Raw genomic sequence first — 71,906 nt, forward strand, 5'->3', positions numbered from 1 at the left:
CTTTTGGGTATATACCCCAGCAGTGAGATTGCTGGATCTAAGGGTAGCTCTGTTTTTAGTTTTTTGAGGTGTCTCCATATTGTTCTCCAAAGTGGCTGTATTAATATATGTCCCCACCAACCATGTACAAGGGTCCCTTTAGTGTTCCGAAGACATCTCCCTGCAACAAGGTCCCTGTGTACCTTGCAACACAGACCTTTGTGGTCTTCCACCTATCTTATCTGTAACTGGATTATATGCTCTTGGAAGGCAAGGACAGATGTGTTTCCCCTTACACTACCTTATGAAAAGAAGACAGGCAGTAAACATCCCTTAGCGGTGGCATTGGTCTTAACACAATCCTAGATGCTATGCCTTTATCCTCCCTTGCAGTTTTCTAGAATGCTTTGAACACAGTGGACAGATAGCTTGTTCTCTGAGCACTTTATTTTGGTATTCTTCTTGAAATGTATTTTCATTTCTGTCTTTAGAAAATTAAGTAAGTGTGATAGCCATGGAATGATCAAGCGACTCAGACCCATTAACCAATGACCCAGATGATGCCACTGGCGACAGCATTGACTACTTCCTGGGGAACACGTCCTGAGTGGGAGATGTCTCCTCAGCTGACAGCTGTGGAGCTGACACACACCCTGACGCCAATGTCTGGCGATTCATATTCCTTCTGCTTTCCCAGGACAGTTTTCTTTTCTCACTGCCACTTTACTCTCCCACGAGAACCCAGGCAGAGATGGGAAAAACATGTCCTTTCCTGGTGACTTTATTTGTTGAAAAAGTTAAAGCGCAATTTTCTTTACAAAGAAGTTGTAGGATGAGAGGGGCGGATTCCTTTCCTCTTATTCTTTCTGCTCGTGCAGTTCTGTGCAGAGGGCCCCCCCACACCCCCAGTGCTCCTACTCAAGGAGCTGCAATCCACTTAACACACAATTCCTTGAGAGTCTGGATGTTTCCAGACTGGTGCATGGCACCAGGAAATAGATATGAATGAACAAACGATGTCTGCCCTCCAGAGTGCACTGTAATAGAAGCAGTGAGATGTACACGTTATTTTACTGTCCTGAAATAAATGCCGTAAGAATAAGGCCAAGTCCCAGCCTCATCACACATGAGGAAACAGCAGAATCACTCAGGGGAACTTAGGAAATGCTTCTTGGAGATGATGGCCAGCCCGGTTTTTAAGGATGAGTGGGGGTCACCCATTGAATGTAAAGGGCGGACAAAGGAGGTGCTTTTGTAAAGACAGAGTTATGAGAAGGGAATGGGGAGCAGTGGGTGTATCTAGAGCACCAGTGCTGATCACAGAGATGGGACTCTGCAGAGACCAGAGGGAAGGGTGCCTGGACCTAACCTGCGGGCAAGGAAGAGCCCTGGGATGTTCTAAGTGGAAGTAAGGAGATGATATTTGCATTATTTAAAACACCCATGGCCACTGGATGGAGGATAGATTTAGGGAGGTGAGACTGTGGCCAGGAGACCTTGTGTGGCCTGAGCAAAGAGAAAAGAGGGCCTGGCCATGGCCAAAGCCCCTGAAACGCAGAAATATTGACAGATGGTCCCCAACTTATGATGGCTTGATGTTTTCTTAACTGTACTATGGTGCCACAGTGATAGGCAGTCAGTAGAAACCACATTTCCAGTGCCCATACAGCTACACTATGTTTCACTTTTGATACAGTATTCAATAAATCATATGATATATCCAACACGTTATTATAAAATGGGTTTTGTGTTAGATGATTTTGCCCAACTGTAGGCTAATGGAAGTGTCTAGGCATGTCTAAGTTAGGTTAGGCTAAGCTGCAATATTCAGTAGGGTAGGTGTGTTCAATGCATTATTGATGCAGTATTTTCAGCTTATGATGGGTTTATCAGGATGTAATTCTACTGCAAGTTGAGGAGCCACTGTATAACTGGAGCTAAGTAGTGTTACAGGACTATATATCAATCTGATATGTTCTTCTGGGTTGATGGACTACTGGGATGTTTTGTAAACATTTATAGCAGGGAATTGATTGAGAAATTAATTTACATTTGTGTTTCCCTGTTACAGGTATAACTTTAAGGTGTTTTTCTCTCCCCTGGCCCAAGAATCCTTTGTGTTCTGAGTGTGGGCTCCCTGGTTGGAGGAGTTTCAATAATGACTTTTCATTTCTAGGTCAGTTGGGAAGTAACCAAGAGAACCTTCACTCTTCGTGGGTCCTGGGAGGATGTGTTGCTTGAAGAAAGTGGGATCCAAGTGGCCTTGGCCACAGTCATTGAGGATGGAGGAAAGGAGTGGAGGTAAAAGTTTCTGGTGAGCTTGAGGTCTGCATTCCTCTAATGCCAGCAGCCTGGAAGGGGAGAGGCCCCCTGATGAGCCGTTCTGCAGAGCATGTTGGTGCAAATAGACGCGGGGATGGGAGGAGCCCCAAAAACAATGGCCTCAGGAATCCCTAGGAGAAATCCACCCCATGCCTGTGTTTGATGCTCAAGAAGTGAAGCCTCCTGCTTGGTGGGGGACAGTGACTCTGTCCTTGGTCATGTGGGCTTGAGCAAGAAGCAACTCTGTGGCAACCAAGAGGAGCTAAGAGATGCCCCTCTCCTTGTTGCCAGGGCATCCCCGCCTTCAACTGCACAACCTAGAGGAAGAGGGCTCCCAACCATAACTAGCATGGGCAACTTTGGAACCCAAACCTGTAGCTTCTCTCCTTTATTTATTCTTTTCTCCAACACATCAGTGGCCCTCCAGCTGTTGAGTGGGGAGAGTGAGAGGTTCAATGAGAAGGACATTCAGATGCATCCACAGAGGACTTTTCACCAGTACTCATGTCTCCTTTCTGGATCCTCAGCCCTCTGTTCTTTTCAAAGTCATGATGCTTTCATTGTGTCCTACGCTTTGGAAACTGCTGAGGATCAGGACTCTTTACGTTCTCTAGAGATCTCACCATCAGCTTTCTTATTCCTGGCTCTTCCCAGTGTCCTTTGGAGAATGTCAACCCTGGGGACTAGAAAGGGAAGGCAATGTTGTTTGGGAGCTAAGCCAAGGCTGCAAATTCTGTGTGAAGCCTGTCCCTGCCATGACTGGTGCACGACCTGAGGTGAGTTACATAATCCTGGTCACCTCAATTTCTTCATGTATGAAATGGTTAAGTTCTTCCTTCATAGGCTTGTTGTCAGCAAAAATGAGATACTGCATGAAAAGCTCTTATTCCAATGTCTGACCACCAGTGTAGAAGATGCAGGTAAGCAGTCATCAGTCCTGAGGCGGGCTGCCCTGTGTGGTGGAGATGCCCCATGCACCAGGATCCCTGAGGCATTGCCCCTCCCCACCGTGGAATTATTGCATCCACCCTTGTGCATTATATCGTCATAGAACAGCCTTAGTGTCCTACCCAGGGAAACCGAGTGAGAAAGGACAAGGCACAGCCCCACAATGTTTTCAGTTCCTGGATCCCAGGTCTGTGCAAAAACAGAATCTAGAACCAAGACTCTAAGACTCTGGGAAACAGGTCTGAGATCTCAGAAACCAGGAAGGTGCCTGAGTGTCATTTCCAGAATCTGTCAGAAACAGCTCCGAGCTCTCAGGGGCACCCGTCGCTGAGATCACTGAGGCAGGGGGCTGCTTCCTGGCATTGTTGAGTTTCATTCTGTTTCTCAGAAGGACAGTGTGTTTTGCTTGGAGTTTGTTTCCATTTTTGCAGGCCAGGAGCTCTGCCATAGATTTTCTGAGAAGCTAAGTGAATGCTCCTTCTGTCAATCTGAAATTGTTTGGTGGGTGAGGTTTTTTGTTTTTTTGTGTTTTTTTTTTTGCCCCTTTGCTCCTTTTTTTCTTTATTAAAGCTGACAAATGGGGGAGAAAATGAAAAAGAAAAGAACAAATCCAGTATCACAAGATGCTGGGAAAATAGCTTCTATTTATAGCCTGGTACATTTCAGAGATGTAAACACCTCTGCTAATCGCTGCCCCTGCAGAAGGCCCTGGGGATTACTGAACGGCCCTGGAGAGCTGGCAGCCACGTATGGCAGTGCAGTGAGGGCTAACAGGGCTAATTGTGCTCCCAGTTGTTTTCAGAAACAGTGGGAAAAAAGCTCTGTGTCCTGCTCCCACCCGCGGAACAGCAGACGTCCCACACGGGCCTCCGTCCCCTCTCAGAGGAAGCAGAATCTTGGCCCACAGGATAAATTTTAGTGGCGTGGGCACAGGGATGGCCTGGCCAAAGCACTTCCAACTGGACAAATCTAGCAACCAGATAACAGCAGGAAGTCTTGCTTTGAGTGGCAGGGTGACCACATGTTAACTGTGTAATGTGGGGCAGTTCCTTTAGCAAACATGAGGCTCAGTTTGCTTATCCATAAACTGGAACAATTACAGCTTCTGCAGAGGATAGGATGAGATATCAGTGAAAATAGAGTAAGTGAAGAACTGTCCAGACTTCTCAGTGTATCAGCCACAATTTCTGTCATCCAATCCAAAGTTTCTAGACATGGAAAGAAACAGTAGACTCTGACTTATGATCAAGCAAAAAAGCATTCTCTACAAAGAGAGCCCTGAGATGATTCAGATGCTGAATTTAGGAAGACAAGACTTCAAAACAACTATTATAAGTATGTTCAAAAATTTACAGGAAAATATGGTTATCATAAGTGAACAACTGAAGAATCTCACCAAGGAAATGGAAACAATAAAATAAGAACCAAGTGCAAATTCTAGAACTGAAAGTGCAATATTGGAACTGAAAAATTCACTGATGGGCCAATCAACAGACCAGATACTACAGAAAAAAGATAAGTAAGCTTGAAAAAAAACAATGGAAATTATCCATGCTGGAAAAAAGTAAAATGTATGTATTTTAAACAAACAGAGTCTTTGTGGCTACTGGAACAATATCATACAGCCTAACATACATGAAATTTGAGTCTGAAAAGAAAAAAAGAGGAAACGGAACAGAATTTTTTTAATAGCAGCCAAAATTTTTTAAATTTTGGTAAAAAGCCAACCTACAGATCTAAGAAACTCATTAACCCCAAACAATATAAATTTTAAAAATCACACTTGGGCACATAATGGTGATCATGCTGCAAATAAAATGACAATCTTAAAATCAGCCTGAGAGAAGAGATACATTCGCTCAAGGAGACAGTGCTATGACTGATGGCAGAGGCTGGACCAGGGCTCACGATGGAAGGCACTGGAAGAAGAAAAGTGTCAACCCAGAATTTGATGTCCAGCGAGAATATCTTTCAAAAGTAAGACATCTGCAGATAGGCAAAACATGAGAGAATTCATCACCATCAGACTTTCTCAAAGAAAACAGTTCCAGCTGAAGCAAGGTTGGACCAGATGGAAACTGGGAGGTTCAGAGAGGAATGAAGAGTCCCAGAAATGCATCTGCAGCTTTTCATCTTAGGAGACTGAAATGGATCTAATGAGCCCAGCACTTCCTTGATTTCCTGGAATAAGTTTTCCACAAAAGGCAAAGAGAAGTGAGACTCAGCCCCATTTCTAAGGCAAGCCCAGCGGAGTCATTGCCTTTAAATGCTATCCACAAGGTATGGTCAGCTTCATTTGTACAATGCCCAGGGCATCCAATGAAGAGGAGAAACCTTCATCTCTGCTTCACAGGCTGAAATGACATTCTGTGGACATTGATTCCACCTGGCCTCCAATGGAAAACAAATGTACCCTACATCCTTACCCAGAAAAAAGTCCTCTGCATGCTTCTCCTGTGCAAGAGGGGTTGTTCGGGATTACCCAGGAATGGGGTGTCCTGGCATGACAGAAGAATTGGATGCAGCAATTGCAGATTCAGACAGAATACTGCTTAAACTATAAAGAAAAGTCATCAGTTGTACATTTATATCAATGGCTTAAAATTGACCATTGAAAATCTTGCTTAATCAAAACAGACCCTGCAATAGTCAGTACCCACACCGGATTTCATGTCGAAGAAGGTCGTTGTCACGGAAAGCATGGCTCTGTTTGCATTAGGGAGAAAGCTCCTCTTAAAAAATAAGAACAATGATGTAATAGAGAAAAACAAAACTTGATTGAACCTTTCCATAATGTATGCATAAAGCAAAACATCATATTGTACTCCACAAATATAGCTATTGTCAATTTAAAAAATTATTAAAACACCTGACATATACTCTGTGATGGATATAGGATGTTGATTAAGCCTAATGGACTTAAGAGTCCTTTCCATGTCAAGCTTCTTGTGACATATGCTAGGATTTGTCCTCCTAGACAAAAACCAATAAAAAACAAAAAATAAAAAATACCTCCTCACCCAAGATACAGAAGTTTTTAGGTAAAACTCCACAGGGTGGTGGCAGCCCTCTAATGTCCACTGCTGGGCTTCCCCAGAGGAAGCAGCACAGTGCTCTTGGTGAGGACAATGATGCAGAGAGTGAGGTGGGGTCTGCTGGCTGGGGAGGCCCACCCTCCAGGGCTGCACCCCCAGCCCTGCCGAGCAGGCTTCTGACTCAGGCTCGGTCTTTGCAGGCACACACTACCACTAAATTCACTCACTGATAAAAATATTCATTTTGTGCCCATTATATACGAGAAGAACTTATAGCTCCAGGGACAGAGCAGTGAGCAGGACATGGTCCCCGAGACATTGGGGAGACAGCAAATGGAGGTACAGATGAGTTCCCCCAAATCTACCACACGCTGTTCCCTGCAGACAGCCGCCCAGACACAGTATTGTGTGTTATACCTGGAGGGGCCATAACCCAATTGGGCCTGGAAAAGTTCTGCAGATAAAGCAGCACCTCCAGGGAGACTTGCAGGACATTTAGGAAGAAATGAAGTGGCAAAAGACACTGTCATTTCCATCTATTTACTCCATGGCCAAAATCAAGGTATAGAGAAAGGTCATCATTAAATCCTACATATTTTCTGCTATTGCTTCCAACTGGTGAAAGAAGTTCATGTATTGTACTTTGGGGATGTACTAAGCGTAAATATCTGGGCAGCTTTTAATGCTGAGGCCTAATGCAATAACGAGTGAGTCATAACTGTTTACAAATACAGAGCTAAGACCACAATTTCCCAAATGTCCTTATTCATACGGAAAAATAAATATTTGTTTACTTTTTTGGGGTTCAAGAATTAGAGACATGACTTGAGAATAGAGAAATCTGGTGACAAATTTTTTTTTCTGGCACTTGATGTGATCATCAGTGGCATGAACGTATTAATATTTAAAGTGTCATTGTATAGAATCATGCTTTCATTCTCATGATGTGGTTACCAACTGGGTTCCAATCATTAGGTCTTGGAGAGTTGACTCAAGAACAATTGAGCGACCTCCAAATCCTGCTTCATTTCTCAGCTGCCGCCTAAAGGTTCACATTCTGTTTCTCCAGTGTGTTGTAGGGACTTGAATCTATTGACATGCAAAATCTCCAACAGAGACTAATGCTTTAAAACTCCACATCTTGTAGGCAATGGGGTCTGAGAGTGCATATTCTCAATGTGCTCTTTGTGGAGAGGAGAGAGGGGAGAGGATGAGGGCCCAGAAAGGGGTAAGCAGGGTACAGACAGGTGGGTTGGGGATTCGGAAAGTGGATTTTGTTCTCTTAAAGTGTGTCCTTGCATCAGCCAGGATTGGGGCACTGAGATGGCAGCCTGGACTTGGATAACACCACATACACGCTTACTCCTTCACTGCCCGTAGTTTGGGCTTCACATCAAACCTCACTCTCCTCACTGCACAGACAGCCTTTGACTCACGATGGTTTGATTTACAATTTTTCAACTTCACAATGGCATGAAACCATCGCAACTTTGACATAATGCACAGTATTCAATGCATCACATGAGATAGTCAAGCAAAGCAGGCTTTGTGTGAGATGATTTTGCCCGACTGTAGGCTATTGTAAGTGTTCTGAGCATGTTTAAAGTAAGCTAGATTATTATGGTGGTTAGATTAGGTGTATTAAATGCATTTTTGACTCACAGTGTTTTCCACTTACGATGGGTTTATCAGATTTTAACCTCACTGTAAGTCAAGGGGTATCTGTATTCTAAATGCAACATGGAAATAGCAAGAAGATGACAGTTAAGTTTACAAAAAAAGAATTGAATGTCCCCAGTCTCTCACACTTTTAAGTATTACAAAGTACTAAAGTTCTCAATAAAGAAAGCCATTAATATCCAAATATTGATGACAAGTAACATTAGTGTGGCGTGATTTGGCCCCTGTCCCAATGAATACACAAAGTATATACGTAAGCAATTCATAAGCAAGAAAAACACAAATGTCATTAACAAACATTTAAGAAAATACCTGACCTCATTTCACATTAAAGCAATGAGGTATGTATCAAATTTTAGCTATAACGTCAGAAAAGTTGAGACAAAGAGGAGAGAGAGCTTGCCTACTGTTGGAAACCCCTGCACAGTCTGTATGTCTGAAGACTGCATCCTTTTTGGAAAGAAATATGGCAATGCATATTAAAAGCCTGAAAAACAGTCATACATTTTTATCCATTAATTCTACTCCTGGGAATCTATCCTAAATAAATAACCTAAAATTCAGAAAAGGCATTAGGCAAAAATATTTGCATTACAGCATGGTTTATCATAATGAAAACTTCGAAACAACTTTCCTACCCAACATCAAAGAGATGGTTAATCCAAATAGTACAATCCAGGAGTGATATTCTAAATAATTCCTAGCTGTATTTCATAAAGCATGGCATGTCCAGTTGGAACACATGCCAGCCCATCAGCATGGACACCAGCCTGACGGCCACACAGATGTGCACTGTGAGAGTACCAAACTTGTGCAACCACACTTTGAATGTGCTTCAGAAAGCCGTGGAAACGTTTATGAGGGTTTCCTAGAAAAAGGGGAAATATTATAAGTAAATATATATTTGAAAAGAGAAAAAGACTGATGAAACTATAATAAAGTGTTAACCATGGTCATCTCTGAATCTTGGGATAATAGATTTTTTTTCTTCTTTATGGTTGATTTCATGTTTATAATCAGAAAAAATTTGAAATTGTTTCAGCATCATAGTTCTAAATGTTCAAATGTCTTCACTTATCTGCCCCAAGACTTCCATGGGATAGGGATACCATCTTTCAGCCTAACAGGAGTGCATGTTAATTGATTTTTCATGCCCATCCATAGAACAGTCTGGAAAACATTATCCACAGTTAAAGTAATTAAGAGAGCGATTGCACTTTGGTGCTTTATCAGATAATATTTCCCCCACCGTTTTGGTAACATTTAGAGATTTTAAAATTATATTTAGGAGGTAAATCTAACTCTCATAAATTAAAATTTTTATGGAAATAAACATGGATTCACATGCAGTTGTAACAAATAATAGGGAGAGAGCCCACGTACTTTTTATTCATTTTACCCCAATGTTAGCTTCTTTCAAAACCATAGTACAATATTACAACAAGGATGCTAATATTGAGACAATCCACCTGTCTTATGCAGATTTCCCCAGGTTTACTTGTACTCTGTGTGTGTGTGTGTGTATGCGTATTAATTCTATACAGCTTCATCACATCTATATTTGTACACCCATGACCATAGTCAAGACACAGAGCTGCTCCACACCACAGGGATCCCCTGGGCTGACTTGCTTCTGGCTCTCAAATTGCAAGCCATGTAACCTATCATTAGCCAACTTGTGTACTCACCTCTGCAGTGCATAATTCACACTATGCATTCTCCTATTACAGTCAGAGCTTGTGAAATCTCTGATATCTAACATCCTAAAACACGGAAAGTATTATTAAAGAAAAAAATCAGTGGAAGTACAGGGATGTAACTTTTTCTCCATGGCCGTAACCACACACAGTGGAAAAGATGCTGAATCTACAAGGATGTTCCTGCATCTACCAGCTGGTTAGACTTGAAAAGGGTGCTTTGGTCAGGATACTCTCCTTATCAAAGAAACTCAAGGGGTTTTTATTTTAGTGTCCATTTTAACAAGCCTAGTTTTACAAAATTATTTTAGTAGAATAAATAGCCCCAGCAGTGCTCTAAAGAGTTCAATTTGGTGTCTGTTTATTCACATCACAGTGTCAGTACTCCCTAATATGCAAGTAGCCTTCTCTAGAAAGAAAGATAAACTAAATCCTCAAGCTTCCCCTACCACTTTGGACCAGGAGTGTGCTGGCCATAGCCATTGGTGATGGGCACGGAAGTCAGCAGTTGGGCCACAAATTATCACATAAAACTTCCTGAGCAAGCAACAGGTGCACAACCCCCGGAACTGAAAGACAAAACCAAAGTGCAAACCATCCTTACAAGTCAGTAAGCTGGGGGACAGACCAGACCAGACACGGGACTGGCCAGAGAGGCTCATGTGTCATTAGAAGGTGACCTTCATTATCCAAAGACATTAGCCCTGTCCTTTCTGGAGTTTCACACTCAGTGATAACTCCAAAAGCCACTGCCCACAGTCAGATGTGTGTTGCTTAATGGACTATTGTTGACCGTGAATGTTGTAATGAACACACTTGGCTGTAGGAAAATGTAGGAGTGTCAATTCAAGAAACAGCTGCACATACAAACATGGCAGCCTAGCCATCTCTAATATATCATAGGCTAATCAGCACTTTTAAAAACAAATTAAAAGTCATTGTTAGGAATATGAGTATGAATTATCCCATAGAAAGCACCTTCCAAACTACTAGGAAATGCCCCAACATGGAGAGCTGAGGGAATACCCCTGTGCCCGTTGATGCTAGAGTGTATAATGGTGGTCTATTTGCGTGGTACACTAGTCTACTTGGGCTGCCGTAACAGAATACCACAGATTGGGTGGCTTAAAAACAGAAATTTATTTTCTCATGGTTCTGGAGTTCAAGGTGCTAGCATGGATGGCTTCTAGTGAGGACACTCTTCCAGGTTTGCAGACAGCCACCTTCTTGCTGTGTCCTCACATGGCCTTTTCTCCGTGCTTGTGCATCTCTGATGCCTCTTCCTCTTCTTTGCAAGGACACCAGTACTACTGGATTGGAGCTCCATTCTTATGGTTTCATTTAACCTCAATCACCTCCTTAGAGACCCTATCTCCAAATACAGCCACACCAGGGTCAGGGCTTCAGTATATGAATGAAGGAGAGTACAATTCGGTCTATAACAGGAGGCTTTGAAAAACTACAGGTTCTAATTAAATTTCAAAAGTCATTGAGGTACCATCTTAAAAGAACAAGTTCTTTTCTCACACTTAGAGGTCCCACTTCTGGAGGAAAGGACCCTGGTGTTGAGAACAGCACAGAAAGCAGCAAGGCCTGGAGGTGTGCAGGCTGAGGGGATGCTTGAGTGGGAGCTGAAAGGTGAGCACCCAGGGATGCCTTCCAACTTCCAGCCCTGTGTTCCACCCTGACAACCCTCTCTAGTCTCACACCCCCTTTCCCCCCAGGAGTCAGACTAGAAGAGGACAGTGTTGGAGATGTTGTTATACCTGTACACGTTCAATTAATACGTTTGGAAATATTTCCTTAACCTCACTCTTCCCTTTCTTCCTTCTCCCACCAAAATGCCACTAGAATTTTTGCTTATATGAGTTTCATCTACAAAGGACACCCAGAATTTCAACCACATGTCAAACGTGATTATTGGCTGACCTTACTGACAACTTCATATTTCTGGAAATTAAGAGGGAGGAAGGTTGAATCAAGGGGTATCTTAGGCAATATGTTTTGGGTGAAGAACCAATAAAATCAGAACAAAATAGTTGCCAAATTTGGATATTGTGATTTACGGGAGTCTTCTCCTCTGCTCCCCTTCCCTCCCTTTCCCTCCCTTCTCTTACTGTCCCCTCCCCTCCTCTTCCCTTCCCTCCTCTTCTTACCTGCTGCCCCCATGGCCAAGTATACAGCTCTTCTGAGACACTTTTGATGTGCTTCATAAATGCTTCTTTCTTATCTATGGCTCCCACAACTATGTGAGCTTCCTCAGGACAGGAGTTTGGTCTTAGATATTTTTCTATTACCTTGAATATCTCAACCTCCTGCAATAGCTTAGGCCATGTAGTCAGCATACCACAAAAATTTTACTGAATTAGAATTAAACAAATTATTAAAGAGGTAAAGCTAGTTTTCCTTTAATGATGCTGATCAAAAACTGGCAAACTGAATGCAAGGGAAACTCTTTTCTAAACTTAAACCATCACTGAATAGGCCCTAATGGAATACAATAGTCATTAAGCACCTACCTACTATAGGCAATGCATTGCTAAATACTACAGATGATACAAACACAAATGAGAAAAATTTCTGTTCTCAAAGAGTTTGAAGTATAAGAGAAGAAATCAGAGAGGTACCTGGATATTTGTGCTCCATGTTAGGCATGGGCATAGAAATTGGTATTTAAATGGAACGTTCCCAAAGCTTCGGCACATGTGTGGCAGCCCCCACATGGTGCCTACCGAGAAACAGGGCACACATGAGGAAGTCAGGCCATTCCTTCCTTCGCATTCTTTCCTCAAGTGAGAGAGACTGGTGCCTCTGAGTTGAAGATTCTATCTGAAAACGAAGAGAACTAGGCTTTGATGTCTGTAACATGTGAACACCGGATGGCCGTTATTAGTTTACTATCCAGTGTCCACCTTCCCACCCGCTTCTCCTTAAAGAGGCCATATGGATTTTTATCCCATTATCCTCCCCTGCTCCATGGGCTATGGGGAAGGCTGACACTACATGATGCCAGGGGTGACCAGGGCAGCATCTTTCCTTCCCTGGCCACAGCATCTGGTCGTTTTACATAAACCATCTGATCAGGGTTCCTCTCAAAATTGTTGCTTGGGAAAATGCTCTCTGTCTGTGAATTGTCCTGAATTCTTCCTAGAAAACAAGGGACCCAGCTTTCAGATGAAGTGTGACTGCAGAAAGCAGGTCTTGATGACATCATCTGGCCTCTGAATCAATCAACTCTGATATCTGCCCTACTCTGTACTTTCAGCTACATGAGATTTTTTAAAAATCATGTTTTTTGCTTAAGCATTTTGATTTGGGTTATCTGTTATTTGTAAAGAATCCTAACTGATAGGCACACCATAAAAGGAAAGGTCCAGGAAATTTAAATCATCTTGTATAATTTCTTTGGGAATCCTAGTCTTTTGGTTAAGACATAGGTGTTTGCTTATAGGCCTGAACTTGAGATGTCTATGCCAGTGCAGAATGGAAAGGACTTGACATCTAAAGAAGAAATTAATGTCTAGTGCTTATCATTGGCCTTGGGAAGTCACTTGTTCATTTTGAGCCTCAGGTTCATCACCTGCAAAACAGGAGAGACGGTGTGTCTCTGGAGTTCTTGTGAGACACCAATCAATCCAATCATGAATGTGGTGGGCTTGTTCAGAGTGCAAAGTGGATATTAACAACATTTCAACCTGAGCCAATATACACTTCAGTGGAATAATGGATGATAAAACCAACTTACCCATTTATGTGGAATCATTGGTCTACTTGGCAGAGGACCAACAACTCTGCAAAACTTCCAACACAAGCTAGAGCTGTGGCCGGTGGTACAAGTTACTTCTCACTCCTTCAACACAAGGCCGAGGTGCTAGCCCAGCCAAAAAACATCTTCATAAGGGGACTGAACACTCCCCTGCCCTAACTATTGCCCCTCTAAGTATTTTTTAATCTCAAATATTTTTTTAAAAAAATAGTTAAAGATTACAACCACATTATGCAATCCAGCATCTAAGTAGGGTAAGAAGAAATTAAAATTCTCCTTTTTTGGAGGTTTGTTCCCATTTGGTAAACATCTTCAGGAACAGTAAGCATAGAGTCCACAGAGAAGAATTTGAGAGATGTGAGCTGCATCAACTGTGTGTTTTCTACAAACTTGGCATTTGACATCTCGTCCTCAATGTCTGGTCTTACGTCGTCACTGATGCCAAATGTTTAACTCAGAAAGATAAGATTCGAGAAGATGATAAGGGCTGCTCTGTTCCCGTAACACAGGAACATTCATTTTTGCCTCAAAGGAGCTTACAACATATTCAGAAAGGGGAGCGTGTACTCCCTGGTGTCCCTAGGAAGATCACATAAAACTAAATCACAAAGACATTAAAGTAATAAATCTTTCTTTGTGTGGAACCCAAACTAATCACAGGAGTAAGATCCCAAGGGGAGGCAGGGTGAGATGGAGGGGAGGAGAGAAGGAAGAAAGAGGAGGTTTGATGAAGGGTGTTAATTTTTCTTCTTAAAAACAACAAAAAACCTATAAACTGCTGTTCCCTCCATCAGTCATTCATTACTGGCCATGAGAGTCTATTCTAAGGTATGTCCCTTGGGTGAAACTGCCTCAAACTAAACATTGCATGGCTAAGATAATGGACGTGCAGAAGTAAAAGATAGAACTGAAACGAGATCTCACAAATATTGGCAGCAATCTTTCCCAAAAGTGAAAATAAAATGAGAAAAAAGAATTTTAATGACTTCATATATAGCTTATATATATTTGCTTTCAGGTATTATAATAGAGAAACAGAAAAATCCTTCCTGTAATAAAAACCTAACCACTTCTCTCTCCCAAAAGCAGACAGAAAATAAAATGAGATTTTTAAAAATTCGATTACCTAGTGCCAAACATTAACCTGAGATGGATACCACATCAACATTAAAATATAAATTACCACTTTAAGAGAAAACTATCAGTTCTAGAAAGAATGGAAACCTCTTTCCTAGGACACTTAAAACATCTTTCAGCAAATCTAAACAGCTGTCACAAGAGCCAAGCTTCACACAGCATCCCGAGACAGGGGACATGGCCGCTCCACATCAAATTAAATTTAATTCATCTATTAGAACCACCAATATTGAATGTTTTATTCCCCATATTCCTAGGAAATATAACTTCTGGATAGCACTCCTCTAACTTTTTCCCCTACCCAGAATGTATTCACCTGCTGTTTTCATTGTTGCAAATACATGTTAATGTTAAAAAAAAATGTAAATACGAAGGCAATTTATTGTTTCTACCACGAAATTCTAAAGCCAACAATAACCTCCATAATTATTCACTGCCAAGCTCTAACTCACAATGTGACTCTATTTGTACATGGGGCATATAAGGGGGTAATTAAGGGTGGGACCCTAATACAAGAGAGCTGACGCTTTATGAGAAACGAAGAGACACAGGAGCCCTCTCTCTCTCTCTCTCTCTGAGGATGCAGTGAGAAGGCAGCCATCTACAAGCCAGGAAGAGAGTCCTCACCAAGAACTAAATTGGCCAGCAGCTTGGTCCTTAGACTTTCCAATCTCCAGAATTATGAGAGGCAAATTTCTGTTGTTCAAACCACGCTTTCTTTGTGTCAAGGAAAAGAGCTTGTCAGAATTTTTTAAAGGAAAGAAAAGAGAAAATAAACAACTGAAGTCTGAGAACTTGCTGGTATTCAAGATTAAAAGACGTTAGGCCTGTTAGGCCTTGTTTAAAAATAGTGAGATTACCAAGCTTAGTGATTTCAAGTCAAATCATTTGACATTGACACTTTGGGGATATTAATATTCACAACGTGCCAAGAAATTTGATATATGGTGTCCCTTAACTGCTCTTAAGGGAACGGGGTTTTTTTAAGTATATCTATCTATCTATCTATAGATAGATACATAGACCATATACATATATACTATATATATAGTATATGTATACACGATATATATAGTGTATATATACAGTATATATACACTATATATACACTACATTATCTATATAGTATATATATAGAGAGAGATATATAATATATATATTCATTCACATGTAAGCTCACTGTGTATTTAAGGCCGCGATAAATTATGCTGAGTGCTTTGATACATGAACCGCATTCATCTGAGGTTTCTAGGAATTAAATTTAAATCAAATATTGCATAGAAAGTGGCAGCATTTCACTTCAAACTCTTCTCTTATCAAGCTTTATTTTTACAAAGTCCAGTGCAAATATTGACCATATTTTATAAATTTCAAAGGATCTTGATTAGAGAGAGCTTTCAGGTAAACAGCTTTATTTATCTCCCTTAGTTTCATTGTAGGATTCTGTTCAGGGAGATTCTGTTCAGGGGATATTCATGTTGGTCAATTAACTATTTTTTCATTAAGTTCCACTTAACATACAATTCGCAGTGCTCTAAAGATAAAGTAACCCTACCCCTCAGTTAGCATCTGGGGTTAGCATTTTAGCACTCTCAACAGTGAACAAGTTTGGGAGAGGACTTACATGCTTACTCTAGAATTTCCATTTGGTGAAACACAATGAAAACAATGGGGTGGGGGAGGTTGGGCAGATGCGGAAGTTCAAGGAATTCACAGAGCAATAATGAACCAAAGCCCAAACCGTCTATCCACGTAGGTGGATGTTCACATGAGCACGAGCAGGGAGAGGGAGGCCAAGGAAAGGCCTGCCTGCGTGGCAGAGCGTGGCTGTGCAAGACTTAACAGACTGTGTCCCGCTCCCTGTGTCACACAGTGGGCTCATCCCATGTCCTGTGAGCTTGGTTATGGTTAACAGGAGAGCACCCTGGCCCGGCTGAGTATCAGCCCCTGCCACCAGGGTGCCATGCTGCTTCTCAATGGGAAGGTGCAATGGGCAGAGCTGGAGATCTTCTCAGTCCTTCATATTCTTGTGATGGAATCACAGGGTCACTGCTCTCCAGGATGTTTGTGATCCACTGGCTTAGTCCTACATTAAAAAAAAAAAAGGTGAGAAGCCTGAGGGTCAGTGAGGGGAAATGACTTGCCTGGCATCGCAGGAGTATTCATCCCATTGGCAGGACCAGTGCAGGTGCCCAAATCCCCATCTTCCCATTCTCATGGAGTCATCGTCATTGCCATCATCATTGCAGCTGGCCCTTCTGAAGCACTTTCTGTGTTAGGTATGGCATTGAGCAATTTTACTTGAAATATCTCACTAACCCTTCAAAATTAATCAGTGCATTAAGGATTTTGTTATCACTATTTTATATGCAAGAATGAGAATTCACGATATAAAGGTCTCACAGCTACTAAGTTCTAGGGGCAATGATTGAACAAAAGTAGTTTACTCCACTACACCAACCCTGAATCACTTATTTGATTTCTACAAAGCACCCAGAGGATTATTCCTTTCTCACCTTAAATGGGACAGCCCAGAGATTCGGGAGTTCATGTCTTATAGGCAATCTCAAGTCCAAGGGAAGAGGTGATGTGATTTTATGGTTTTTTTAAATGTTTTATATGTGTCTTTATTTTTACTATTATTGTATATATGTTTAAAGTCTGTAGCATGATATTTTGACACATATACACATAGTGAATGATTACTACAGTCAAACACATTAACATTCATCACCTCACTTAGAGATCTCGTGTGTGCATGTGGTAAGAGCACCTAAAATCGAATCTCTTAGCAAACTTTGAGTATACACACACAAAAAAAATGTAATTAACTATATTGCACCTGCTGGACCTCAGAGCTCTAGGCTTATTCAGTCTACATACCTGAAAGTTTGTACTCTTCCATCTACATCTCCCTATCTTCTTCCCCTCCTTACCCCTGGTAACCAACATTCTACTCTGTTTCTATGTATTTGACTTTTTTTAAAAAATTCCACATATAAGTAAGATCATGTAAATATTTTTCTTTCTGTGTCTGCCTGTTTCACTTAGCATAACATCCCCCAGGTTTACCCATGTTGTCACTAATGGCAAGATATCTTTCTTTTTTAAGGATGACATGTACACACACACACAGGCACACACACACACCACTGTTTCTTTCTCTATTCATTCACTGACAAACATTGGGGTGGTTTCCCCATCTTGGCCATGGTGAATAGTACCGCAGTAAACATAGGAGCACAGATCTCTTGATGAGGTGCTGGTTTCATTTCCTTTGGGTTTATACCCAACAGAGGGATTTCTGGGTCATGTGGTAGATCTATTTTTAATTATTTTGAGGAAATTGCATAGTGTTTTCTATAATGGCAGTTCTTTTTTACATTCGCACCAGGGTTCCCTTCTCTCCACATCCCTGCTAATTCTTGTTCTCTCTTGGCTTTTTGGTAACAGCCATCCTAACAGATGTGAGGTGCTATCTCATTGTGGTTTTGATTTGCGTTTCCCTGATGGTTAGAGATGTTGAGGCTGTTTTGTCTATCTGTTGGCCATTTGTATGTCTTCTTTTAAAAAAGAAGGACCTATTGCAAACTTTTGCTCATTTTTTAATTGGATTATTTGTTTTTTGTTCCCTTTTTGGGTTTTTTATTGTTTGTTTGTTTGTTTTGCTATTTAGTTGTGCAAGTTCCTTATATGTTTTGGATACTAACTCCTAATCAGATGTATGGTTTGCAAATATGTTGTCTCATCCCATAGGCTGTCTCTTTCCTTTGCTGACTGTTTCCTTTGCTGTGCAAAGTTTTTAATTTGATATAGTCACACTTGGTTATTTTTGCTGTTTTTGCCTGAGCTTTTGGTGTGATTAAAAAAAAAAGCATTGCTAAGGCCAATATCAAGGAGTTTTCTTCTTATGTTTTCTTCTAGGAGTTTTACACTTTCAAGCCTTATGTTTAGGTCTTTAATTCACTTTGAGCTGATTTTTGTGGATGGTGTGAGATAAGGGCCCAGTGTCATTCTTTTGCATGTGTATATCCAGTTTTCCTGCACCGTTTATTGAAGAAACCATCCTTTCTTCACTAACATATGCAAATCAATCAGTGCGGCATACCACATAACCTCATGGTCATCTCAGTCGATGGAGAAAAAGCATTTGACACAGTTCAACATCCTTTCATGATAAAAACTCTCAACAAAATAAGCACAGAAGGAAATTTCTTCAACATACTAAATGCTATTTATGAAAATTCCACAGCTTATATTGTAATCAATAAGGGAAAACAGCTTTTTCTCTAAGATCTGGTACAAGGCAAAAATGCCCAATCTCACCACTTCTATTCAGCATAATATTAGAAGTAATAGCAAGAGCAATCAGACAAGAAAAAATCATCAGAGACAACCAAACCAGACAGGAGGAAGGAAAGTTATCCCACTTTGCAGATAACATGCAGAAAAAAAGTGTTACAACTAATCAATGAATTCAATAAAATAGCAGAATACAAAATCAACATACAAAAAATCAGTGGCATGCTGCTTCACCAATAACAATCTATTCAAAAAAGACACCAAGAAAATGATCTCACTTACAATAGCAACAAAAAGAGTAAGATACTTAAGAATGAAGTTAATATTTTATTGAGAATTTTTGCAACAATGTTCATCAAGGATATTGGTCTAAAATTCTTTTTTTTGTTGTGTCTCTGTCAGGCATTGGTATCAGGATGATGCTGGCCTCATAAAATGAGTTAGGGAGGATTCCCTGTTTTTCTATTGATTGGAATAGTTTCAGAAGGAATGGTATCAGCTCCTCCTTGTACCTCTGGTAGAATTTGGCTGTGAGTCCGTCTGGTCCCGGACTTTTTTTGGTTAGTAAGCTATTAATTATTGCCTCAATTTCAGAGCCTGTCAAAAAGCTTATCCACCATGATCAAGTGGGCTTCATTCCTGGGCTGCAAGGCTGGTTCAACATATGCAAATCAATAAATGTAATCCAATATATAAACAGAACCAATGACAAAAACCACATGATTATCTCAATAGATGCAGAAAAGGCCTTTGAAAAAAATTCAACAGCCCTTCATGGTAAAAACTCTCAATAAATTAGGTATTGGTGGGATGTATCTCAAAATAATAAGAGCTATTTATGACAAACCCACAGCCAATATCATACTGAATGGGCAAAAACTGGAAGCATTCCCTTGGAAAACTGGCACAAGACAGGGATGCCCTCTCTCACCACTCCTATTCAACATAATGTTGGAAGTTCTGGCCAGGGCAATCAAGAAGGAGAAAGAAATAAAGGGTATTCAGTTAGGAAAAGAGGAAGTCAAATTGTCCCTGTTTGCAGATGACATGATTGTATATTTAGAAAACCTCATCATCTCAGCCCAACATCTCCTTAAGCTGGTAAGCAACTTCAGCAAAGTCTCAGGATATAAAATTAATGTGCAAAAATCACAAGCATTCTTATATACCAATAACAGACAAACAGAGAGCCAAATCATGAGTGAACTCCCATTCACAATTGCTTCAAAGAGAATGAAATACCTAGGAATCCAATTTACAAGGCATGTGAAGGACCTCTTCAAGGAGAACTACAAACCACTGCTCAACGAAATAAAAGAGGATACAAACAAATGGAAGAACATTCCATGCTCATGGATAGGAAGAATCAATATTGTGAAAATGGCCATACTGGCCAAGGTAATTTATAGATTCAATGCCATCCCCATCAAGCTACCAATGACTTTCTTCACAGAATTGGAAAAAGCTACTTTAAAGTTCATATGGAACTGAAAAAGAGCCCGCATTGCCAAGTCAATCCTAAGCCAAAAGAACAAAGCTGGAGGCATCATGCTACCTGACTTCAAACTATGCTATAAGGCTACAGTAACCAAAACAGCAAGGTACTGGTACCAAAACAGAGATATAGACCAATGGAACAGAACAGAGCCCTTAGAAATAATACCACACATCTACAACTATCTGATCTTTGACAAACCTGACAAAAACAAGCAATGGGGGAAGGATTCCCTATTTAGCAAATGGTGCTGGGAAAACTGGCTAACCATATATAGAAAGCTGAAACTGGATCCCTTCCTTACACCTTATACAAAAATTAATTCAAGATGGATTAAAGGCTTAAATGTTAGACCTAAAACCATAAAAACCCTAGAAGAAAGCCTAGGCAATACCATTCAGGACATAGGCATGGGCAAGGACTTCACGTCTAAAACACCAAAAGCAATGGCAACAAAAGTCAAAATTGACAAATGGGATCTAATTAAACTAAAGAGCTTCTGCACAGCAAAAGAAACTACCATCAGAGTGAACAGGCAACCTACAGAATGGGAGAAAATGTTTGCAATCTACTCATCTGACAAAGGGCTAATATCCAGAATCTACAAAGAACTCAAACAAATTTACAAGAAAAAAACAAACAACCCCATCAAAAAGTGGGCAAAGGATATGAACAGACACTTCTCAAAAGAAGACATGCAGCCAACAGACACATGAAAAAATGCTCATCACCACTGGCCATCAGAGAAATGCAAATCAAAACCACAATGAGATACCATCTTACATAAGTTAGGATGGTGACCATTAAAAAGTCAGGAAACAACAGGTGCTGGAGAGGATGTGGAGAAATAGGAACACTTTTACACTGTTGGTGGGACTGTAAACTGGTTCAACCATTGTGGAAGACAGTGTGGCGATTCCTCAAGGATCTAGAACTAGAAATACCATTTGACTCAGCCATCCCATTACTGGGTATACACCCGAAGGATTATAAATCATGCTGCTATAAAGACACATGCACACGTATGTTTATTGCGGCACTATTCACAATAGCAAAGACCTGAAACCAACCCAAATGTCCAACAATGATAGACTGGATTAAGAAAATGTGGCACATACACACCATGGAATACTATGTAGCCATAAAAAAGGATGAGTTCATGTCCTTTGCAGGGACATGGATGAAGCTGGAAACCGCCATTCTCGGCAAACTATCACAAGGACAAAAAACCAAACACCGCATGTTCTCACTCAGAGGTGGGAATTGAACAATGAGAACACTTGGACATGGGAAGGGGGACATCACACACCAGGGCCTGTTGTGGGGTGGGAGGAGGGGGGAGGGATAGCATTAGGAGATATACCTAATGTAAATGACGAGTTAATGGGTGCAACACACCAACATGGCACATGTGTACATATGTAACAAACCTGCACGTTGTGCACATGTACCCTAGAACTTAAAGTATAATAATAAAAAAAAATAAAAATAAATTTGTAAGGGCTCTATATAGAAAAAAAAAGAGTGAAGTTAACCAAAGAATTACAAGATCTGTAAGAGAAAACTGTAAAACACTGATGAAAGAAATTGAAAAAGACATGAATAAATGAAAAGCTATCCTGTGTTCATGGACTGGAGGAATTAATATTGTTGAAACGTTTATATTACCCAAAGCAATCTGTAGATTCGTGCAATTCCTACCAAAATTCCAATGGCATTTTTCACAGAAATAGAAACAAGTAATTCTAAAATGTTTATGGAACCACAAAGGACCCCAAACAGCCAAAACAATCTTGAGGAAAAAAACAAAGGTGGTGTGATTTCAAAGCTTTCTCAGCACACTTGCCTGAAAAAATGTTTTATCTGCCCACTCAGCTCAAACTGGAAAAGAACATCTCAGCCTCCTCCTCGCAAATGAGCAAGTGAAGGTCCCCAATGGGAATCAGCTGTTCCCTCGTGAGTCCTTTACTTAAGAAGCCCTTGGGGGATTGGTTGTGTCTTTAACTTCTGTCCTTATAAAGAAGGCGAGAGCACTCAACAGAAACCGAGCTTGAAGAGTTCTGCAGGAAGAACATTTGTGAAGGCTCAGGTCAACTGTCAGCTTCGGAATGCCTGCCAACCCTCACCCACCCCGAGCTCTTGGACTGCACAGAAACCTCCTGGCTTAAGTGGGAGACATGCAGGCAGATCCCGTTCTCCACACTTGGGGACTCCAGAGGCCTTGGTAGATCACATTGTGGTTGCTGGCACGAAGGTTGAAACTCATCCCAAGAACCTCAAAAACATCTCCAAGAAACACTCCTTGATGCGGCCGTCCACTACCGAAGGGATAGACGCGTCCCTCCCATCCTGTTTCCCAGCCTTGTCAGAAGAGCATGGCAACCATCATCAACCTTCTAGGCGTCCTGCTCCGGAACTGTCGTCCCCTTCAGGGCCCTGCTGTGCAAGACCTGGCCTCTTTTCCCACAGCCCAGCCTCCCCGGAAATGTACTGAGATAGCCACTCCATTGGCACTTGCACACACAGACACACATGCCACACACAGACATACACACCACACACTCACACTACACACACACACCACACACACACTACACACATACAGACACACACACACAGACACACACCACACAGACACACACACCACACATACACCCCACACACAGACACACCACGGCCACACACACCACACACACACACCACACACTCAGACACATCACACACACACTACACACACACACAGACACACACCACACACATATTCTACACACACACAGGCACACACACACCACACACACACACACCACACACAGAGACACACACATCACACAGACACACACACCAACATACACCATGCACACAGACACACACACAGATACCACACACACACCACACACACAGATACCACACACACACCACACACTCAGACATACACACCACACACACAGACATACACACCATACACGAAACACACACAACACGCAGACATATACACACAAATACACACATACCACACAGACACTCAAACCACACACAGAGACACCACACACATCACACACCCTCCACACAGACACACACACACACCACACAAATACAGACACACACCACACACAGAGACCAGACACAGAGCGACTCACACACCACACAGAAACACACACCACACATACACCACACACACAGAAACACATACAGACACAACACAGACACATACACACACAAACACACACCACACAGACACACAAACACACATACCCCCCACACACCACTCATACACCATACACACAGAGAGAAACACACCACACATATACCACACACACACAGACACCCAGGCACACACACCACACACACACACCACACACAGAGAGACACACACACATCAAAGACACACACCACACACAGACACATACACACACACAAACACACCCCACACACAGACATACACACACAAACACACACCACACATAGTCGCACACACACAGATACACACACACAGTCTGAACTTCTTTAAGAACCTGCAAATCATGCTAGCTACAGAGGGGGAAATACGCTACTTCATTTATCTCACGTGAATTTTAAATGTTCACAAAATCCCAGAAAAGTACACGTGTGAATAATAGGAAACAAACTTAAAAGGAAACAAAGGCTGCTCCTCATCTCCTAGCCATTGTTATTTCCCATAGACCACACAATTTTAGGGTTCACTTTCCACTGAGCGTCAAGAAAATGGTTTTCAGGAAGCATGAATTCTACCTTTTTCCTGAGGGAAAAATATCTCAGCACTCCTTGACTAAAAAACATAAACACAAATAGAGCCATTCCATTAATTCTTGACTTTTTACAGGACTTTTTAAAAACAGATGTATCTTTAGGCACAGTGACCACTCACTCACCTTTTCATTTTGATTGTTTAAAAAAGACAGAAAATGAAACCCTTTGGGTCCTCTGCCACTGCATTCCTGTTAATTGATGTTGTTCAATCTCTGGGGCAGATCGTTCAAAGATCTCCTTTGAAAATGCAATTCCTCATGTAACAGTCTAGGGACTTTCTAGAAGTCAATCGCATATGACCTAGGGACCCTCAGTCCTCACCACCAAGCACGCCAGTGGCCCAGTTGGTCCAGAAACAAGAGTCACTGCCGCAGCGTGGATGAGCGCGGGATTCTGAAATGTGCTTTCACCCCCACCTCCACCTCTCCCAGGAGAACACTTCACAGCTGCATTCATCACCACCAGGGAGTCTAACTCACACGGAAACACCAGTTTCCAGAAGCATTTAGCTGACTTGAAGAACTTACAAAACAGAACTGCTTGCGTTGAGCGAAATCTAACTGAAAACAGATTTACTTAAAATTCTCAGCAAGACTTCAAGCATTGGAGGGGGAGGGGGCATTCAGACAAAGCAGCTTCTAAAATCATATGACAGGGTCCTCCATCACTTCCCACATTAATGGGATGTTGAGAGTGTGTAACGTTGGAGACCTACACTAAGTTATGTATTTAGATAGCAGCCGTTTCCCTAATTATACCCAGATGACTACTTCCCAGTCTCTTGAGCTGAATAATCGTCATTACCCGTCTCGTCTCACCGCCTATGATATGCAGTAATTAAAAATGCAATGGATTTGTCACTCAGACCAAATACCGGACTGGGTTTCTCCAAGACTGTCTGAGCCTCAAAGGAGACAGAAAAAAGCAACAAGGTCTGCAATCTTACCTTCTCTGCCAAGGACACTCCTCCAGCATTCTAATGCCTGACCTTCCCAACCTTCCCTTTAGCCTGAAAATATGATTGTATCAAAAATGAATGACTTTGATCTCTTGATGAGAAACTGACTTTGTGATTGCTGGTTTCAGGATTAGGAAACTGTGTGAATACGGGACTACGCCAGTCCGGCAGCTGAGAACCACTCCTCTGAAACAGTAAACCCAGGCAGAGCGGAACCAGCTCACATTCCGAGAAAGCTGGCTCACGAAAACACAGAGCTACTGTGGTGGTCTCTTGACTGCTCTCTATACACTTTGAAAAAGTCCTCCTTTAATATTCAAAGCGACCCTGTTCGCTGTACTTTTGCAGTGATCCGGTATCGTTCCAGGCACAGTTCTGCGGGCTACATTCTAGGAATCCACCAACAATCTTCAGAATCCCCCTATAAGAAATGGCAGTTGCATTTCATTTATGGCACCTTTTAATGGATGAATAAATTTGAGCGTAAGAAATTATTTAAACAAAATTGCAATTCTGACAGCTGAGCCGATGGAGAAAGAAACCCAAAAGACCTGTCTCCCTTTCGCATTACCTCACCTCCTCAAGTCATTCCCTTGTTTTCTGTAGAACTCTATCAGCAGGATAGAGGAGGGAAGGAGAGGTTGACCATGTTTCTGAAAAATAGTGGCTGAAACTTTAATGCAAACTTCATAGAAACACATTAGAGGCCCACAGGTGGATGACGCAGGAAAGCATGGTGACCTGCTGATTCTGTCCTGAGGCCTCCCACCTTCTCCTGCATCACAGAATCCTTCACGGCTGTTCTTTCTCCCCAAAACATCAAACCGCCTCTGACCACCCTGAATCTCTATGACCTGAGAGTTCCACTGAAGTCCACACACAGAGGGAAGGACTTTGACTTCTCAGTCCAAACTTCCTTTCACTTAAAAAAAAAAAAAAAAAAAAAAAGTTGTGTAATATCCCCCACTCTCCAGCATTGATAACCGGTAAGTATATTTGCAATTTCACAGGATTTGCCCAACGCAAAAAAACACTTTTTAATTATCTACTTCTTGCTTGGAACAGTCTTATGATTCAAGAATTGAATCTTAGAGTGGCATTTCAGGCCCTGTCCTGTGGAGAGGGGGAGTAGGAGGTGGGTCCAGTTGAAACAGCACTTGGGAAGGAGGTAGCCCTCCCCTCCTGCTTGGTGGTTGCCCCCTGATAGGACACTTTTGAGCAATGTCTTATTTCATGGTCTCTACAAAATAAAAAAGGAAAATATAGCTTCTTCTCCTTAGCCAAGAGAGCCCGTCCCAATCCCCTAATCCTCCTTAAAAATATCCAGACAGACCAGGCGCGGTGGCTCATGCCTGTAATTCCAGCATTTTGGAAGGCCAAGGCGGGTAGATCACAAAGTCAGGAGATCGAGACTATCCTGGCTAACACGGCAAAACCCCATCTCTACTAAAAATAGGAAAATTAGCCGGGCGTGTAGTCCCAGCTACTCGGGAGGCTGAGGCAGGAGAATGGCATGAATCCGGGAGGCGGAGCTTGCAGCGAGCCGAGATGGCGCCACTGCACTCCAGTCTGGGCGACAGAGACAGACTCCATCTCAAAGAAAAAAGAAAAAGAAAAAAATATATATATATCCAAACAGCCCTTGTAGGTGCTCATGGTCTAATGCAGAAAGCTTGAAACATTGAGCTGGACTGAAAGTCTGGGAGGAGCCCTTTCATGTCTCAACACTGGGCCTGGAAAATGCTTGTTTTAAATGGACAGCTTAGATTCTGCCCAACAGCCAGGATTGTGAAGTTTATTCGCGTGCACAGTGGTCTCGAAAGCACTTCTGTATAATTAGGAGTGATTGTACTCACTTGTCAAATCTGACCAATAGATTTTGATTCTCCAAAACTCAGCCCATACATTTCCCAAGGCACGATCATACATATCATAAACTATTATGTTCAAATCATAGTAATTTTCAAAATACAAGATAAATAAATTCAAAATGTCAAGCCTACTTTCAAAAAAAATTTAGGTCTAACGATTCTTACTCTCATTGCCTGCTCTAGTAGAGAAAGAGTGTACAATAGTAGAAAAATTAATATAGAAACTGCTGCACCCACTGTTTCTGAGATTGTTTCTCCAGGCCCTCCAAAGCAATCATGCAAACTAGTTTAATTTTTAAAAATTGTTGGAGTGCTTTATGCTTGAGTTCTTGTAAGAGATTTAAGATAAAACAAACACACACAGTCTGTAAATACCAGCATTAAAAACACCCATGTAGGCAGAAGTACACAAAACCACAGGAGATTTTAAAAAGGTGGTGGGGGTGAGGGGCTTCGAAAAGATCTGCAGGAAACAGACGGTGGTTGAAATGGCCTTATTTCCAGGCCACCCCAGGCTCCTCGTCCCCTGCTCCTGACTTGAATTGAGCTGGTGGACTCCCTCCCCTTCTCCATATCTGTGATCCAGCTTCCTGCTCACCCGCCCACAGCCCTCAAGTAGCCTGACTACAATTTCCCTTTGGCCTCTCTCCCACTGCACTCCAGACAAATCCATTTGTATTCGCACCAGTAAACGTACTCTTGCCAACTGAACCATTGATAAAACTATGTTACGACAACCTCCCTTCAAATGAGAATGAGCAACTCCTGAGTGACCTCATGTGAGGGGCCAGCCATGCACCGCACAGCTCCAACTTCATTCCCCGATTTAGCAGACAGTTACTGAATATCCTTTTATGGTAGGCTGAGCTTGCCAAGATGAATACACTGTGCCACACCCGCAGAGGGAGTAGAGTCTAGTCAAGGGGTGCGCTGGACACCAGAGCTCCTGTGGTTACCCAGCCTCACCAATAGCTGTTTTCAGGTTTTTAAAAAATTAGCCATTTTCAATACCATTCAGGACATAGGCATGGGCAAAGACTTCATGATTAACACCAAAAGCAATGGCAACAAAAGCCAAAATTGACAAATGGGATCTAATTAAACTAAAGAGCTTCTGCACAGTGAAAGAAACTATCATCAGAGTGAACAGGCAATCCACAGAATGGGAGAAAATGTTTACAATCTACCTATCTGACAAAGGGCTAATATCCAGAATCTACAAAGAACTTAAACAAATTTACAAGAAAAGATCAAACAACCCCATCAAAAAGTGGGCAAAGGATATGAACAGACCTTCTCAAAGGAACACATTCATGTGGCCAACAAACATATGAGAAAAAGCTCATCATCCCTGGTCATTAGAGAAATGCAAATCAAAATCACAATGAGATACCATCTCACACCAGTTAGAATGGCGATCACTAAAAAGTCAGGAAACAACAGATGCTGGAGAGGATGTGGAGAAATAGGAATGCTTTTACACTGTTGGTGGAAGTGTAAATTAGTTCAACCATTGTGGAAGACAGTATGGCGATTCCTCAAGGATCTAGAACTAGAAATACCATTTGACCCAGCAATCCTATTACTGGGTATATACCCAAGGATTATAAATCATTCTACTATAAAGACACATGCACACATATGTTTACTGCAGCACTATTCACAACGGCAAAGACTTGGAACCAACCCAAATGCCTATCAATGATAGACTGGATAAAGAAAATGTGGCACATACAAAGAGACTTAGACTCCCACACAATAATAATGGGAGACTTTAACACCCCACTGTCAACATTAGACAGATCAACAAGACAGAAAGTTAACAAGGATATCCAGGAATTGAACTCAGCTCTGCACCAAGTGGATTTAATAGACATCTACAGAACTCTCCACCCCAAATCAACAGAATATACATTTTTCTCAGCACCACACTGCACCTATTCACTACATAGTTGGAAGTAAAGCAGTCCTCAGCAAATGTAAAAGGACAGAAATTATAATAAACTGTCTCCCAGACCACAGTGCAATCAAACTGGAACTCAGGATTAAGAAACTCACTCAAAACCGCTCAACTACATGGAAACTGAACCACCTGCTCCTGAATGACTACTGGGTACATAACGAAATGAAGGCAGAAATAAAGATGTTCTTTGAAACCAATGAGAACAAAGACACAACATACCAGAATCTCTGGGACACATTTAAAGTAGTGTGTAGAGGGAAATTTATAGCACTAAATGCCCACAAGAGAAAGCAGGAAAGATCTAAAATTGACACCCTAACATCACAATTAAAAGAACTAGAGAAGCAAGAGCAAGTACATTCAAAAGCTAGCAGAAGGCAAGAAATAACTAAGATCAGAGCAGAACTGAAGGAGATACAGACACAAAAAAAACCTTAAAAAAATCAATGAATCCAGGAGCAGGTTTTTTGAAAAGATCAACAAAATTGAAAGACTGCTAGCCAGACTAATAAAGAAGACAACACAGAATAATCAAATAGATGAAATAAAAAATGATCAAGGGGATATCACCACCGATCCCACAGAAATACAAACTACCATCAGAGAATACTATAAACACCTCTATGCAAGTAAACTAGAAAATCTAGAAGAAATGGATAAATTCCTGGACACATATACCCTCCCAAGACTAAACCAAGAAGAAGTTGAATCCCTGAATACACCAATAACAGTCTCTGAAATTGAGGCAATAATTAATAGCTTACCAACCAAAAAAAAGTCCAGGACCAGACAGATTCACAGCCGAATTCTACCAGAGGTACAAGGAAAAGCTGGTACCATTCTTTCTGAAACTATTCCAATCAATAGAAAAAGAGGCAATCCTCCCTAACTCATTTTATGAGGCCAGCATCATTCTGATACCAAAGCTTGACAGAGACACAACAAAAAAAGAGAATTTTAGACCAATATCCCTGATGAACGTTGATGCAAAAACCCTCAATAAAATACTGGCAAACCAAATCCAGCAGCACATCGAAAAGCTTATCCACCATGATCAAGTGGGCTTCATCCCTGGGATGCAAGGCTGGTTCAATATATGCACATCAATAAACATAATCCAGCATATAAACAGAACCAAAGACAAAAACCGCATGATTGTCTTAATAGATGCAGAAAAGGCCTTTGAAAAGACTCAACAGCCCTTCATGGTAAAAACTCTCAATAAATTAGGTATTTGTGGGATGTATCTCAAAATAATAAGAGCTATTTACGACAAACCCACAGCCAATATCATACTGAATGGGCAAAAACTGGAAGCATTCCCTTGGAAAACTGGCACAAGACAGGGATGCCCTCTCTCACCACTCCTATTCAACATAATGTTGGAATTTCTGGCCAGGGCAATCAGGAAGGAGAAAGAAATAAAGGGTATTCAATTAGGAAAAGGGAAGTCAAATTGTCCCTGTTTGCAGATGACATGATTGTATATTTAGAAAACCTCATCGTCTCAGCCCAAAATCTCCTCAAGCTGGTAAGCAACTTCAGCAAAGTCTCAAGGATACAAAATCAATGTGCAAAAATCACAGGCATTCTTATATACCAATAACAGACAAACAGAGAGCCAAATCATGAGTGAACTCTAATTCACAATTGCTTCAAAGAGAATGAAATACCTAGGAATCCAATTCACAAGGGATGTGAAGGACCTCTTCAAGAAGAACTACAAACCACTGCTCAATGAAATAAAAGAGGATACAAACAAATGGAAGAAAATTCCATGCTCATGGATAGGAAGAATCAATATTGTGAAAATGGCCATACTGGCCAAGGTAATTTATAGATTCAATGCCATCCCCATCAAGCTACCAATGACTTTCTTCAGAGAATTGGAAAAAACTACTTTAAAGTTCATATGGAACCAAAAAAAGGCCCGCATTACCAAGACAATCCTAAGCCAAAAGAACAAAGCTGGAGGCATCATGCTACCTGACTTCAAACTATACCACGAGGATATGGTAACCAAAACAGCAAGGTACTGGTACCAAAACAAAGATATAGACCAATGGAACAGAACAGAGCCCTCAGAAATAATACCACACATCTATAACTATCTGATATTTGACAAACCTGACAAAAACAAGCTATGGGGAAAGGATTCCCTATTTAATAAATGGTGCTGGGAAAACTGGCTAGCCATATGTAGAAAGCTAAAACTGGATCCCTTCCTTACACCTTATACAAAAATTAATTCAAGGTGGATTAAAGACTTAAATGTTAGATCTAAAACCATAAAAACCCTAGCAGAGGGCCAGGCATGGAGGCTCACGCCTGTAATCCCAGCACTTTGGGAGGCCGAGGCGGGTGGATCAGGAGGTCAGGAGATCAAGACCAGCCTGGCTAACATGGTGAAACCCCATCTCTACTAAAAATACTAAAAATTAGCCAGGCGTGGTGGCGGACGCCTGTAGTCCCAGCTACTTGGGAGGCTGAAGCAGGAGAATGGCGTGAACCTGGGAGGCAGAGCTTGCAGTGAGCCGAGATCTCACCACTGCACTCCAGCCTGGGGGACAGAGTGAGACTCCATCTCAAAAAAAAAAAAACGACAACAAAACCCTAGAAGAAAACCTAGGCAATACCATTCAGGACATAGGCATGGGCAAGGACTTCACGTCTAAGACACCAAAAGCAATGGCAACAAAAGCCAAAATTGACAAATGGGATCTAATTAAACTGAAGAGCTTCTGCACAGCAAGAGAAACTACCATCAGAGTGAACAGGCAACCCACAGAATGGGAGAAAATTTTTGCAATCTACTCATCTGACAAAGAGCTAATATCCACAATCTACAATGAACTCAAAGAAATTTACAAGAAAAAACCAAACAACCCCATCAAAAAGTGGGCAAAGGATATGAATGGACACTTCTCAAAAGAAGACATTTATGCAGCCAAAAGACACATGAAAAAATGCTCATCATCACTGGCCATCAGAGAAACGCAAATCGAAACCACAATGAGACACCGTCTCACACCAGTTAGAATGGCAATCATTAAAAAGTCAGGAAACAACAGGTGCTGGAGAGGATGTGGAGAAATAGGAACACTTTTACACTGTTGGTGGGACTGTAAACTAGCTCAACCATTGTGGAAGACAGTGTGGCGATGCCTCAGGGATCTAGAACTAGAAATACCATTTGACCCAGCCATCCCATTACTGGATATATACCCAAAGGATTATAAATCATGCTGCTATAAAGACACATGCACACATATGTTTATTGTGGCACAATTCACAATAGCAAAGACTTGGAACCAACCCAAATGTCCATCAATGATAGACTGGATTAAGAAAATGTGGCACATATGCACCATGGAATACTATGCATCCATAAAAAATGATGAGTTCATGTCCATTGTAGGGACATGGATGAAGCTAGAAATCATCATTCTCAGCAAACTATCGCAAGGACAAAAAAACCAAACACCACGTGTTCTCACTCATAGGTGGGAATTCAACAATGAGAACACTTGGACACAGCAAGGGGAACATCACACACCGGAGCCTGTTGTGGGGTGGGGGAAGAGGGGAGGGATAGCATTAGGAGATATACCTAATGTAAATGACAAGTTAATGGGTGCAACACACCAACATGGCACATGTATACATATGTAACAAACCTGCACGTTGTGCACATGTACCCTAGAACTTAAAGTATAATAAAAAAAAATGTGGCACACCGTGGAACACTATGCAGCCATAAAAAAGGATGAGTTCATGTCCTTTGCAGGGACATGGATGAAGCTAGAAGCCATCATTCTCAGCAAACTAACACAGGAACAGAAAACCAAACACCATATGTTCTCACTCATAAGTGGGAGTTAAACAATGAGAACATATGGACACAGGGAGGGGAACATCACACATGGGGGCCTGTCGGGGGTCGGCGGCTAGGAGAGGGATAGCATTAGGAGAAATACCTAATGTAGATGATGTGTTTATGGGTGCAGCAAACCACCATGGCACGTGTATACCTAATGTAACAAACCTGCACGTTCTGCACATGTATCCCAGAACTTAAAGTATAAGAATTTTAAAAATAGCCATTTTAGTGGGTTTCCTCCTATGTGTTTCTCTGAAGTCCTCCTCTCTTTTCTCTCATATGGACATCAGTCACTGGATTTAGGATTCATCCTAAATTCAGGATGAGTCATCTTAAGATCTTCAATTACATCTGCAAAGGCTCTAATTCCAAATAGTCACTCTCTGAAGTCCCAGGTGGGTGTGAACCTTTGGAGGACACAAGTCAACCCACCGAGTAGGAAGTGGAAGTTGAGGTTCCTTTTCTCCACATGGATATCCAGTTCCAGCATGATTTCTGAAAATAACTTACTTTCTTTCTGCCATGATGTTCAAATATGCTTTATTCTCACCAAATTTTGGTCTGTTGGTTCTACCAATCACTGAAAGAGAAATGTTGAAGCCATGGAATTGTCTTTGTGGATTTTGTCTATTTCTCCACCAGTTATGCCATTTTCTTCATGTATTTTGAAGCTCTGCTATCAGGCACACACACATCTAGAATTATTGTCAGTTTTTCCCTGTTCTTCTTTTGGATATTTCTATTGCCCTGCATGCAAAGGCACTATTCTTTTCTTCTCTCATATCCAAGCTGTTGTAAGCCAGTCCAGTAAATTTTTTTATTTCCCATATTATATTTCTCAGCTTTAGAATTTGTGTTTTATTCTTTTTAATAGTTTGGAATTTTTGTTAAAATCCCCAACCATTCACCTTTTTGTTTCTCTTTTGCTTCAAGTCTCTGAAATATCAGCTGCTTTAAGTCCTTGTCTGCTCATTCTCACATTCCCACTACATCCAGGTAGGTCTCCACTGACCTTTTCCCCTCCTGGTTATGGTGTTCATCTCCCTGCTTCTTTTCACCTCTAGCGATTGTCTTCATTGTGCGTTTAACATTATAGGATGCCATCCTGCTGAAATGCTGGACTCTGTCGTTGGAGCTGTGGGTGTCTCTGAAGTCCTCCTCTCTTTTCTCTCATATGGACATCAGTCAGATGTAAGGGCTGCTGAGTTTTGCTTGGTCGGCAGTGAATTTATCAGTGGGACTGGCTGACTTTCGCAGGCTTCCGTGTAAGTTTAGCTGGAGAAGCCCCCGCATAGCCCTACCTGGCAGCTGAGAGAGACCCGTGCACGGCGCGTGCCGTTCTGTGTCCCTGTTGAATGCGGGTGTGCAGTGCGGTCTCCCCAGCCTTCTGCGTGGGCTACTCTGGACTCTCCGTTCTGCTCAAAGTGTTCCTTGTTCTCCATGAGGCTCAAGAGGGCTCTCCGCAGATTTCTTCAGATCCTGTCAGACACCCACTGCAAACCTTGCCACCTCCTCACACACCCCAACCTCTACCATCTGTCCCCAACTCCATGAGGCCACCATGCTGTACATGGGCTCCACCCGCTCATGCCACAGTCCAGAGAGAGCCTCTCAGCGATCCCAGAGCACACCCCACGCACTCGCCAGGAATCCCACACTTGGCTGTCGTCCTCAGTGTCTGAAAACAGGTGCTTCATGCATTCTGTTCAGTTTCTACTTGTTGATGTGGAGAGGGATACTTCAGCACCAGTACTCTGTTGTGTCTCATAAATGGGTCCTAATTAGTATTTTCTTACTTTCTGGAAACAAAAGTTTGGTCACTTACTGTGTTTTCCTTTTTCTTCTTTTTTTTCCAGGCTTTCAGGAAGCTCCTCAGAAGTGAATCCGATAATGAAGCAGAACAAGATCTGCCCTTGTGAATTGCTTATTTGATTGCCATCATCTTAATTTTAATTTTATTATAAAGTGTGTAGGCAATGCGGTTGAAGAAAACTGTGAAGCCACAGGAGCCTAAGCAATAGATTCGATTCCTTCCATTTGACTCCATTGTCATCCTTCCACTTCATATCCCTATCCCGTCCTACCTGGTCTCATAGTGACTGTCGAATCCCCCTTAGCCTGCATTCTGAACAAATGCACCTAGTTGGATTCCTCTCTAATCCTTGCAAAAACAAAACAAATAAAACAGAAACACCCTTTGCTCATGTTTCTACCAAAATAAGCATTGCCTGTGAGCTCTATGTGCCTTACTTGTGTTGTGCCCTCTGTAGCGCCCAGCAGGATGCCTGATCCACAGTCAGCAGACACCAAACACCTTCAAGGCTCTGTTTGGTCAGGGCAGTCTTTAGAGGAAAACCTTGCTCAGTGAGGAAACCACAGTCTCACCGAAACGGGGCATTCCAGGAGCTTGTCTGTGTCAGCATAGATGTTCGCCTCTGCACAAGGTGTTGTGAATTACTGTACTTGCCCTTCCTCTCTATCTAGGCCATTTTTCTTTTCCAATGGCGCCTTTAATTTAGATTTGGGAGGGGTTAAGATACTGGCAGCTCTTTGTTCTTTGAGCTTATAAAACAATGACAGAGCTAGAGTATTCTGAGCCAGGTGATCTGCTGGTTGATAATGATATGAGCGAGAAATAGCAGATGTGTTTTAGTGTCAACACTGAAGGACATTCCGAAGCCCTCATCCCTAGCTCAGACATAGGGCTCCACGCAGCTGCTGATCTTGTCCATTACTATATCAGTCAGGTTTCTCCAGAAAAACAGAACCAACAGGAGATGAGAGAGAGGACAATTTTAAGAAATTTGCCATGCGATTGTGCGGCGGCCGAATCCAAAATCAGTGGTGCAGGTCAGCAGCTGGAAACTGAGGCAGGAGCCAGTGCTGCCGTGTTGAGGTGGAACATCTTCCTCTATGGAAACCTCTGTCTTTAACAGTAAGGCCTATGGCTGGCTGGGTGAGGCCCACCCACATTACAGAGTGTAATCTCCTTTACTTCAAGTTAACTGATTGCAGACACGGAGCGCATCTGCAGAATACCTTCACAGCAACACCTAGATCCGTGCTTGATTAAATACAGGTGAAGAATTGCTTATGGAAGCATCCATATAAACAAGTTTTAAAGGGATTGGTTTTAAGTTTTATGGCAAGAAATACAGAAGGTAATTAACATACAGAAAATATTTACCCTTGGTCAGGTGCAGTGGCTCATGCCTTTAATCCCAGCACATTGGGAGGCTGAGGCAGAAGGACTGCTTGAGGCTAGGAGTTCAAGACCAGTCTGGGCAACGTAGGGAAACCTTGTCTCTAAAAAAAAAAAAAAAAAAAATTTAAGTAGCTGGGCATGGTGGTGTACGCCTTTAGTCCCAGCTACTGGGGAGGGTGAGCTGGAAGGATCACTTGAGCACAGGAGGTCAAGGCTGCATTGAGTCATGATGGCACCACTGCACTCCAGCCTGGGCAACAGAGCGAGACCCTGTTTCAAAGAAGGAAGGAAAGGAAGGAAAGGAAGGAGAAATGAAGGAAGGAAAGAATATTTACCCTTGCCAGTCATCAAAGAAATACAAATTCAAACAAGATTCCACTTTTCACTTTTCAAATGGATGAGATGTTGTTCTTCGTCTGATATTTTCAGACCCCTTATTGTCCCTAAAGTCATGTTCATGGACTGTCATCCCTCACTTTTCCCATAACAACATTTCATCCCAAATTTCTTAGGTGTCTTGATTTTCTGTCAAATTGAGGCAGGATAGGAAAGAGACTGGGTCCTGCAGACATGTGACAGAGCAACACAGGTCCTGATGGCCCTCACACATCCAGGCATGTTCCCTCCCCCGCTTGCAGTCCTTAACAAGTAGACTGACTCACGGAGCAGGAAGGGGTGGGGGTGCTCCTAAATCTGCTGACCAGGCTGAATTCCTGACCATACAAGGAAGGACCTATCTATCTCTTTGAGTGATGCCTTCTGAGGTCACTGAAACAGGACTCTGGGATTCCCTATAAGGACCTGACCAGGTCCAGCTGCCTGAAGACCAGAGGGACTGCAGCCTGACCCTCACGCCTTTCTCCTGATTTTAATGTCATTGTAATATTAAAATCACTGCCCAGGGTGGGGCTCCTCTGCCATTTTCTGGTCACCCGATGCAAGTTAGAGCATGAAGTCCCACTGCGCAAGCAAAGAAAAGACAAAGGCCTCACCTGAACATGCCTGGACGTCACTCTGTTCCCACCTCACCTTCCTGCAGGTGACACGCTGGGGGGGCTGGTGTCCAGATCCTTTTCCCGCAGCTGCTCCGTGTGCCCAGCCCCAGCCTGTGAGCCCAGCCTGGGAAGAATCCCCAGCTGGCCTGGTGTCACCATCCACTCACACAAGAGCCAAAGAACTCAAGGTCCGGATGCAGTCACAGAATAAGCTCTTTTCTGAGCTTCTATAAAAAGCCAGGGAGGGAGGGGTTTTCAGTCACTGGGAGGAACAAGAAACCAAATAACCAAAAAGAGGCAGCCGAGCCCTGGAGCTGCCACACACCCAGCAAACATCATCAGACCCTTCGGGATGCCAGGACAGAGGGCAGAACCCAGAACCCCAGGATGCCAAGATCGAGGTTCCTTCCCTCACCGAATTATTTTTAAAGTTGATACAGTGTAACTGAAAACATTAAATTATATGTGACCTGCAAACACCAAAGCCATCCTGAAATGTAGGAATCTCCCAAGCCCTGGGCTGCCCTCACCTGCTGCCTGGCTGTGCTGCCCTCCTGGGCTGTGATCATATATGCATGCGAGGATCTCAACAAGGTAATCCTGTCCTCAGCACACGCAAAGCCTTAGTTCACTGCACCCCTCCGGCGTACGGCAGGGCTATGATACCCCTTAAAATTGTCCTTGATGAGATAAAGAATTGAAGGAAAAAATCAGCAAAAACCTTTTTTCTTTCTCTTGCAAATAAAAAATATGACCAACATAGCAAGAGAAAAGAGTGGGAGAACAGAATCAAAGTAGCTTTAAAAATACATCATCTCCCAGAAGTCAGGAAGAACATGATTAGCATATATGACTATGCAAACATCAAGCAAATTAAACTAATGCATGCTTTTAAAACACCATAAACAAATTAAAAATCCACTTAAAAATATTTACAACATAGAAAACATATCAAGACCCAATTTCCTTACTATGCAAATACTACTCACAAATTGACAGAAGAAAAAAACTTAAATCACCTTACATAAAAATAAGTAAAGTTTAAAAATACAGACAAACATTAAAATATGTACACATTTAACAGATAATTATAAAGGAACTTTAAATAAAAAGAAGACATAGGTTTTTACCTGCTAGACAAAAAACGAGATAAAGAGCTTGGTAATTTTCAGTGAGGCCAGGAATAAACAAACATCCTTTCACTTGAGTGGAATTGGCTACAGACCCCATGCAGGGCATTTTTACAGTAGCAATCAGCGATTCAAAATGCAAGCCCCCCTTATACTAGTGATTCCACTTCCAGAAATGTACTGAATACTTGATCAAGGCTGCAGGTATATGTTGTACAGTGTTCCCTGCAGCAATTTCCTGAAGCTGGAAAAACAGTTGGAAGGAAGCTAAGTGTTCACAAATAGATGTCTGTTAAAATTATTATAGAATGTCCTCCCAAACAGCACACAGTCTTTTAAAAGAATGAGGTAGACATATATTTGCTGACATGGAAAATGGTCCAAGTAATATTCCGTGAAGGCAGGGAGCAAATTGCAGAAGTAGAATAGCATTTGAGTAAACATTTCTGGAAGGATGCTCACCAAAAAATGTCCAGAGTGGTGAGCTTGTAGGGACAAGGCAGGGATTCAGAAAGAAATGTTGCTTTTCACTTTGTGCCATTCAGTAACGTTTGAAACTTTGTCCATAAGCATACATACATTACTTTTGTAATAAAAAACTAACTTAAAATTTTAAAAAATTAAAACAATAAAACAGATATTGAAAGTATATTAACATACTGATATATTTTAACAGCTCTGAATTTTGAGAAATGTCTTGGCTTGAAAGGTCATCAAGCGTGAAAAGAGACTATTGAATATGATATTTTTAGTAGAATCCCTTGTTAAATGGGATACCCACTACTATTAGTTAGGATATAAAGATAAATATTAATATAATACTTACAGGCACATGCCTGTAATCCCAGCACTTTGGGAGGCTGAGGCAGGTGGATTGCTTGAGGTCGGGAGTTCAAGACCAGCCTGGCCAACATGGTGAAACCTCATCTCTATCAAAAATACAAAAAAAAAAAAAAAATAGCCAGGCATAGTGGCACGTGCCTGTAATCCCAGCTACTCGGGGGGCTGAGGCATGAGAATCACTTGAACCCGAGAGGTGGAGGTTGCAGTGAGCAGAGACTGAGCCGCTGCACTCCAGCTTAGGTGACAGAGTAAGACGCCGTCTCAAATGGAAGCCCCCTTTAATATTCTGCACTATAATATTGACTAATATTTGTAACACTTTGATTCACAACTACACCATTGAAGGCACTACTGAAGGCACTTCACTACTGAAGGAAGATATCTGCCATAGTTACTGGCAATTTATTTTACCCCCTTACCTTAAATTTTACATTATTGTTCCCTCTTAAAAATGATACAGTCATCACAGTTCTTTCATTTTGCCAGATGTGAACCTTTTATCCAAAGGGAGTTTTGAAAATGATGTAGATTTTTCTTCTCTGCAAAGCATATTCAGACTATCTGGGAAGTTGTAGATTTCTCTGGGGTGGACCTAGTTCCTGACTCCTGGAGCTCACAGTCTGTTCCTAAGCTAGCAGGTCCATGGCATGTCACGTCCTAATAAATAAGATTTCAAATGGTGACTGTGATTCTTCATAGGAATATAAGAAGAGCAATCTCTCTCCAGTCGTTTTTTCTTGCATTTCCAGCTTGTAGTCACAGTTCAATCAACCTTCCAATCCACTACTTCCAGACTTAGCTCATTAGTTAATTTCTTTCCTGGGCCTGGCACTTCTTTATTTCTTCTACTCCAATCCCCCAAAAAAGTTGAAAGTGGAATAAAGAAAAAATAGGAAAACTATCTCCACCAATGACCCGACTCACCTCTTATAAGAAATCAATTACAAAGTATTTTAGGCAATTAAAAATATAAAGCAGTATTTTAGGTGCGCCCATCAGCAATGACTGGTTTGCAACCTTTTTTCTTTTTTTTTTTTTTGAGACAGAGTCTCGCTCTGTTGCCCAGGCTGGAGTGCAATGGCGCGATCTCGGCTCATGGCAACCTCCGCCCCGTGGGTTCAAGCGATTCTCCTGCTCCAGCCTCCCGAGTAGCTGGGATTACAGACACCCACCACCAGGCGTGACTGATTTTTTTGTATTTTTAGTAGAGACGAGGTTTCACCATGTTGGTCAGGCCGCTCTCGAACTCCTGACCTCGTGATCCACCCGCCTCGGCCTCCCAAAGTGCTGGGATTACAGGCGTGAGCCACCGCGCCCAGCCCTGGTTTGCAACATTTTATTGAAAGATTGAAGAGCCTGGAGAATACACCATGTGGAGCTCATTAAAACGCCCACCATCTTCTCCTGAGGGAGGAACAAATTCTCTGGAGAGGGGATTCCAAAGTAATCCACTTACCCACCTCACTCCCGCTCCCAGGGTGAGAGCCACTCACAGAAGCAGCAGAACATTAGCATAGCATCTACTTTAAAGGTAGAAAATAGCTCATAAAATAATTTTAATTAGAGACTTAAGGAGGATTTTTTGTTGTTCTTTTTTTTCTCCAGTGATTTGGAAAAATTAAAATACGTTTTCAATTTGGCAAAGGTAACCTGGAAGTTCTCATCATGCCATGCAAGGTGTAGACACTTTCATATTTGATGTTGAGTTTGCTTGCGAAGATACAGATGAGAAAGAAAGACCTGATAATGTGCTCCATGCCCAAACCGATAGGTTCAATGAAGCTCAGCATCCACGCGCCCCGAGAGCAGTGTGGGTTGTCCTCACGGTGTCCACTGATCTGAAACCCAAGGGAGATGGGGTGGGGATGAAACAGACTCTTCATAATTCCCCACAGCATGAAAAAAAAAATGTTTGTTATGATAGGAAAATTACATGAAATTGGCAGATTTTTCACCACGTTAAGAAAGTACTAATAAAAGCCATGAGCACTTGTGTTATAACTCGGCTGGCAATAGCTGTGTCTAGGCAAGCTCATCTCTTCATGGCAGCACTCTTGGCACCACCAAATTAAGTCTTGTCAAAACCCAGCCACTGCCAGCTTACACTCCTAAGTCTGCAATGGCATCCACAGTGACAAAAGATGTCAATTTTAGATTAAAAAGGTAGCAAAGCATGGGGTTTTACCTTAACAAACAATCATTAATAGCCTATGAGGGGTGGGGTGCTGGAACCACTGCATGCTACAGTGTACCAGTTCATCAGGTGGCCCTCCAGATAACTGCTGGTCCGTCTTGGCGATTTGAGATGTCTTGATTACAGAAGTCAAGGAAAAGCAGAGTACGTTAGCTATTTGCATGTAAGTGGGAAATAGCGCCTTCCACAGGCAGCAGGCAGAAGGATGTGGCCCCAGGAGTTTTCTGGGGAAAGAGGCAGTAACAACTGTATAATATGGAAAGATGATATCAAGCCCAAAACAATAGGGTGTATCTCTAGATACATATTCCGCACTTGGCACTGTTTATAGGGCTTTGCATTCATTTGGATTCACAATAATCCCATATGGTAGGTAAGATTATCTCCGCTTTACAGATAAGGAGACTGAGGCAGCAGGAGGTGGGATATCCTGCTCTTGGCTACACACAAGCAAGTGGTAAAGTGAGGCTGAAGCCAAGCCAGCCGACTCCGGAATCTGTGCCCTTTGCCCTGCACCAGGCTGCATTCTGTGGCTTGTGTTTTCTTAGTGAAAAATCACAGACAGAAGACAGATGTCAAGAAGTTGGCATAGTGGAAAAGAGGGCCTCGTAGATCCAGTGGAACCACGTTCTTCTTTCTCCCTTCTCTCTGCTAAGGCAATGTGCACATAAAGACGAGTGCTCATCATCACCCCACCGAGTTTGGACATGAGGATATCCCAGAAAGGGTGGGAAAGTCTGAGGCTGCCAAATCTGAGGCCAGGAGTGTCATGCACGAGAAGTCCCATAGTTGTGGAGTGTGCCTGGGATGCCCCAGGAGCTGGGCCTTCCAGAGACCTTTGCATGGAGGCGTCCAGGGAAGGCCCAGCTGCTCTGAGAGCTGAGCAGGGAGCTCTCAACTTCAGCAGGCCTCAGAACCACCTGAGGCCTTGGTAAAACCAGGTGTGGGGGCCCTGCCAGAGTTTCTGACTCAGAAGGTCTGGGCTCAGGCCTGAAAACGTGCACTTCCTGCAAGTTCCCACGATGCCGACACTGCTGGTCTGGAACCCGGCTTTGGATTCTGTGTGTCGGGAGCATCTCTGGTGACTTGGCAGCCACTCTCCTTCTTCCCATTTGCCTTGCTCACCCTGGCCCCCACCCCACTCCATCCTCTCCTTCCATCTGATTTGCAATCACTACCCTTTATGGGCTCAGGAGATGCCATTTCCTGCAAAGCCTTTTCTGACACCACAAATCTGGGTGTCTCGTAGAAGGGACTTTCTATGCTGCCTGCTCTCCCCACAGGGCGCGGTCACATGCACAGGCTGTGCCTGCCAGCTTGGCTGAGAGGCCACACATTCTGGGAAGGTGAGACACACTGAGCTATGCATGGCAGTCTCCCCTGACCTTGGCAGCATCTGCCATGCATGACGGGTTCCATAAATATTTGCTGAATCAATGAGCAGATTGATCTATCTTGAGGTCATCCCTTGAGAAGAGGATGTCCGGGGGTTCTGTCTGGAGTTTCTTATCGCTGTGAGTCTGTGGGCTTTCCAGCCTTGCTGCCACTGCTCCTTCCAAGGGCTGACAAACCTACCTCCCTCCCTGTGTTGCCCATTAAGAACTCACGACTCAGCCACACCCCACGCAGTGCAGGTACACTGACCGTGGAATTTACTGCCTGAGCTAGGGGAGTTGTGAGTATGAAAAGGAGCACTATTAATAATTGATTCAGGGTGAAAAGCTTACATTTGAACTGCGCTATCTCAGGAGACCCACGACATAGGATCATCAGCCCAAGTGCGGAGCATTCCTGCACGGCTGCCCTCCTGGCTTACAAGCCCTCTGCTGATGGCTTCTTCGGGACAGGTGTCCATCCTTGGTCCAGCCCGCAGTCGTCAGGCTGACAGAGCCAGCAGGTGTAAAGCATCCCAGCCCACAACTAGGCGAGGGCATGGCATGGACTCAGAGGACCCTCTGCAGGTGTCAGCACAACTGGCAGGCATCCAGCACGGGCTGCGCCTATGAAACGTGTGCTGAGCTTGCTCACCGAGTAAGACCGCACGGGCTCCAACCAGTTAAACTCCCTGGAGCGTGAGGAGAGGAGGACCACGTCTGGGAAGGCAACATTTCTGAGGGACTCCTCCAGAAGGCGCTGCTCCTCTGAAGATGACAGTTTCAGGGTGCCATCTGCAAATGAGCATTGGAGTAGCTGGGGGCTCACCTCACAGGAGAGGGCTGACCACGGCTGGAGGGGCTGAGGGCCTATGGGAGCAGAGCACTGGCTGGCAAGGGGGAGCTGGGAAGAGGAAGAAAATGGGCCTCTCCTCTTTGGCATGTTGTCTACCAGTTCCATGCCCAGAAATAGGGCGAAGAGTCTCTTGGTCTGTTTAGCTCCTCTTCTGCCGCACTGAGTGGCCTCTAACCCCAGGTCCTAGCACTTAGGATTGGGCCATTCAACTGTGCATTAAAAAGCAGCCTGGAGACCAAATCAACTTTTATTACCTTGTTTGTCTGGGAAAATCTGTTCCAAATTCCAAAGAACAGACTTAAACATGAGCTGCGGGACACAACCCATGTGTAAGTTGGAGCTGTCTGGAGAAGAGAGCACTGATCTGACCGCAGTGAAGAACACAATCTGGCATAATCTGTGCCTACAGCAATGAGAATCACTAGTGTTATAAATAAAACAGGAACAAGAATTATTACATGAAAGACTTTAGAGGAAAAAATGTTCCTTTTTGAAAAACAACATCCATCTGTGCAATGGTAAGAGGTACTTAGTGATCATTCAATTAGAAGCAAAAATAAAGACTAAAGAGGTAAGGCCAGCATTCCCAAGGAAAGCTAATTATAAAGACTTTAAGCTGATGAACTTTAGATCAAAGCTCGGAGTCCTCTGATAAGATCGTGTACTCATTAATAGAACACAGTGTCATCAGCTTATTTTTAGCCCAGGAACCGGAATATTCTCAGCATCACATGATCACATTGTGACACAGGTGCCCTAAAATTAGGGCAGGTTTTGTTTTTCTCTCCTTGGGAGCAAAGTGCTAGGTTTGTTTGAGAATAAGAACTCCTGCTATAAACAGCAATTCCTCTTCTTCCCAGATCTGAGACCATAGATAGATAGATAGATAGATAGATAGATAGATAGATAGATAGATAGATAGATAGACAGTTTTGTTTGTTTGTTTGTTTGTTTGTTTGTTTGTTTGTTTGTTTTTGGAGACAGAGTCTCACTCTGTTGCCCAGGCTGGAGTACAATGGCATGATCGCAGCCCACTGCAAACTCCGCCTCCCGGGATCAAGCGATTCTCCTGCCTCAGCCTCCCAAGTAGCTGGGATTACAGGCGCATGCCACCATGACCAGCTAATTTTGTATTTTTAGTAGAGATGGGGTTTCACCATGTTAGCCAGGCTGGTCTTGAACTCCCGACATGAGGTGGTCACCCCACCTTGGCCTACCAAAGTGCTGGGATTATAGGCATGAGCCCCTACACCCAGCCGAGACCGTATTTTTATTGTATATACAGAGAGCCATGTAGGATTAAACAGGGCCCTTTTACTTTTATTTATTCATTTTTTTTTTTATTTTTGTGAAGACAGGGTCTCACTGTGTTGACCAGACTGGTCTTGAACTCCTGTCCTCAAGTGATCCTCACACCTTGACCTCCCAAAGCGCTGGGATTACAGGTGTGAGCCACCACACCCAGCCAAACAAGGCCATTTTAAGTTTAAGAATACATAAAATTCCTTCACTTATCTATTTAAACATAAACTTTAAGAATACAAACTTCACCACACTGTATGTTTAAAAAGCACTTAGGAGTTTTCTTGAGCTGTGGTAGTAAGTTACCACACACTTGGTGCCCTGTTTAAGGACAGTGCTAGAGGTCAGAAGTTCAACGTGGGTCACCCTGGCTAAGACAGAGGTGTCGTTAGGGTTGGCTCTTTCCGGGCTCGATGGCTGAGTGGGTCCCTGGCTTGGCAATTCCGAAGGCAGCCCAGTCCTTGGCTCACAGCCCCTTCCTCCATCTTCAAAGCAGTCCTGGGCCTCTCACATGCTGGGCTTGGGTTTCCCAGCATGAGGTCTCTGCCATGGTAAGGTGTCATGTGATGACAGTGGGCCTCCTGGACCATCCAGAAGGACCCCCTCACCCCAGCATCCTGACCATCATCGCACCAGCGTGGTGCCTTTGCCATGTGGGTGCACAGATTCAGAGTCTCCAAGGATCCAGGTGTGGACATCCTGGAGGGCCATTATCCTGCCCAACCCAACCACTGTATGATTTCTGCTTTGTCCTCCTCCCCTACCTGAAAGGTTGGTGCAAATGTAATTGCAGTTTTTACTATTACCTTTAAAAAAAAAAAATGGCAAAAAGTGGCCAGGCACAGTGGCTCACGCTTGTAATCCCAGCACTTTGGGAGACCAAGGTGGGTGGATCTCTTGAGGCCGGGAGTTCGAGACCAGCCTGGCCAACATGGTGAAACCCCATCTCTACTAAAACTACAAAAAATCAGCCAAGCGTGGTGGCAGGCACCTGTAATCCCAGCTACTCAGGAGGCCGAGGCAGGAGTATCGCTTGAACCTGAGAGGCAAAGTTTGCCGTGAGCCGAGATCGCACCACTGCACTCCGGCCTGGGCAACAATAGCGAAACTCCGTCTCAAAAACAAACAAAGAAAAGGCAAAAACCGTAATTACTTTTGCACCAACCTAATAGCATGTGTTTTCTTTAATTTCAAGGAATCGGTCAACTTGTCTATGATCTTGCATACTGTGGCAGAAGAAAAACACCTAATTCCGCTACTGCTGTATTTTTTACATGGAAGATTAAGAGTAGTTTTATGCAGGAAATCTTACAGTTGATGGGACCCAGGAAAGAATCCAATGGTCCGTTATTACAGAATCCTGAAAGCCTGTGTTTGTGGGCTTCATACGCAGTAGCCCACTCTGGCCTGTCCCTGCCAGCATCCCTTGCACATGCACACTCATCCCTTGCACAAGCACACTCACCCTCACTGAATTCTCTCTCTTTCATGCTTCCTTTCCTTCTGTCTCTGCCAGTGCCCAACCTGATGGTTTCTAGAAGGCAGTGCTGAGTCCCACCCAGTCTGGCGGCATTTATTTCTCCAGCTGATTCTATCCACCATGATTTTAACAACCCTTCATGGAATAGCAACACCGAATCCTGATCTTTAACCCAATGCTCTCCCTAGATCTCCACAGAGAACTTGCAAGTTGTCTATTAGCCATGTATGCACCCTGAACTCCTTCAGTGCCTAATAGGTCCAAATAGGACTTCTTCTCTAATAGAAAATCCACCCTAAGTTTTGTACAAAAATGTCATCATACACTCAACGTAACAAATGCAGAAACCCTGCTGTCAACACGGATCCTTCTCTCTCCTAAAATAAACACTTATAATAGGGTGCCCAATCTACCCATTCTAAGGAATGTCTTTCACATCCTGCCTTTCTTTTCCTTGAAACACCTTAAGACATGAACAAAGTGGACACATCAAGAAATAAAGCACTCTTTGCTTTCCTAGACAGTGTTTAAACACATCATCTGTCCGAGGTACAAGGGTGGAATTCCCTTATGGTTGTTATAATGCAATTGCCTGTCATGCTTATGAAGTTCTACAGAATGAAAGTTTCCAAGATATATCAATGGCAACATGCTATCAAAATGCCATTGCTACTGCTGTGGTGTTTTCCTGTTGACAGGAATAATTATGACAGCATGTTTTTACATGGTTTTAAATGGGATCTTTGGAAAAATCAGTAGTAAATGAAGTAGTAGAGTATCATGAGTGGTGTTTCCATAAAATTTCTGCCATCAAAACAACTGATGGCTTTTTTTATTTGTAAAAATATCTTTATCCATAAGGCATTTGAAATGGCTCAATAAACGAACTCTCTGCTTATACAAACCAGCATGCATTTTCATACCTATCCAACAATTAAATACCATTGAGCATTGAATATTTTGGTCGCTCACTAAATCATTCCTTCTTTAGATGCTCTCTGTACATGACTTTATACACATCCCCTCCTTTAAGGCTACAATCCCATTAAAATTTCCATGGCTGTTCCTATACCCATCCTTGGCTTGGCAACCCATTTTATTGAAATCAACTTGGATTTGCTACCAATAGGCTTTTATAACCTGATGTAAATTAGCCACAGTTGTCGCTTCAACATTGAAAAAAAAAGTCTCATTAATCAAGATAGATTTTGGCACTTTCTGTGGATAGCTCATATAAGTTGACAGTTGCTCTTTCATCAGACTTTTAGTTATCTTATTACATTCCTTCATTTTAGCATGTTGAGTAATCTGAGACACTGCTAATTTCATCCTGAGGTCTTGTAATAGTTTGTTCTTATCACATTTATTTCATTTTGAATTTGTTTTTATTTTTCCTTCTGAATCCTACTCAGCTGTCTCTATTTCTTATATTTCAGATCACGTTCTACCTCAGATTCCTGTTTATATTGCTCGAGAATATCTGTGTGTAAGTTTTTACATATAGCATGTGTAGGTGGAAAACCAGCATGTGTTAAAAATGTTTTTATTTTGCCCTAACACTTTGTTAGATATTGGCATAGCATAGAATTCTAGGTTTGTCTTAGTTCATTTTGGATGCTATAACAAAATCCCATAAGCCAAGTTCTGGGGACTGGAAGTCCAAGATCAAGGCACTGGTGAGGGCTACGCCCTGTTCATACAAGGCCATCTTTCTACAGAGTCCTCACATGATGGAAGCGGGGAGGGAGCTCTCTGGGGCCTCTTCAATCCATTCAGGAGGGTTCCACACTTAAGACCCAGTCATCTCCCAGAGACTCCATCTCCAAATGTCATCACCTTGGAGATTAGGATTTCAACATAGGAATTTCATGGAGGCACAAATATTCAGACCAATGCAAGGTTGAAATTCATCTTTCTCAAAACTTGGATTAAAAAGTCCTTGCTTCAGGGACTTCATGCTCTCTGCTGTCTCTGCCAAGAACATTCTGGAGTCTGCGGGCTGACCTCCTTCCAGCCTCCTTTCCTCCTGTGAATTTTCATTCAAAGCTAGCTTCTGAGAGAGTCCTTGCCTGGACACCTCTCCACACTGCCACCTCTCTCCCTACTCAATGTATCATTTCTCCTTTACGTGCTTTATTTTTCTCTCTTAAGCCTTTAACACCATCTAACACTCACTGTATTTTACTTGTCCATCTTGTTTGTTGCTGGTCCTCTCACAGCAGAATCTAAGCTTCGTGAAGGCAGGGACCTTTGTCCAGAACTGTGCTTGGCTCGTAGAACACACTGAGGATGTATCTGCTGATTGGTGAAGTCAACCCTGAAGCCACCACCCTGTGGTCTGGCAGCATCGTCTGCCAGATGATGGGGGGTCTGGTGTTTCTGCCTGCCTTGTCCCTTCTTTTTTTTATTTTTTTTATTTTTATTTATTTATTTTTTTAGACGGAGCCTTACTCTGTCGCCCAGGCTGGAGCCTTGTCCCTTCTTATATAACCTGGTGCTTGTTTATACTTTATTCACTCTGTAAGTTTTGGGGGTTCTGTCTCCATCTTTGCTCTTCTAAAATTACATGTTAAGTTTCCAAGAATGGCTCTGTATTCGTAAATGATTCGCTTAGCCTTTAACTCGTTTATCAAAACTTGAATCATCCGCAGCTCAAGGACATGAATTGCCTGTGATTTCTTTGATCTACTCTTAACTTCACTGGTGTTTGTTTGTTTGTTTGAGACATAGTCTCGTTCTGTCACCCAGGCTGGAGTCAGTGGTGTGATCTTAGCTCACTGCAACCTCTGCCTCCTGGGTTCAAGCAACTCTTCTGCCTCAGCCTCCTGAGTAGCTGGGACTACAGGCATGCACCACCACGCCTGGCTAATTTTTGTATTTTTAGTAGAGATGGGGTTTCACCATGTTGGCCAGGCTGGTCTCGAACTGCTGACCTCATGATCCACCCGCCTCGGCCTCCCAGTGTGTTGGGATTACAGGTGTGAGCCACCACGCCCGGCCAACTTCACTCTTATTTCTGAAAGTCTTGAATCTATTTTTCATATCTTTACTGTATCTGTTAATTCCCTTCCTTTTATTCTATAAGCTGAACTTTTCTCAACATTATTTTCCAGCTCACGGCTGGTTCATCCATTGCATCCATTCTGTGACTTCTGCGTGCATCCAGAAAGGTTTAATTTTAGCATATTTAATAAGAACTCTTTTTTAGTTCTCAGACAGCTCCTCTTTCAAGGCAACTTATTCATGTTTTATGAAGGAATTATCCTCTCACTGCTCGCTAAACACTAATTAGAACATTTTAAATTCGTTTCTGTTCTGCGAATTGCTGCTGCTCTCAATGGTTAGTTGCTTTGCTTCACGGTCTTGATTGTTCTTTTTCATGCTCTTCATTTTTGCAAATATCTGGTGACTCTTGCTTTTCTTAGAGTTTTGAATGAGGAACTCCACTCTTGCTTCTGTGCTTTGGTGGTGGTGTGGATCTGTACCCCCGGTGGGTCTCCACAGCGCCTGAACCTCTGTGAATTCGGGAAGCCACTCAGAGAATGGATAAGAGGAACCTGCCAGAATAACAATGGCCCATACTAGCCATTCTAAGATACAATTCACTCTGGGACATGATCACTCAGTGTATTTCTGTCCTAAAAAGAGCTGTTTTTTCTTTCAAAAAATAATCTCTCTCCCCTTTCTTCTGCAGGGAACTGGGGTTACTGGACGTTGCATTCTACTTCTCAGGGTCCTTTCTAGCCATGCGGTTTGCTTTCTTTAGAGAATGGTTCTCAGCCTTTAGCTAAAGGTTTTAAAGAAGGCCTTAAGGAGTAACTGTACTAAGTAAAGTACTTTGAAGCTAATTATTTCTAGTATTTGCATATTTAATTCAGAAAGTGAAACTTCCCTGAGACCCTCCTGGCAAGCTCCGGCATTGCAGTTCCCTCTGCCCTCCCTTCCCCACCCCTCTAATCCCCCTCTGCCCTTCCTTCCCCACCCCTCTAATCCCCATGCCTTCTGTCTTGCAGGAATTCCTCACGATGCCTTGCCTATGAAAATCTCCTGTCTTATTTTCTAGTGCATTGTTATGGTTTTATTCCCTCTGAGGAGTATTTTTTTTCTGTCATTCAAACTGGTGATTGACAAGAGAAGCAGAGGGTAGCCCAAATTTTTCCATTATTGAACATTAATTGACATAACAAACAAGCCTGAAAAATAAATGTATAATCTTCATATTTTAGCCATTGAAAGTTCAATAAGGGGCTCTGAAACATCACAATTTTCCTTAAACTTTTGAAATTCTTTCTGGACATATTTTTCTGAACTTTAGAGACATGTACAGGATTCGAGAGTCTAAATACATCACTCTCTGCACACAGGAGCAGCAGATGCTCTGTGGTTCATGATTCATGGGGAATTACTCAGCCAGGCCACACAATTACAATTAATAACATCATCTGACTTCTAGGTGAACACTTAGTATTTTGTTGTTTAAAAAAGAAAAACAACAAAGAATTTGTTTTGACTTTATTTCCAAATAACAATATGCACCAAGAAGAAAGCATAACAATTAGAGCAGAGATGTGAAAAGACAGCGCGAACGTGCCTCCCACGCCCTGCAGAGCTATTCAGGCCGTGACATTAGCAAGCAGGTCCGGGCCCGAACGTCAGCCAGGCAGAATGGTGTCATCGCCAAACAAGGTAGACCCATGTGCTTCTTGAAAAACCAACCCATAATTTCTATTTCTCAATTTCTATTTCATAATTTCATATTTCTATTCCCATTCTATCAACAATGCTGTTAAATATTCAGATACTTAACTTGCAAGTCGAGCAAACTCACACGAATTCCTCTAAAAAGCTGCCACTTCTTTCCCCCCTCACTCTACCCATCAAATTGCTGATCATCGGATTCCTTTCATCCTGAACACGCTAAACTAAAAAAGTGAAGGGTTCAAAGAGACCCGAAGAAGCAAGTGTGTGCAACGTGTGCACGCATGTGTGTCTGCAACAGTTGTTCACCGTCCATCGTCAGTTGGTAGTACAAAAACATTGGAAAGATAATGATTCTGTTCATTAAAAAAAAAAATAGTCTCTTTTCTTCAGGCAGCTCAAAGACTTCCATTTCAATTCACACCTCCAGAAAAGTTAGAATCCCAGCAGATGTAAGTGGGATGTTTGGAAACTTCACGCAAATCAGCATGAGAGATGCTGATGCCTACAGAGGTCAAATCCTGCATTCTTCTCCTGACATAAAGAAACGCCTACCAAAATGATCACATTATCCACTCCCATCGTTTGCAGGTAAGTTAGCAGAAGTGGAGTCACCTTTTCCTACTTCTGAGGGAGTTTAGTATTTTCTTTTTTATTTTTTCTGAGTATGATCAATGGCTAATGACATTTTTATACTATACTATTCAACTATACTTTATAGTTGAATTGTGGCTGTCCTAAAGAATGTTTTCTATTTTAAATTTCCTGTGTAACGGGGGGATAGATCTAATTTTTAGAAATGTCTCCCTTTATATTTTGGTCAAACAAGTAACACAATATTAATTTCAGTGGAAAATAATAATTCAAAATACAGAGATGAGAAGAAAAAAGATAACAAAAATTCAAAATCCAGCCGTTGCGCCTCTCCCTCTTTTCCCCTTTTGCGTCCCAGTGTCTGTTATTTCCATCTGTATGTCCACGGGTACCCACTGTTTAGCTCCCACTAGGAAGTGAGAGCATGTGGTATTTGATTTTCTGATTCTGCATTAATCCTATGGGTACTGTGTTCACTATTCGGGTGATGAGTTCAAGAAAAGCCCAAACTGCAGCATTACACAATATATCCATGCAACAAACTGGCACAGGTACCCCCTGCATCTAAGATTAAAAATAAAAAGTAAGATTCTATGACCCAGAGATGATCACTGTTAGCATTGTGTGTATGATCCTCAGGACTATGTGTGTGTGAGTGTGTGTATGTGCACACACAAAAAATAGTCGGGCACCTGCACACACTGTGCTCAAGGCTATACTCACAGCGCTGCGTTCAGCACCTACGAAAGCCCTGAGGGCGGGAAGGACGGCGCAGTGAGGAAGCTGGTCTCGGGCAGGTTTCTATCAGTCAGGACCTGGGGTGTTTCACCAGCTCCAGCGTCCTGGCTGGACTCTCCCTTCTGACATTGCCACTCCCTCTACTCCTGAGGAAAAGCCAGTGCCGTCCTTCCTAGAATCTCCTTCCTCGTTTGGTTCCAGGCAAGAGTCCACCAAGCAGGTGCTGGAGTGAGCTGGAGAGAGAGGGCTTCCCTCCTCATAGGCTGCTGCAGGCAGACGGGTCTTCTCTTTGCAGACCAACTCTGCCTGGATGACAGCCCCCAGGACTGCGTGGGTTAGGGTATCCTTTCCCTTTTGCTGTTTCCTGGGTAATATTTGCTGCCAAAACACCCAGGACATCAGAAGCAGGGGCTGGGAGAGACGCGATGGTGGGCAGAGGATGGAAGGGGAAGGAAGGGGGACCAGGCAGGCCTACGGCTTGCTGAGGGATGGGGTGCCCTCCCGCCAGCCACTGAGCCAGGTGCCCACACATTCTGTCTCATTCTGTCCTCTCAACACGTGTCAGGGAGGAGGAATAATCCTGCTTGGTAAATGGAAAACCCATGAGTACATCTAATCAGCCAGAGGCCACGAGCTAACACACATCAGAGCTAGCCATGCATTTGGCCCTCAGGAACCCACTCTTACAGAGAAAGAAAGGTGGGTGTCATTGTCTGGAGGTGAAGACGATGGCCAAAGAATTTCAGGGCTACATGGAGGGGCGTGTAAAAGGGAAATGCAATGTTTCAGAAGGAATGGAAGGGGAAGAATTCAAGCCTGCAAAGGAGGCACTCATTAATGAGAGAGTGTCCAAAACAACATCCCAGAAGAAACCTACAGGAGGTACCTGGTGAGGGAGACTCTAGCACAAAGATCTTCAGCCTCCGAAGGGTGGGCCAGCCCCTTCTGAGGGTCTTGACCCCAAGTGCTCTGAGCAGGAGAGACTTAAATGTTTGGTACCTAAACTCAATGTAGCATCTGAAGGAGCCATATTAGCATAAGGTGTTCTAGAAGATATGGCTAAGCCTAATGATGGGTTAAGGTTTACCTTTTCCTAAATGTATCCCCCTTTAATTTGAATATCTATGTGTCTGAATTTTTTCTCTTCATTTTTGTGGTTCTGTAATAATTTGAGTCTTTTTCCTGTAAAATTAGCTTCTGAGCCTGTTTTCATCCTCACCAATGTCCAGGCGTTTGCTGTCTCCTAGCTAGGTAATATTTCTGCAGTTCCTCTCCCAAGACCATAAAGCCACAAATGGGAAACTTCTGCTAATAAGTGAATCCGTCTTCCAAAGGATGGAGCAGGTCCCAAGAGGAGCTTGATCACTATAGCTGTGGAAAGGGAACCCGATTTTTTCAGGTGTCAATTGCCAGTATCCCAAAAGACACAAGACGGGGTGACACGCTGTTGCATATTCTGTTGACCTCTTGTGCCGGGTGGCTGTGTCCGCGAAGGGTCTGTCTGCCCATTTGCCCAAGTGCCTCTTCCTCTGTGTGCCTTGCCATACTTTTTTCTGCTTTCCTATCTCTTTATTATACTCCTCATTTTCTTTCTATCTGGTCATACTACATAACTGAGGTATAGTTGTATTAATTTTAGCTCGGTCTTTGTTTCCTATTCTTAATTTAAATTGACGATGACTAGAACACTTAATTTGCTTTTCTATAAAGTAAACAAAAGGAAGTCGCTTTTCATTAAACAGCACTAATTGGCTTTCCCTGCAGTAGAAAAGAAGCTTTCCTGCCGCTGGCATGTGGCCTGTGATGAAGACTACTAGGCCCATTGTTGTTTGTGCCTGTGCACAGCCTGAGTCCAGGGCACCCTTCCAAGGAGAGCCTCCTGGTGGACGCCAAGACCTTGGGCCGTCTAGCAGATGAAAGAACGGCTGCCATTGTCCAGGTGATGCACGGGGCACCGCTGACCTGGGTTTCTCATAAGGAGAACTCTGGTCTCTGATATGGTGAGCCGGTAAAAAAGATTTCAGTGTTCTGTGTGCAAAAATGGTTATCACTTCTGTTGGTGTTAAAAAAAATAAATAAATAAATAAAATAAAACAGATGCAAAGGCGTTTACTGGCAATGCCGAAAGATTATAAGTCAATAAATTTCCTTGTGTTTATACATCTTCCAAGAATCTCATTACTAATAGATTCATAGACAAAAATTCACACAGCATCCACCTTCTGACTGACAGCTGCTGAGGTATTCATCTTTGATTAACAGTTCAAGACAAAGTTTTCAAATAACACTTCAGAGATGACTCTGAAAAACAGTTGTTGGTACACTCTAAAGCAAGGGGGGAGGGGAAAATGTGACTTCATTTTAGTTTTTAACTTAGCATAAATTACACAACCCTCACACTGTGGTAGTGGGTAATGGGATAGAGGGTGCTTCAATGCCTTCAGATAAGCATGGAACAGCTCTCTGGAACATCTGTTTTTTACTTAAAAATATTGAGGGAAAACTTAAGTTTCTATTTTTAAAGCCTGGCTATATTATGGCATAGGACATATCCTCAGCATTATAAGATAAAACCTAGAGTTCAAGTAAATTATCTCTTTATTGCAGAGAACTTCAGACAGAAACATACCCACGCACCCTCCCCCCATGCCTAGATGTGTGTGTATATACCATTAACACAGCCCATAAATACACAGCAGTGCCCTAATCCTCACAAGCATCTCAAATGCTTGGTCTGTGGGTTTCTTTCCTTTTCTTTTCTTTTCTTTTTTAGTGTTAAGATAACTTTTTAAATTATTATTATTATTATTATTATTATACTTTAAGTTCTGGGATACAAGTGCAGGAAGTGCCAGTTTGTTACACAGCTATACACATGCTATGGTGGTTTGCTGCACCCATCAACCCATCATCTACATTAGATATTTCTCCTAATGCTATCCCTCCTCAGCCCCCCAACACTCACCAGGCCCTGGTGCATGATATTCCCCTCCCTGTGTCCCTGTGTTCTCATTGTTTAACTCCCACTTATGAGTAAGAACATATGGTGTTTGGTTTTCTGTTCCTGTGTTAGTTTGCTGAGAATGATGGTTTCCAGCTTCACCCGTGTCCTTGCAAAGCACATGAACTCATCCTTTTTATGGCTGCATAGTATTCCATGGTGTATATGTGCCACATTTTCTTTATCCAGTCTATCATTGATGGGCATTTGGGTTGGTTCCAAGTCTTTGCTATTGTGAATAGTGCTGCAATGAACATACATGTGCATGTGTCTTTATAGTATAATGCTTTATAATCCTCTGGGTGTATACCCAGTAATGGGATTGCTGGGTCAAATGGTATTTCTGGTTCTACATCCTTGAGGAATTGCCACACTGTCTTCCACAATGGTTGAACCAATTTACACTCTGACCAACAGTATAAAAGCATTCCTACTTCTCTACATCCTCTCCAGCATCTGTTGTTTCCTGACTTTTTAATGATCGCCATTCTAACTGGCATGAGATAGTATCTCATTATGGTTTTCGATTTGCCTTTCTCTAATGACCAGTGATATTGAGCTTTTTTTCATATGTTCATTGGCTGCATAAGTGTCTTCTTTTGAGAAGTGTCTGTTCATACCCTTTCCTCACTTTTTGATGGGGTTGTTTTTTTCTTGTAAATTTGTTTAAGTTCCTTGTAGATTCTGGATATTAGCCCTTTGTCAGATGGATAGATTGCAAAAATTTTCTCCCATTCTGTAGGTTGCCTGTTCACTCTGATGATAGTTTCTTTTGCTGTGCAGAAGCTCTTTAGTTTAATTAGATCCCATTTGTCAATTTTGGCTTTTATTGCCATTGCTTTTAGTGTTTTAGTCATGAAGTCTTTGCCCATGCCTGTGTCCTGAGTGGTATTGCCTATGTTTTCTTCTAGGGTTTTTAGGGTTTTTAGGTCTTACGTTTAAGTCTTTAATCCATCTTGAGTTAATTTTTGTATAAGGTATAAGGAAGGGGGTCCAGTTTCAGTTTTCTGCATATGGCTAGCCAGTTTTCCCAATATAATTTATTAAATAAGGAATCCTTTCTCCATTGCTTGTTTTTGTCAGGGTTGTCAAAGATCAGATGGTTGCAGATGTGTGGCATTATTTCTGAGGCCTCTGTTCCATTCCATTGGTCTATACATCTGTTTTAGTACCAGTACCATACTGTTTTGGTTACTGTAGCCTTGCAGTATAGTTTGAAGTCAGGTAATGTGATGCCTCCAGATTTGTTCTTTTTGCTAAGGATTGTCTTGGCTGTATGGGCTCTTTGTTGGTTCCATATGAAATTTAAAGTAGTTTTTTTCTAATTCTATGAAGAAAGTCAATGGTACCTTGATGGAGATAGCATTGAATCTATAAATTACTTTGGGCAGTATGTCCATTTTCACAATATTGATTCTTCCTGTCCATGAGCATGGAATATTTTCCCATTTGTTTGTGTCCTCTCTTATTTCCTTGAGCAGTGGTTTGTAGTTCTCCTTGAAGAGGTCCTTCACATCCCTTGTAAGTTGTATTCCTAGGTGTTTTATTCTCTTTGTAGCAATTGTGAATGGGAGCTCACTCATGATTTGGCTGTCTATTATTGGTGTATAGGAATGCTTGTGATTTTTGCACAATGATTTTGCATCTGAGACTTTACTGAAGTTGCTTATCATCTTAAGGAGATTTGGGGCTGAGACAATAGGGTTTTCTAAATACACAATCATGTCATCTGCAAACAGAGACAATTTGACTTCCTATTTGAATACTCTTTATTTCTTTCTCTTCCTTGATTGCCCTAGCCAGAACTTCCAATACTGTGTTGAATAGGAGTGGTGAGAGAGGGCAACCTTGCATTATGCCTGTTTTCAAAGGGAATGCTTCCAGCTTTTGCCCACTCAGTATGATATTGGCTATGAGTTTGTCATAAGTAATTCTTATTATTTTAAGATACATTACATCAATACCTAGTTGATTGAGAGTTTTTAGCATGAAGGGGTTTTGAATTTTATCAAAGGCCTTTCCTGCATCTATTGAGATAATCATGTGGTTTTTGTCATTGGTTCTGTTTATATGATGGATTATGTTTATTGATTTGCATATGTTGAACCAGCCTTGCATCCCAGGGACGAAGCCAACTTGATTGTGGTGAATAAGCTTTTTGATGTGCTGCTGGATTTGGTTTGCCAGTATTTTATTGAGGATTTTCACATCGATGTTCATCAGGATTATTGGCCTGAAATTTTCTTCTTTTGTTGTGTCTCTGCCAGGTTTTGGTGTCAGGATGATGTTGGCCTCATAAAATGAGTTAGGGAGGAGTCCCTCTTTTTCTACTGTTTGGAATAGTTTTAGAAGGAACAGTACCAACTCCTCTTTATACCTCTGGTAGAATTTGGCAGTTAATCCTTCTGGTCCTGGGCATTTTTTGCTTGGTAGACTATTAATTACTGCCTCAATTTCAGAACTTGTTATTGGTCTATTCAGGGGTTTGACTTCTTCCTGGTTTATCTTGGGAGGGTGTATGTGTCCAGAAATGTATCCATTTCTTCTAGATTTTCTAGTTTATTGGCGTAAAAGTGCTTTAGTATTCTCTGATGATAGTTTGTATTTCTGTGGGATCAGTGGTAATACCCCCTTTATTATTTTTTATTGTGTCTATTTGATTCTTCTCTCTTTTCTTCTTTATTAGTCTGGCTAGTGGTCTATCTATTTTGTTCAACCTTTCAAAAAACCAGCTCCTGGATTCATTGATTTTTTTGAAGGGTTTTTCATGTCTCTATCTCCTTCAGTTCTGCTCTGATCTTAGTTATTTCTTGTCTTCTGCTAGCTTTTGAATTTGTTTGCTCTTGCTTCTCTAGTACTTTTAATGGTGATGTTAGGGCAAAAAGATGGAAAATTCCAAAAACCGGAATGCCTCTTCTCCAAAGGATCACAACTCCTCACCAACAAGGGAACAAAACTGGATGGAGAATGAGTTTGACAAATGGACAGAAGTAGACTTCAGAAGGTGGGTAATAACAAACTCCTCCAAGCTAAAGGAGCATTTTCTAACCCAATGCAAGAAAGCTAAGAACCTTGAAAAAAGGGTAGAGGAATTGCTAACTAGAGTAATCAGTTTAGAGAAGAACATAAATGACCTGGTGGAGCTGAAAAACACAGCACGAGAACTTCGCAAAGCGTACGCAAGTATCAATAGCCAAATTGATCAAGTGGAAGAAAGAATATCAGAGATTGAAGATCAACTTAATGAAATAAAGCATGAAGACAAGATTAAAGAAAAAAGAATGAAAAGCAATGAACAAAGCCTTCAAGAAATATGGGACTATATGAAAAGACCAAACTTGCGTTGAATTGGTGTACCTGAAAGTGATGGGGAGAATGGAACCAACTTGGAAAACACTATTGAGGATATTATCCAGGAGAACTTCCCCAACCTAGCAAGACAGGCCAACATTCAAATTCAGGAAATACAGAGAATACCACAGAGATACTTCTCGAGAAGGACAACCACAAGGCACATAATCATCAGATTCACCAAGGTTGAAATGAAGGAAAAAATGTTAAGAGCAGCCAGAGAGAAAGGTTGGGTTAGCCACAAAGGGAAGCCCATCAGACTAACAGCAGATCTCTCTGCAGAGACCCTACAAGCCAGAAGAGAGTTGGGGGCAATATTCAACATTTTTAAAGAAAAGAATTTTCAACCCAGAATTTCATGTCCAGCCAAACTGAGCTTCATAACCAAAGGATAAATAAAATCCTTTACAGACAGGCAAATGCTGAGAGATTTTGTCACCACCAGGGCTGCCTTACAAGAGCTCCTGAAGGAAGCACTAAATATGAAAAGGAAAAACCAGTACCAGCCACTGTAAAAACATACCAAATTGCAAAGACCATTGACACTATGAAGAAACTGCACCAACTGATGGGCAAAATAACCAGCTAGCATCATAATGACAGGATAAAATTCACACATAACAATATTAACCTTAAATGTAAATGGGCTTAATGCCCCAATTAAAAGACACAGAGTGGCAAATTGGATAGTCAAGACCCATCGGTGTGTTGTATTCAGGAGACCCATCTCACGTGCAAAGACACACATGGCTTCAAAATAAAGGGATGGAGGAATATTTACCAAGTAAATGGAAAGAAAAAAAAAAGCAGGGGCTGCAATCCTAGTCTCTGATAAAACAGACTTTAAATGAACAAAGATCAAAAAAGACAAGGGCATTACATAATGGTAAAGGGATTAATGCAACAAGAAGAGCTAACTATACTAAATATATGTGTACCCAATACAAGAGCACCCAGATTCATAAAGCAAGTTCTTAGAGACCTACAAAGAGACTTAGACTCCCACACAATAATAGTGGGAGACTTTAACACCCCACTCTCAATATTAGACAGACCAACATGACAGAAAATTAACAAGAGTATTCAGGACCTAAACTCAACTCTGGACCAAGCAGACCTAATAGACATCTACAGAACTCTCCACCCCAAATCAACAGAACATACATTCTTCTCAGCACCACATCGCACTTATTCTAAAATTGACCACATAATTGGAAGCAAAACACCCCTCAGCAAATGCAAAAGAGCAGAAATCATAATAAACAGTCTCTCAGACCACAGTGCAATCAAATTAGAAATCAGGATTAAGAAACTCACTATTGAGTTTATTTTCAAAAATGATAAAATGTTCTATAAACTTATAAGAACATACACATTCCACTGACATTCAGATTATATCAATGAAATCAGGGCAATTAAGGTAATAGTAATACTGTTCTGGCAACCTTAGAAACTTGCCCAGAAACAAACCTTTCATGTGGATAGGTAGTTCCATTCCCCAGAAGCAGCCTGAGGCAACTAACATGACCCCAAATGAGAAGCCGCCCAGCCAACTGGAGAGCTGGTGTAGGCTATCCATCAGCTGTCTCAAAGATCAGAGACCAGAGTTCACTTCTTTAGGTCTGCAGAGTGGGCACCCTCTGCCATCATATTCTATTTATTTTTTTGGCCTGGGGGGAGATCATATCTCAATCTGTGGAGGGCAGCGGGGCCTCAGGTTTTACACCTTTGGCTGAGGTCATAGTGGATTGCATACCAGCTATCAAGATTTCTACTTTCCTGCTGATGGAATTTCAGCAATTTGACATTCCCACCTAAGTCACCTTCCCAGAGCATGATGTTGAGAGGTGTGACCCTGTTTCACAGCCACCAAGAGTAACATAACCAAAGGCTACTCAATGTTGGGCACCAGCATCAGGGTGAAAAAGGTAAAGCTGACTCTTGATTGGCCACATACAGATTTCCAGGGAGAACTCATTGGCTTTTTCCCTCTTCACAGTTCTGCCTCTCTTGGCCTAGTTCTATGCTCAGGAGACCTACCTGCAAATCACTCAAATGGTTACTTTTGTTGCGGGATTATCAAGCATTACTTGTGCTTCCCATTAAAAAATGGGTTTGGTCCCAAAATGAGATAATACACTGTGCTAACTTCTCGTTTTGTTTGTGTCCTCAGGGGATCTTCTGTTTCCAATGTGGTGCAGAAAGGGCCCATTAGAAGGAAAATTTCTTTCCTTTGCATTTATAATGCTGATTAATAAATACTCTAAAAACATAAAAAATACTTTTTAAACAATGCAATAGCAATGAAAATGTTATATGTATATAGGAAAAATGATAAATTACACAAATATAGATAGAAGTTATGTCAAGGGAGTGAAATTATGAGTGCTTTTGTCTCCATTTCCCAAAATGTACTTAAACTTCTTGTGGAATAAATAAAATTATAGCATTCTAAAAACTTTCATCTACCCCTTGACATCTCAATTTGTTTGCAAAAGTGTGCATTATGACCTTGAAGACTGATGGGGATGTATGACGATAGTACTGTCCTACTGAAAGGCTGGTCCATTCTTCTGATGGAATGGGAAATCCTCCAGCACAGTCCAGCTTCCTATAAAGATTAGCTAAAGAAAGAATTCATTCCCAGAAGTAAAGTGGCTTTCACATACAGAAAAACATTCCTGATACACAGCACCTGAATCTGCCAAGTAAAATATATATGCAAATATATACATATACTTATATTTCAAATGTGTGGTTGCTAGGTACAAAAGTAAGAAATCTTTGGAGGGGAGAAAGGATGATAAAGTGCCAATAGAGAATTTAAGAGGGCCAATAAGACAGCATTTTATAGGGACATTACACAATTCCTACTAGCTTAAATCATGGACTTTAATGGATGTCAGGACAAGAGCCTCAAAAAGGGAGGTCACGTCAGATTCCTGAATAAAGCTGAACCCCTAAAAGGTGAAACACCAACCAAGACAGTTGGCAAACATACTTGTCTGTTTTGATTTTGGCTCTGGGTGGAGGGAGAATATAGAAAACTCTCTAATGACAAGCCCCTCTTTCTGTGAGCTTGAAGTCTCATTTCATCCAACTTTCGTAGCAAAAAAAAACTTTAAAAGAAGAAATAGACTGGCATAAAGTGCTTCTAGGGACGTTATAATTTTTCATAAATACAGTTACAAAGATCTTGAAGTCACAAGCAAATATTACAAAACATATAAGGAAAAAAATTATTATGAGGAAGAGTCAGTGAACACACTGACTCTTTATATGTAGAATAAAACCCACAGAAATTGCAGATATTAAAACAATTTTCTAAAGAACCAAAATAAAGGTGTTCAATATTTTTAAGTGTATATTTTTAAATAATAAAAGAATGTGTTGAGAAGAAAAGCTTTAGAAATTAAATTATAAACAACCTTATCCAACACATTTGACAAATGGAAAACTAACAAATTCGTAGAAAAATACAAACTGTCAAAACCAACCCAAGAACAAATTTAAAATGTCTGAATAGTCATCAGCCCACTAAAGATATTTACTTAGTCCCACAAAGAAAACATCAGCTTCAGGTGGATCTTATAGATAAATTCTACCAAACACTGAAATGTCGTAGAAGTAAAATTTAATAATAATAGCCAATTCGAAATAGCCTGAAGAAAACCATTGCTTGAGAAAGTAGATTTTTATAAATTACCCCAAATGCAGTTAATGGAGACAAAGATATAGAAAATATAAAACAGGGGTTAAGAAACATAGAGTGAGATTGTCTAATATGCATTTCATTAGGGTCCTAGAAAGAGAATAAATAAATGTGAGAGAATGAAATTCAAAGAGAGAATGACTGTCAATTTTCTAAAATTAATAAGAGACACAAATCTTCATATTCAGAAATTCCCAAGAGTTCCAGGCAGTACAGTCAGAGATGTTCATAATAAGGACACCACAGTAAAATGAAAGTGTACCAAAGATGCAGAGGAGATCTTATGTGGCTGGGGGAAAACATGTCTGTAAAACAATAGTAATTAGACAGACAGCTGACTTCTCAAAAGCAACAGTGGAAGTCAGACAACAATAAATACATCTTCAAAATTCTGAATTGAAATAAGGATAAATTCAGAATTTTAATAAAATATATTAGTAATAAAGAGCTTAAGCAGGTAAAACATAAGGAAGGATAAAGAAATTGAGAAGTTTGATCTAATGAATGTAATAAAGAATGCGGCATTCAAAAACTGGAAAATGTTTATTCATTCCAAATATACATGGAATATATATATGAATATTGGTCACATGCTGGGTAAAAAAAAAAGAGAGACAAATTTCAGAGGATCAGTTTGACCACATTCTCTAATCTAAATTCTAAGAAATTAGAAATCAAGGACAAATGAGAACACTCCTAAATAATGTGTGACTCCAAAATAAATTATAGTAGAAAAATTTAGTGCATAATGATAATAAAAATTAAGGTATTATTATGTGACTTAAACATGTAGAATGCATTAAGACATTAAGTGTAGGAGCATTCTTAAGTTTTTGAACTTATTAAAGAAGATGAGCTAAAAGGAAATTAGCTAAGCATCCAACTTAAGAAGTTAGAAAAAGACCAAAAAAAGAAACAAAGCAGAAAGAAATAATAGAAAGAGGTGATATAAAAGAAAGATATCTATATGTATGTATATATAACAGAGAGGATTAAACTAGACAAAAGAAGATTTTTTGAACAAAGTGACTCATCCCTGACAAAATTATCAGCTAAAAAATTGAAGGCACAAATACATAAGAATGGATGAAAAAAGGAGCATGTTAGAGATGAAAAAGATTTTTTTAAAGTTAGATTAAATTACAAACAACGTTATGCCAATATACTCAAAAACAGGAAAAAGTAAATAAATTCCTAGAAAAATATAGATCACTGAAGCTGACTCAGGAAAAAAAAATTAAGTCATCATGTAACTGTTAAAGATATTAAATTAGTCATAAAAAATTTCTGCAAAAAGAATTAACCATTTCATGTGGGTTTTTTAATTCTACCAAATGTTTAATAAATCAAGAATTCCACCCTTACACAAACTGTTTCAGAGGACAGAAAAGAAGAAATTCTCCCCAAATCAATTTATGATAATAATATATTCTTGATACAAAGCTAGACTAATAAGAAAAAACATTGATATTGGTGATAACAAATTAAAATGGAAACAGTGTAGCAAAAAGCTATGGGATACAGCAAAAGCAGTACTAAGAGGAAAGTTTATGAGTAATAAACACCCACATCAAAAAAGTAGAAAAACTTTAAATGACTTAATAGTGCACCTTAAAGAACAAGCAAGAACAATTTAAACTCAAAATTAGAAGAAAAGAAAAAATAAAAATTAGAGCAGAAATAAATAAAACTTACACTAAAAAACCCACAAAAGATCAACAGAAAGAAAACTTAGTTTTTTTGAAAAAAAAAAAAAAAAAGCAAAATTGGGCCAGGTGAGGTGGCTCACACCTGTAATCACAGCACTTTGGGAGGCCAAGGTGGGCAGATCACAAGGTCAGGAGATTGAGACCATCCTGGCTAACACGGGGAAACCCCGTCTCTACTAAAAATACAAAAAAATTAGCTGGGCGTGTTGGCGGGTGCCTGTAGTCCCAGCTACTTGGGAGGCTGAGGCAGGAGAATGGCATGAACCCAGGAGGCAGACCTTGCAGTGAGCCGAGATTGCACCACTACACTCCAGCCTGGGTGACAGAGTGAGACTCCGTCTCAAAAAAAAAAAAAAAAAAAGAAAAGAAAAAAGAAAAATTGGCAAACCATTAGCCAGACTAAGAGAGAAGACCCAAATAAATAAAATCAGTGGTAGAAAAGGAGGCATTACAACTGATACCACAGATATTCAAAGGAACATCAGAGACTATTGTGACCAACTGTATGCTAATATATTGACAAACCTAGAAGAAATGGACATATTCCTAGACATATACAACCTACCAAGATTGAGCCATGAAGAAAGAGAAAACTTGAACAGACTGATAACAAGTGACAAGACAGAAGTAGCAGTGAAAAGTCTTCCGTCAAAGAAAAGCCCAGGTTGTGATGAGTTTACTGCAAAATTCTACCAAATATTTAAAGAAGAGCCAATACCAATTCTACTCAAACTATTCTCAAAAACAATGAGGAGGAAAGAATACTTTCAAACTCATTCTGAGACCAGCATTACCCTGATGCCAAAACCAAAGACACATCAAAAAAAAAAAAAAAAAACAGGCTAATATCACAGATGAACACAGATGCAAAAATTCTCAAAAAAATACTAGCAAACCAAATTCAACAGCACATTAAAAAGATCATTCACCATGATTAAGTAGGATTAATCCCAGGGATGCAAGAATGGTTCAACATATGCAAATCAGTAAACAGGATACACAACGTTGATAGAATCAAGGACAAAAACCATATGATTATTTCAATAAATGCCAGAAAAGCATTTGATAAAATTTAATATTGTTTCATGACAAAAACGCTTAATAAATTGGATATGGAAGGAACATACTTCAAAACAATAAAGGCCATCTATGACAAACTCACAGCTAGATCATACTGAATAGGGAAAAATTGAAAGTCTTTCCTCTAAGATCCGGAACAAAACAAGGATGGCCACTTTCACCCCTTTATTCAATGCTCTACTGGAAGTCCAAGCCATATAGCCATTAGTCAAGAGAAGGAAACAAATGGCATGCAAACTGGAAAGGAATAAGTCAAATTATTCTTGTTTGCAGATGATATACTCTCATATTTAGAAAAACCTGAAGACTCCATCCAAAATTTATTAGAACTGATCAATGGATTGAGTAAGTTTGCAGGATACAAAATCAACATACAAAAATCAGTAGCATTTCTATACGCCAACTGTGAACTGAAAAAGAAATCAAGCAAACAATCCCATCTATAAAAGCTAAATAAATTTAAATACATAGGAATAAACTTAACCAAAGAAGTAAAAGATTTCTACAAGGAAAACTATAAAACTCAGATGAAAGAAACTTAAGAGGACACAACAAAATGGAAAGATATACCATGTTCATGGATTGGAAGAATTAATATTGTAAAGATGTCCATAGTCCCAAAAGCAATCCACAGATTCTATTCAATCCTTATCAAAATATCAATCACATTCTTCACACAAATAGAAAAAAAAATCCTAAAATTCATATGAAACAGCAAAAGGCCCTGAATAGCCAAAGTAGTCCTAAGAAAAAAGAACAAAGCTGGAGGCATCATATTACTTGACTTCAAAATATACTACAAAGCTATAGTGACCAAAACAGTGTGATACTGGCATAAAAAACAGACATATAGACCAAAGGAACAGAAAGGAAACCCCAGAGATAAATTTACACATTTATAGTAAACTTATTTTTGACAGAGGCACCAAGAACAGACAATGGGGAAAGGCCAGGCTCCTCAATAAATGATGCTGGGAAAACTGAATATCCATATGCAAAACCAGAAAATTAGATCCCTATCTCTCAAAAATATTAAAGACTTAAATGTAATATATGGAACTATCAGAAGAAAATACTGGGGAAACACTTCAGGACATTGACCTGGGCAAAGATTTCTTGAGTAAGACCTCAAACGTACAGGCAACCAAAGCAAAAATTGACAAATGGACTTACATCAAGCTAAACAGCTTCTGCACAGCAAAGGAAACAACAAAGTAAACAACCTACAGAATGAGAGAACATATTTACAAACTATTAATTCAACAAGGGATTAATAACCAGAATGTATAAGAAACTCAGACAATCAATGGCACAAAAAATACAATTAAAAATGGGCAAAAGATCTGAAAAGACATTTCTCAGAAGAAGGCACACAAATAGCCAACAGGTCTATGAAAAAATGCTCAACATCACTAATCATCAAGGAAATGCAGATCAAAGCCACAAGGAGATATAATCTCACCCCAGTTAAAAAGGTTACCATCAATCAATCAATAAATTATAAATAAATGCTGGCAAGGACTTGCAGAAAGAGGAACACTCCCACACAGTTGATAGAAATGTAAATTAGTACAGCCACTATGGAGAATAGTGTGGAGGTTCCTAAAAAAAATAAAAATAGAACTACCATATGATCCACCAATTCCATTCCTGAGTATATATCCAAAAGAAGGGAAATCTGGGTATATATCTGAAAGAAAGGAAATCTGTATAGCAGAGATATCTGCATTCCCGTGTTTATTGCAGCACTATTCACAATAGCCAAGAAACAGAATCAACCTAAGTGTGCAACACAGATGAACGGATAAAGAAAATTTCAACAGATGGATGAAGAAAACATAATTTGTATACAAACACACACTGGAATAATATTGTATCTATATATATATACACACACACAGGAATAATATTATACACACACATACACACAATGGAATATTATTCAGCCATAAAAAAGAATGAAATTCTGTCATTTGTAGCAACATGGATGGAACTGGAGAATATTATGTTAAGTGAAATAAGCCAAGCACAGAAAAACAAATACTGCATGTTCTCACTCATATAGGGGAGTTAAAAATAATTGATCTGAAAATAATGGTTACCAGAGGCTGGGAAGGGCAATGGGGACCTGGGAAAGAAGAGGGGTTATCTAATGGGTACAAAAAGAGTTAGACAGAAGGAATAACATCTAGTGTTTTGTAGCACAATAGGGCAACTACAGTTAAAAATAATTTGTCTACCTCAAAGTAACTAGAAAAGAAAATCAGAAAATTCCAACACAAAGAAATGATAAATGTTTGAAGTGGTGTATATTCCAATTATCCAGATTTGATCATTACACATAATATGCTTGTATCAAAATAGCACATGTATCCCATAAATATATATAAAAATTTGTATTGAACATTTTTAAAAGTGAAAACAAAGCATAAGCAAAAAGAAAAGAAAAAACGCTAAACCAAATATTAGCAAACCAATCCCACAATGTATGAAAAGATAATAATACATTGTGGACAAGTTGGTTTACTCCAGGAATGAAAGTTAAATTTTTAAAAAAATTTTATTATTATTATACTTTAAGTTTTAGGGTACATGTGCACAATGTGCAGGTTTGTTACATACGTATACATGTGCCATGTTGGTGTGCTGCACCCATTAACTCGTCATTTAGCATTAGGTATATCTCCTAATGCTATCCCTCCCGCCTCCCCCCACCCCAAACAGTCGCCTGTGTGTGATGTTCCCCTTCCTGTGTCCATGTGTTCTCATTGCTCAATTCCCACCTATGAGTGAGAACATGTGGTGCTTGGTTTTTTGTCCTTGCGATAGTTTGCTAAATTTTATATTAGAAAATTCACTCAAATAATTTGGCACTTTAATATATTAAAGAGAAATGCCCATATTATGATCTCAATATATGTGGAAAATTTTTCAGGAGTATTTTATTGATCTGCTTCTACATCTTCTGTTCAACATTTTACTGGAGAATCTGGCAATCCAAATAAGCTAAGAAGAAGAAATAAATAATGTAAGTTTTGGAAGTGACAATATTTTTTAAATCCTTATCAATAAATGATAATTTATATTAAAATATAGAATCTACAAGGCAATTGTCAAAAATTAATAAAGGATCTTGGCAAAGTTATATTGACTTGTGATCAATTAACAAAAATCCATTCTATTTCTATATACCAAGGGCAAACAAATTTAATTTTAAAAAGGTACTATCTACAGGAGCAATGAAAAATCATGTTTCTACAAATATATCCGGCAAACATGTATATAAGACCTCAATGGAAGAAATGTTAAAACTATGTTAAAAGACACTAAAAACTAACCTAATAAAATGGAAACACATCGGATATCTATTAATAGTTAGGAAGACTGACGACTGAAATCACATCAACTCTACCACAAGTCAATTCATGAAATTAATCCAATTCTAAGCAAAACGCAAATAAATATTTTATGGAATTTGACAAGTTGGTTGCAAAGTATATATGGAAGTTCAAGTACCCAATAATTAAGACACTCTTTAAAACTATTTGTATAAATTTGAGGGGTACAAATGCAGTTTTGTTACGTGGACATACTGTGCAGTGCTGAAGTCAGGGCTTTTAGGGTACCCGTCACCCAAATAATATACATTGTAGGCCGAGGAGGGTAGATCACTTGAGGTCAGGAGTTCAAGACCAGCCTGGCCAACATGGTGAAACCCTGTCTCTACTAAAAATATAAAAAATAGCTTGGCAGGTGGTGTGTAGTAGTCCCAGCTACTCGGGAGGCTGAGGCAGGAGAATCTCTGGAGCCTGGGAGATGGAGGTTGCAGTGAGCCAAGATTGTACCACTGCACTCCAGCCTGGGCAACAGAGCGAGACTCTGTCTCAAATAATAATAGTTATATATATATATATATATTTCATTGTGCTACTACTCATTAAGTAATTTACCATCCCTCATCCCCCTCCCACATTTCCACCCTTTTGAGTCTCCAATGACTATCGTTTCACACTCTATAACCATGAAGACACTTTTGAAAAAAGAGAGCAAGGTGAGGGCATCTGTGCTGCCCAGTATCAAAGTCCATTAAAACAACTGTGTGCAGTACTGGAGCACACTGAGCAATGGAACCAAAAAGAGAATGAAGAAACTGACCTATGATTATGGAAAATTTGATTTACTGCCATCTCTACTGTAGATCTGTGGAAAAATTTGGACTTTTCACAGATTTAAATATATGAAAGTGAATCCATACTTCATACCATACACATACACAAAATTCATTCCAGATAGACCAAGTTTTTAAATGACAAAGGCAAACTCAAAAAACAAACAAACAAAAAGAACAAATAGGCAAACCCAAACTCCAAAAAACAAAGAGGATTTGGAGAAGCAGCTCTGGTAGGGTTAGGAGCCATGGCCTTGGAGATTTGCTGCCTCAATTCCAATCCCTGCTTCATCACTTACTAGATTCTTGGTATTGGGCAAATTATTGAATTTCTCCAAGCCCATAATAATGGGGTAGTATTAATTATTATAGGTACTCCTGTAGTAATGGGGTAGTAATAATGCCTGCCTCCCACATTTTTTGGAAAGCTTAAATGAGATCCTTTCTGTAAAATGTTCAGTACAGGATACGGCAAACTTTCAATCATGCTGTTATGACAATGTGATGGCTATGCTGGCATTTGTGGGACACTCGGGGAGCCAGTGCCATATTTCCTGGAGAAAAGAAGAACACTGTGACTCTCTTTATTTGCTTGATGCCCTGGGGAAGGAGGCATAAGTTTTCATGGTATCCCAGTGGAAAGAAGTAGTACTGCAGGGGGCAAATGTCAGCATAAAAATGAAATGCTTCACCATCTATGACAGACGAACAGCTATTTATTACCAATTTCTCATAAGTGAAATCATAAAATCATGGAATGATAGAGCTAGATGGAGCCTTAGAAAGTATCTAGCGGGATGATTTTCTGCTTATTTTATTCACGGGCACTTACCTCTAATGAAAACTTTCAAGAATAATAATTGCTAAACTTTATAAATTCTTCCTATGGGCTAGAAGTGTTCGGCATACATGATTATCCTTACAACTCTCCCATGAAGCAAGCACCATTAATGGGCCCGTTTTACAGATAAGGAAACTGAGGTCATCTTGTTAGTAAGTGGCACACTTGAAGCCCAGTATGTAAAATGGAGAGGTGTGAATTATTCTGGGGGATGTGTGTATGGAAGTGCACAAGCTTACCCCATCTGTTCCTGCACATACACACACCTCCAGCTTTTCAGCTACCCCTGCAGGATGCCCAGATCCAATTTCAAAATCAATTTTGCAAATCAAAGATGAGGCCCAGAGCTGCTCAGGGATCCACCCAGCAGCAGGCAGTGGCCAAGGGAGGACGTGGACACCATGGCACTCCAGCTCCTCCTTACACTCCTGCCAAGGTGAAGAACAGTCAGGTTGGCCCCTCTTAGGGAGGACAGAGAAGGGGAGTTTCAACCAAGAGAAACTGGAGCAGCCACTGAAAAAAATCTCTGCAGCACTGAGACTCCACAGTTCTCAGACAGGAGAGATGAGGTCCTGCCTCCCCTCCCACTTTTCTTAATCCTCTTCAATTCATAGCAGAGAGCAGCACTAAGGCACATAATTTATCACCACCATGATTTTCTTCCTAAAACACTCTGTCTTCTAATCACATCATGGCACCAATACGTGGAGGTGGAGCTCGTGGCCTGCAGCAAGGGTGTTCCCGTGTCCTGTGGAGTAATCACACTCAGTGAAAGAGGCGTGGAGGGTTAGAACACAGCTGACCAGGGAGACTCCGGGATCTCCTGTCTTCTTTTAAGTTTTTATTTATTTAGTTTTGAGTGGAGTAATCACACTCAGTGAAAGAGGCGTGGAGGGTTAGAACACAGCTGACCAGGGAGACTCCGGGATCTCCTGTCTTCTTTTAAGTTTTTATTTATTTAGTTTTGAGTGCAGTAATCACACTCAGTGAAAGAGGCGTGGAGGGTTAGAACACAGCTGACCAGGGAGACTCCGGGATCTCCTGTCTTCTTTTAAGTTTTTATTTATTTAGTTTTGAGTGGAGTAATCACACTCAGTGAAAGAGGCGTGGAGGGTTAGAACACAGCTGACCAGGGAGACTCTGGGATCTCCTGTCTTCTTTTAAGTTTTTATTTATTTAGTTTTGAGTGGAGTAATCACACTCAGTGAAAGAGGCGTGGAGGGTTAGAACACAGCTGACCAGGGAGACTCTGGGATCTCCTGTCTTCTTTTAAGTTTTTATTTATTTAGTTTTGAGTGGAGTAATCACACTCAGTGAAAGAGGCGTGGAGGGTTAGAACACAGCTGACCAGGGAGACTCTGGGATCTCCTGTCTTCTTTTAAGTTTTTATTTATTTAGTTTTGAGTTTACATACAGTAAAACCCACTCATTTGTTATACAGTTCTAGGAGATTTGATGAAGGTGTAGAAACTTAACCACCACCACAATCAAGATACAGAACAACTCCATCACCCCAGATGATTCCACATGCTGCCCTTCTGTGGCCAGCCCTGCTCCACTCATCTATGCTCCATCTCTGTTGCCTTTTCCAGAAAGAAAGGTTTCAGAATGAAACCACAGAGAAGGACATCTTTGAGTCTAGCTACTTTCAGTGGCATAAGGCAAATCCATCAGTCCTGTTGCATGCGTCAACAGTGTGTTCCTGTTTATTACTGAGTAGTGTTCCATTGCATGGATATGCCACAGCCTGCTTATCCATTTGCCCACAGAGGAGTTTGGTTTAATTGATTTTCAGTTTGAAGCCATTATGAATAGAGCCGCTACAAATATTTACA

At 41.2% G+C, this 71,906-nt stretch overlaps 1 long non-coding RNA gene across 1 annotated transcript; it reads right to left on the reverse strand.

Moving 5' to 3' along the window:
- Window positions 1-15,870: 15,870 nt before the first annotated feature.
- LOC101127942 (uncharacterized) lies at window positions 15,871-37,518 on the reverse strand. The gene is made up of 3 exons (XR_008670694.2): window positions 36,999-37,518; window positions 35,989-36,107; window positions 15,871-16,650 (listed from the first exon to the last, which is right to left on the reverse strand). It is a non-coding gene; the product is annotated as an uncharacterized lncRNA (long non-coding RNA).
- Between the last annotated feature and the right edge of the window lie 34,388 nt (window positions 37,519-71,906).

Source organism: Gorilla gorilla, chromosome 14 (genome assembly GCF_029281585.2).
Source record: "Gorilla gorilla gorilla isolate KB3781 chromosome 14, NHGRI_mGorGor1-v2.1_pri, whole genome shotgun sequence".
NCBI lineage: Eukaryota > Metazoa > Chordata > Mammalia > Primates > Hominidae > Gorilla > Gorilla gorilla.